The sequence below is a fragment of the Chiroxiphia lanceolata genome, chromosome 1, assembly GCF_009829145.1.
Source record: "Chiroxiphia lanceolata isolate bChiLan1 chromosome 1, bChiLan1.pri, whole genome shotgun sequence".
In the NCBI taxonomy this organism is placed as follows: Eukaryota; Metazoa; Chordata; class Aves; order Passeriformes; family Pipridae; genus Chiroxiphia; species Chiroxiphia lanceolata.
Genome location: NC_045637.1, coordinates 139,227,846 through 139,299,453, shown reverse-complemented (window position 1 = coordinate 139,299,453; position 71,608 = coordinate 139,227,846). Strand labels below are relative to the sequence as shown.

Sequence of the window (71,608 nt, the reverse complement as noted above, 5' to 3'; positions counted from 1 at the left end):
ATGAAGTTTTCCAGTACACTGTTATTATCCCTGGTTTTGTTATTGTTATAGCAATGATAATGACACCAAGCATGGCAGGGTTCTGCTATGCCAGGAGCTATACTAATCCATAGGGAGAAAAAGGTACCACCACAAAGAGTAATATGTGTGACAAACCCAAGTTCTTTTCATTACTTTCCAGTGCTCCACGCTATGGGGCTAGACAGGAGGAACAGAAGGGAAGAGCAGCTCCTGATCTCTACATTATTTTTCTTGGATTTTTTTTTCCCCACTTTTGTACAAATCCCATGTATGATTGCAAAAATAAGCCTTTTATATGACAGTAAATGATTCAAAGCTATCTGCATGAATTTGCTGAGAACCTGAAACAATAAAGTGTCCAGGTCCTGCCCCATTCAGTCTAACTGTGGAGAGTTTGGTGCCATTGCTCACAGTTTGAAGATGGACAAAAGCAACCATGTTTCTGATGATCAACAGGTAGAAGAGAAGACATGACATAATAGTATGAAGATCTCTGCCAAATTTTCCTAAATCTGAATGATAAAGAAAGGACAGAGCACAAGAGGATTTGTCTTAACTTCTTAGAGCGGAATCTGGAAACTATATGCCTTGCACAAAGTCTGAACATTGCTGGCCCATGAATAGGGTTCATCTCATTTAGCCTGAGCCACCTATTGTTAGGCACATCATCTGTGCTAGCCATACAGCTTTCTTCTCCAAAGACATTAGAGAAAAAGCCTGCAGTGGGAAAATCAGGTCAATTCAGATGGTTAAAGTTATATAAAATCACTTTCACTTGCAAGAACAGTAGAACAATAATTTCCCTGTACATACTCAGTATTCCTTTTCATGTATGCAAGGATGCCATTAATTTTTACCATACACTTAATCTGAGATGTGAAATAGGATGGTTATCTAACAAGACTTTCAGTTTCCTTTTCTGAATTACAGCTTCTCAAAAGAAATACCACATCCTGTGAAATCCCCACTTTCTCTATTCCTCATTCATGACATTGCATTGAGCTATTTAAAAATGTTTCCCTGAGAATTCCACTACTGAGTAACTGCATCTAGTATCAAGGCTTAAATTGAGGTGTTTAAGCTGTTATTTTTTTTAAAAAATGGAACGTACCTCTGCATAAATAGGTATACTTAAAAAAAAAAAAGTAAAACTAGCCTTGAACAATTGGAAAAAGCCATGTGTAGCCTTTACAGTAAATATAACAAGCATTTTCATAGAATCATAGAATATCAGGTTGGAAGGGACCTCAAGGATCATCTGGTCCAATCTTTCTTCGCAAAAGCACTGTCTAGACCAGATGGCACAGCACCCTGTCCATCTGAATCTTAAAAATGTCCAAAATTGGGAAATTCACCACTTCACTGGGGAGATTATTCCAATGGTTGGTTGTTCTCACTGGGACAAATGTTCATTTTGTGTCCAATCGGAATCATCCCAGGAGTAACTTGTACCCATTACCCTTTGTCTTTTCCACTTGACTGTAAAAGTCAAGTCTCTGCCTTCTTTGTAGCCACCCTTTAAACACTGGAACATGGTGAAAGGGTCTCCCCTAAGCCTTCTTTTCTCAAGGCTGAACAAACCCAGTTCTTTCAGCCTTTCCTCACATGGCAGGCTTCCCAGTCCTTGGATCATCTTTGTGACCCTCTCCGGACCCTCTGCAGCCTGTCCACATCTTTTTTGTGTAATAGGGACAAAAACTGAACACAAAATTCCAGGTGTTACCTGGCAAGTGCTGCGTAGAGTGGAATAATTACATCAATGACATCTTTATCACAGCTGCTGATGCCCTTGTTGATGCAGCCCAGGATCCTGCTGGCTTTCTTTGCTGCAGCAGACTGTGCATAACATTGAACCAGTTGTCCACCTGGACCCCCAGGTCCCTTCCCCCAGAGTTTCTCCTCAATGTTGCACTCCTGGATTATGCTTTCCCAGGTGCAAGACCTTACACTTGTCTTCGTTAACTTCATAAGGTTCTCAGTAGCTCACTCTTCCAGCCTGTCCAGGTCTTCCTGCAGAATGGCTCTCCATTCCAAAGTGTCCACTTCTCCACTCGGTTTGGGGGAAGCAATCTTCATCAGGGTACACTTGATCCCATCATCCAGATCACTTATGAAGATATTAAACAGTGTTGGGCCAAATATTGATCCCTGGGAGACTCCACCGTGACAGGTTCCCAGTTTGAAAAGGAGCTATTTGCCACCCACCTCTGGGTGTAGCCTGTCAGTCAGTTCCCATCCACAACATGAACTCCTCCTCTAGGCATCAGTCTCTCTACAAGGAGGCTGTAGGAAACTGTATTGAAAGTCTTGGAGAAATCCAGGTAGACAATGTCTACCACTTGTCCCACATCAACTGAACAGGTCACTTTGTTGTAGAAGGTGATCAGGTTTGTCAAGCACAGTTTGCCCTTGGTGAACCTGTGCTGGCTTTTCCCAGTGATGTGCTTCATCTGATAGCATTCGTTCCATAACTTTCCCAGGGACTGAAGACTGATAGGCCTATGATTTCCTGGAGCCTCCTTTAAGCCTTTCTTGTAGATGCAGGTGACACTAGCCTTATTCAGCCTTCTGGGTTGTCCCCAGTCTCCACAACTTCTCAAAGCTTGTGGAGAGTGGCCTCACAATGACATCAGCCAGCTCTCTTAACACCCTTGGGTGGATATTGGCAGGGCCCACTGATTTGTACAGGTCAAGGTAATAGTTCACACACCAGCTCTTCATTCACTGGTGGTGGGTCTGTGTTCTCAGCAACCTGGATTTTTGTTCCCAAGGCCCGAGGCCCAACAGTGCTGGTAAAGACGGAGCACTGAGAGCATTGAGAGCATTGAGAGCATTGAGAACCTCTGCCTTTTCAGTGTTGGTGTCTAATTCACCTCTCCTCACCAGTATTTCCCTTCTGTTTCTGCTTGTTGTTTACATACCTGAAGAACCCTTTCCTGTGTTTTTGGCATCTCTGGCCAATTTCAATCTGACTGAGCTTTTCCTTTTCTAACTGCATCTCTGCACACCCTGGCAATGCTCTTGTAGTCTTCAATGGGTATTCATTCACTTTTCCATCTCTGGTATGTGTCTCTTTTGGTTTTGAGCAAATGCAGAAGCTCTCAGTTAAGCCAAGGGGGTCTCTCATTGCACCTACTTCACTTTCCTTTAGAGGACATGAACTGTTTTTGTGCTTCCAGGACAGAATTCTTGAAAAACTCCTAGCACTCACTAGCTTCTTTATCCTCCATGGAAGCTTCCTACATAATCCCTCTCAAGTGAGTTCTGGGTGAGCTAGTTTGCTCTTCTAAAATCTAAACCTTTTATCTTAGTACTAACCCTCAGCATGCATAACATGATCCCAAACTCCACAATATTGGGATCACTGTAACCAAGGCTATCACTAACATTGCAATATAACAATAAAACATTACAAGGAATTACAAAGCAGATTTTCTTGGTTTGTGAGTAGCAAGTCCAGCAGTGCCTCATTTCTGGTTGGCACATATAACACTTGTATAAGGAAGGAGTCCTCTATGCATTCCAAAGTACATGATGGATAACATGAGCTACTGTATTGTCCTTCCAACAAATCTCTGGGTAGTTGAAGTCACCCAAAAGAACCAGGTTCCTTCGACCTGAAACTTGCTTAAGTGACTCAAATATTGCATCAGCCTTATCATCCTGGTTTGGAGGTTGGTAGCAGATGCCAACCACAAGATCCTCCTTGGAGATGAGCCCTCTGATCTTGATCCAGAGTTATGCTATAGGACTTCAACGGTCAATGTAGTTGACTTTTGTATATTCAGGTTCTCCTTATCATAAAGCATGACTCCTCTTCCTCTTCTTCTTCCTGTCTTTACGAAACAGTCAATAGCTATTTGTCATAATACTACAGTCATGTGAATTGACCCACCATGTTTCAGTTATTCCTACGATATCATAACTTTCTGACTGATGCATGGAGTTCCAGTTCCTCCTGGTTGTTCCCCAAGAAGCATGCATTGGTAAACACAAACTTGAGATGTGAGGTGGCTGTCTTCTGGTTCTCATCTGGGCAGTTAAATAAGGAAAATTTGTCACTGCTCTGGTTGGCCTGACTTATTACCCAGTTAGTTGCAATGGCATGAGTGTTGCCACTTTGGACCCCACACTCATAGTCCTCCAGTTTAAAGTCAACCTCACCACGTTGTCCAGCCTGCTACCAAAGATTGTCTTGCCTCTTCTAGACAGGGCAACCCTAATCCTAACCCTAACCCTTCCTGAGCTGTCTACAGTCATCAAAGAATGTCCTGTTGTCAGACCAGCAGATAGGTGCCTCAATGCCCCTTAACACAGCATCACCCACTTCAAGCACTCTTCATTTCTTTTTGTGGTATCCACTGTGTGCTGTTGGTACAGTTTCTCCTTGCAGACCTGCTCATGGGTATCTACAGCTGTTAAAGCTTCATATGTGGTTTTGGTTGTAATGCTGCAGGGTGGGGGATGAAGCAGAGTCCGACTTTTGTGGGTCACCAGGGCCAAAGATGCCTCATTCTCTATGGTGTCTGTGAGAGGTGTATGGTTCTGAAACCACTTATCTATCTCTGTCTCAGCCCTCTAATACTGTGCAGCCTTTTAACTGTTTCCTGCACCTCAGCCACCTAATGCAACATGCCTGTGTTTGCAGGTACTTATCTTTAGTCTGGAGAGGGGTTTGGGAACTCATTGCAACCTACCGTCTGTACTGAAGTCTCCTTCCTTACCTGCTCCATCTGCATGGAAGCATCAGACATCTCAGGGGGTTTCTCTGTGGAAACCCTGGTTTCGTATCTGAGGCAAGGGCCCACCATTATGGCAGAGACCTAGAGCAGTTCCCTGGGCTGTGGGCTTACAAGCAGGGTGCACAGCCCTTCTCATGCCCCCCTCCGTGCAAGCTGCACTCAATCCCTGTGCTGCGGCCTCTAAATCCCTGTTTGCCCGCTCAATCCCCATCTACCCATCCTGGTCACAGTGCTCCCCAGAGCCATTTCAATCTCCCACAGTTGCTCCTGGCAAGGCCTGAGCTGCATAAGACTCTCTCACGAGAGCTGCCATCTGCAGGCAGGAGCTGTCTACCCTGCCTTGTGTCCCCAGCACCAGGAACCCCCCCTGTACCCTTTGATCAACCCTCAGCCGAGGGACTTACCATTGCCGCCGCTGCATGCCTCACCGACTTTCCTTAATATTCAAGATCAGATCATTTATACTTTCCCAGTATTAAATTATTGAACAATTAAGATTTCTAATGCAAAAATAAATTGTGTACATTTTAATCTAGCCTGCAACCAAAACAGTAATAAGCAAAACAGAAGCCCTCTATTTGACAGCTAACAAATTGTAGCCTGAGGCTTCGACTAACAGCTCAATAAACCCAACACTGTTTCTTTAAGAAAAGTTGTTTTTCTTCCCAGTCCCTATAAACCTGTTAGCAGCCCTCAGCTGCAGATTGGCCAGCTGTTACAGGATAACAGACAGCAAACAAGATTTCACAGAAATTGCATCTTCTGGCAATCACAAGGGTCTTACGCAAGTGGCGAGACAACCATATAACTCTGTTTAAATATACACGTCATTATCATCATGGCTGGGCTTCATGAACAAAGATTTGGGGAGGGCTCTGCCCACATTTGCTACAAGCACGCTGGTGGCTAAAAAGACCAATACGAGACAGACAAGTCGGTTGCAAAAGGCACAGCAGAAAGACTCCTTAGGTGGTATCGGCAAGACATGATTCTTTCTGCATTGTCTTTTCTCCTCAAGAGTGATTCTGGTGTGTTCTTAATATACACATGTATTACAGAAGGGAGTCTCTAACTAGCCAAATGTGCAGGTTGCTTTGTCAGTCTTGTAGGCAGCATTAACATATTGACCTATTTTAAGAAATTTCACTATATTCACACACAGAAGAATGTACGCAAACCCCAAAGATACATGAGATCGGAATGGCGAATGGCTAATGTTAGCCAAAAGAGAGATAACTAAACTCAAAGAATTAAATAATCTTTGCCAAAGACAAACGAATTAATAATCCTTGCAGGATCTCAGAACACCAAGTACACACATTCACATTTTCAGTTAAAAAAAGCAATCAGTCAACATGTAAATGCCTACGTAGATAAGCACTGCACAGTAGAGATACCTCTGGGATTAAGAAGTGGGCAGACAGAGACGGAGCTTCTCACTAACAAAAGGATTCCTAAGATGTACTATGCGTTAGAGGTTTCTAGCAAAGTAAACTAAGATCCACATCAGACTTTTGCAGTTCAGGGTACAGTTTCAGTATTTATTTGTAATTTTTAACAGCACTATCTCCAACACACGGAACAACAGCCCAGAATAAAGACTATTGGTGACTCTTCCGCCCACCAGGTCTTGCCTCCCTGATTCTTGCTTCCCTGCAAGCATTACTAATTGGCATGTCAACAAAAGTTGTGGGAAATGCAAGTTTTCATAGAATTACAGAATGGTTCATGTTGGGAGGGATCTCTGCAAAAGATGTGGTTCAACTCCCTGCTCAAGCAGGAAACCTAAACTTAAAGCTTGTAAACAGAGTTCTGTGAAAACTAGAAAGTTGAAGTGAGGCTTCAAAACACATTAGTAACAGGAGTAGAAAAAATTACTAAATAAGTAATTCCAAGGTGTAGATATCAGCGTGCAATGACTCTTTTATTTTCTGTACTCTGTGCTGCACTTCAACAAAGATTAATTTTGTTTTCTGATTAAAAATGTCATACAAAGCATGTGTTCGTGTACCATTATCAATAGGAAGACAAACACAGACTACATCCAAATAAAGATTTCAAGATATAACTCAGGATTTCAATGAATGTTTGGGACTTAACAGATAATTTAATTAAAAACAAAACCAAACCACAAACAAAAAAAAACCGAAACTTGCTCACCAGCAGCCTGGAAGGTGAACTGACAAGATACCTTTATCTGCAACTTAAAAATTCCTGAGTTACTATTGTTGCCATCCTGTTCACAACCAAAAGTAAGATGAAAAGTAAGCATCACATTCTAGCAAGCCTATGAGGTTCTCGAAAGACACACTAAACACTCCCATAAATTCAATCTGTTTTAACAGGCCCAGAGCACAGACACGTGTGGATTATTTCAAAACACAGAACTGATAACATTCATTTAGTTTACCTTTGCGGGTACAGAAGACGGTGACACATATTTTCAGCCATTAGCTGGAGCTAATAAATTACTCATCACAATGAAGGTCCAAGTCATCTGACACATCTAGGCATCAGGGCATCACTAGGAAGAGTTTGTATCATCTACATGAGTTATTTTGCTATCAGAGTCCTTAGCTGTTTCAGATAAAACATCTTAGTCTTGATTCAGAACCAGAATAAATCATTTTCACCTCCCAAATTAACACCCTAGCTGCTAGGCTGCAGAGCCAAGCTCCTTTGTGCTTACCCTCTTGACAGCGTCTTTGATATCCTTATGCAGCCACTCATCTGAAGGGACTCATGCCCATGCTCTACCCTTCCTGGACAGGGCTGTAAGCAAGAAGAGGTCATTGAAGAAGTTGGCACCTCTTTACCCAGTTGCTGTTCACTTCTTTTTAACTCCAGGTACGCAGAAGTACCCATCTGCAGCCTGCAAAACATGAGAAGATTGATGCCACCCATCTTTGTCATTTCCTCTTGTTTACTGGTAGGTAGGACTTCTTCCCATTCCTTAATCTCTGCATGGTGTTCAGCCATCTGAAGCTCCCATTTCCTCACGCCACTGGGGGACTATAGCCAACTATCTCTAGCTTCTGGATTCTCTGCTGAAGTCTGTAAACCTATCAGCTAGGTGAGTGTCTACCATCAAAGTCCTAAAGTGCACTTACCCACCAAATGACAGTTTATCCCTCTTTCTGGCTACAGTCTTCCTTACAAATCCACAGTTCTCCCAGCAAGCAAGTTCAAAATGTCAAGTCCCAAAGTTTTTTATTTACCCTTCCCTTTTCCCAGTAGAGTCAGTGAGAGTCTACCAACAGAATTCTTACACTGCAGGGAATATTTGGAAATTTCTGCTGTGCCAGGGGAAAAATGTCTGCTGTGCTAGAGCCCAAAGTAAAAGGTGTGATTATATTTGTTCCCTATACATAAAGAAGCTGGACGCAAAGGGATAGAAGGTTCTGATCAAGTACAGTTAGGCAGAAGTCGCTCCAAAATTTCGAGTTCAGTGTAATGGTTTTTGCTGGATAGAGTTAAATTTCTTCATAGTATGAAAAAATGTATGGTGCTGTGTTTCGAATTTGTGCTGAAAATAATGCTGATAACCCTACGACATTTTAGTTACTCCTGAGCAGAGCTTACACAGCATCAAGGTGTTCTCTGCCCCTCACACTGCTGTGCCAGCAAGCAGGCTGCAAGTGCACAAAAAGTTGGGAGGGGACACAGCTGGAACAGCTAACCCTACCTAACCAAAGGATATCCCATGCTATAAGACATCATGCAACAATAAAAACTGGGGGAGGCTGGTGGCGGGGCCACTGCTCAGGGACTGGCTGGGCATTGGTCTGTTGATGGTGAGCAATTGTTTTCATTTGCAATGGTTGTTTCTTGGATTTTATTTTCCTCTCTCTGTTGGTTTACTCTTTTTCTTTCCCTTAAAATTTTTTAAATGTCTTTCTAATTATTAAGCTGTCTTTATCTCAACCCACAGGTTTCTTTGTCACTTTTGCCCTTCCTATTCTCCCCCCATCCCACCAGCAGGAAGTGAGCTGGCAGCTGTGTGGTGCTTAGTTGCCAGCTGGGATTAAACTACGACATTCACATGGGAGAGAACCCTAAAAGGAAGTGCCCATCTCCTCACGCAAGTCTTAAGAAAAGGCTAGTAGTAGTAACTTCTGATTTCTTCAGTAATGGTATAGACACAGTTCATCCTAACCTATGGCAGAGGAATGAACTACTGACCAATGTCCTTTCTAATCCTATGATGGTCTGACAATAGTCAAACTCAATGCTTTTCAGGAGTAGACAACAATAAAGAAATATCTTTCTGTGCCAGATTTGTAGAGAGGGCAATAGAACAGAAATGGCCCAGCTGTGTCCACCATAATCTGAAATTGCAGAGATAATTCCTTCTGCCAGGCAAACCTAGACTAATTTTTCTTTAAGATTGGTAAGACTCACAATACAGCCTGACAGGGACATGCACCAGCACCCCACAGAGGTCTGCCACAGAGCATAAGGACTTTGGGACAGAAGCAAGATGGGTAAGTAAAAGCCTGCATGCAGCTTTGAGATAAATAGTGAAGGGGAAGATCCAGGTGCCTCCCTTTCCTTCATGTAGCTCAGCAGTCACCCTGAAGGAAGTGGTCAAGGGTCTCGGGCAAGAGATGCAACAATTCTGCAAGTTTGACTTTTGGCATTGCTTGTAACCATGAATCCTCTTACAGCTCAGATGTCATCTGATACCTGTACACTGGTTTTACTATACAACACACTACATAAAACAAAGAGCCTATGGCTTCCCACAGTGTCAAAAGTTCACTGGCTATTTTCCCTCCCAGTCTGTGGAGGAGGCTTTTTCTGGAGAAAGACATGTTCATGGGTGTGACCGAGGTTTGGCTAAGGACTGAGGACAGGCCAGTCCTCCCCCTGCTGCATTTAAAAATCACTAAGAGATCACGTTATGCTGCCTTGAAGAACTGGGTCTGTCCTATGGGGGGAAAAAAGTTTCTCTTGAAGATAAAATAAAAACATTCACAACATTCAGTGTTGATACAGTTAAAGTGCAAAATGTCATAACCTTGTAATTGCCTACAACCAAAACTACAGACTTTAGACTGAAGTCACATTAAAACAGCTTCCAAAAAAGTTATTTTCCCTTATTATACCGAAATATTGAGCAAAGTTCAAATTATTTAAGATTTCTCTGAGAGCTGTAGAAAAGCTTCAAGGTGTCAAGTGAAATGGCATTCTAACTAATAATAATCTCCCACATATTTTCCAGAATGACCAAAAAAACCAACTGAAAATCAGAGACGAATCAAAAAGCCCCTTTGAACTTTCAAAATCACAGAGAAGATCCCATTCAGAGACAGATATTATGCTCTAAATGAAAGCATAAATAATATGATGCACACTTGAACCAATTTTCCTGTAACGGAGAATTACCCTGCTTATCCCTCACCAGGGCTATGTTCTCTTGCATATGTTGTGCAACAAGAACTTTCTGAGAGGGCAATCACAAAACAGAGAAAGAAAGACAGGTAATTAAAGATGTTCAAGGAGTCTTTAGGAGAGGAACAACAGTGCACTGCTGTGCCAAAAATAATTGCTCCTTTGGTCTGCCTGTCTCTCGAGGTCCTGTTCCACATTATTAACATCTTCCCAATGAGGAAGAATCGGTTGGTTTCTTGGTCTTTTGTTTATTGATTTTTTTACTCAAAAATTTCTTTCTTATATCTAGTATGAAGGTACTCTCTTTAGTTTAAAACCATTACATCTTGTCCTATTGCTACAGACCCTATTAAAAAGTCTGTCCCCATCTTTCTTGTAAGACTCCTTTAAGTATTGAAAGGCCACAACAAGGTCTTCCCAGAACCTTCTCTTCTCCAGGCTGAACAAGTGCAGCTCCCTCAGTCTTTCCTCACAGAAGAGTTGTTCCATCACTTTGATCTTTTTTGTGGGCCTCCTCTGGACTCACTCCAACAGGTTTGTGTCTCTCCTGTGCTGAGACTCCAGGGCTGAGTGCAGACCAGGAGGTATGACAGATTAAGTGATGCACTTCGCTCATAAGAGAGAAGTACGAATATATTTATTGATATAAATCAGGAATTTAACAAAGCCTGATACTAAAAGTGACAATGATGTAACAAGTTTTAATGGCAAGTTACACATGATTTTTTACTGCATAGAGGACAAAACTGTCAGGTCCACCCTCCTGTTGAGCCATGAGGTTCAGAAAGGATCCCCTCGCTTTCTAACTCCCTTCTGACTTAGTTCCAGACTTGGTCAATGGTTCATGTCTAGAAGATTATCTGTGCACAATCAATCTTTTATATCACTTAGCTATGATTTCAAAGTTTAGCATGCTATTAATCACTTACCAAGAATCTGATGCAGCAAGGAATCTCTCAGCCACAAGGAGTAACCTTGGGAGGCGTTTCCTATTCAAGGGAAGATCCTGGTATGCAGTCTGCTGCCATGCAGGACAGTTCAGTGGGCCCTGGGCTGTCTGCTGTTCATAGAATAAGATGGTTGACTTATAGTCATACTTACATGCCAGATTTTGTGTTGTTGCATGCTCAACTACCCCTGAGCTGTTAAGCAAGACTTACTGCCCTTAGCCCTTGAGCAAGATTTATGGCCCTTAACTATTCTGTGTTATCTGTAAGACAGACAAAGGCATCATGACCACCACTGGTGGCTATTGCTCAAGCAAACAAAGGCAGGGTGGGGAGCACACCATCACAGTGGTGCCTCACAAGAGCAGAGTAGAGGGGTAGAGTCACCTCTCTTGATCTGCTGGCCACACTTGATAGCTCTTCTTTTTATGAAGCTCAGGATACAGTTATCTTTCGGGCTGCAAGCACACATTGCTGGTTCGTGTTGGTTTCCATCCACCAGCACCCCAAGATTTTCTCAGCACGGCTGCTCTCAATCCCTTCCTCCCTGAGCCTGTATTGGTACCGGGGTTTGTCACATCCCGGATACTTGCCCCACCCCATCTTGCACTTGGCCTTGTTGAACCTCATGAGACTCCCATGAGATCATTCTCAATCTTGTCCAGCTTCCTCTGAATGACATCCAGTCTTTAAGGACTGTCAACTGCACCACTCAGCTTGGGTTACCTGTAAATTTGCTGAGGGTGCACTCGCCCCCACTGTCTATGCCACTGATAAACAGTCGGTCCCAATTGGAACACTGACTGACACCACTCCACAAGTCTCCATCGTACATTGAACCATTCAACTACTCTTTGGATGTGGAAATTTGGTTTTTCCTAAAAACTGGTTCTGTAATGCTGTTTTCAGAATGAGCCAGGAGAAACCGAACAACTGACCTTTTGCTTTACTGGTAGAACAGTCCTTTAGAAGACAGTATTCTTCTAAACAGACTATGGAAACAGCAGACAGTCGTGTGAACCATGAAGATGAGTCTGCTGCAGTTTAAATACTAAATCTGGCACATATAAATTGAAGCCCTTTACCTAGAACTGCCCACCCACTCTAGATGGTGGACAGTATAAGCTTATGCTTCCATGGGAGATGAGTGTCTAAGTGCCTTTAACAGTTTATGAGATCTGGTGTGCTGGTTTTGGCTTGGGCAGAGTTAACTTTCTTCACAGTGGCTGGTATGGGACTCTGTTCTGGATTGTGCTGAACATAGGGTTGATAATATAGGGATTTTTTTGTTCCTGCTGAGCGGGGCTTTTCTGCTTTTCTTACTGCCATGCTGGCAAGGAAGTTTTGGGTGCATGGGAGGTTGGGAGAGACACAGGTGGACACGGGAGCCAGGACAGGTGACCAAACTGACCCTAGGGATATTCCACATCATATGACATTTTGCTCAGTATAAAAACGGGGGAAGAAGGAGAAAGGGACATCTGTAGTGATGGCACTTGTCTTTCCAAGTAACTATCATGCATGACGGGGCCCTGTTCTCCTGGAGATGGCTGAAACACGTGCCTGCCCGTGGGAAGCAGTGAATTAATTCCTTGTTTTGCTTTCCTTGTTGTGCAGCCTTTGCTTTCCCTATCAAACTGTCTTTATCTCAACCTGAGTTTTCTAGCTCTTACCCTTCCAATTCTCTCCCTGATCCTGCTGATGGGGAAATGAGCGAGTGGCTGCCTGGGGCTTGATTTCTGGATGGGGTTAAATCACAAGTCTTTTTTGGCACCCAAACATGGGGCCCAAAGGGTTTGAGATAATGACAGATCTGATTGGGATGTGCTAGATTGAATTTATATCTGTAAGTGTTTTTAGCTAGTAATGAGCAGACTCCTGTACTTGCCATAGGGCTCGCTTTCCTGTCTGTATATTAGAGTCTAGTGCTTGTTAGTGGCTGCTTTTTGCTTTCACTGCTTCTTGTAGTGCATACAGCTTATCACCTCACTGAATTGTGCCTGGAACGTTTTGAACAGCCATGGTGATGCACCTGGGCTGGCAGGTGGCTAGTGTGTTGTTGCTGTTTCTGTTCTGCCGTATTGGACAGCCTGGAACTTCACTCTGCACTTGAGCTGAAGTTCAGAGTGAGCGAGCGGCTGCGTGTTGCTTGGTTGCTGGGGGTTAAACCACAACATCTGGTCAACAAAGGCAATGGAGCACTGCAGAGAGCTGACCACTGGACCCCTGCAGGTGTTCACTGCACTCCCACTACAAGTGAAAGCAATGACATTTGAGGAATGGCCTGGGAAAGGAAGGAAAAAGACTTTCAGTTAGAGGATAATTCCTATCCAAGAAAGTGAAATGGAAAGGAAGGCAGCCGGATTACATTTGTGTTTACAATTAGTAATCTCAGAGTATTGCTGACTGAACGGGAGTGATTTCCCTGCACAATATTCCAGCAGGTGACCAGTGAGGAAAATGGAAAGGGTGAAGAAAGATGAAGGTACCAGAGGAAGACCAAGGTGGGGATCAGGATGCACTCTGGTTCATTTATGAGGAGCAATATCTAACTGGCTGTCACTACTCGGGATCAACGAGGTCTTTTCCCAAGGACATACATCTCTGTGGTGACATGTCAGCCTTCTAGGGAATGCACTCCCAAGATGACAGGGAATCCAAGAAAATGAATTCTCTACAGTTTCTGGTATATGGTGGTAAAGCAGGTTACTCAGGTACTGACATCTCTGCAAACATTCTGGCTCCCAAAAAAAGGTTGAAAGACACATGTTGATAAAAATACATAGGCACAGATAGGGCCAGACAAGCAGACTTACATGTTTGCAGCAGCAAAAGAAGAAGATATTACTCTGATATGCAAACCCATAATAAACACAGACAAATGCCAGGATAGCCTGGATTTCCGAAGAAGCAGATAACTTCTCTAATATCCTGTTGGCACAGAAACTCTGGAACAGATGGGCAATGATTATGCTAGTTGTGTGGCTGGTAGAAATTTTGCTCACAAGAAGTATGAAATTACCTTCCAGTAAACGAAATGGGGAGGGTTTTGAAAGGTCATACCCTCCATGCATAACAGAATAAATGCTGGCATTAGTCCCTGCAAGATCTTTCTTGTGTATTTGAGCTCTAATGAATCAAAGTTCAGTTTGTGCTCAGATCAGTATTCTCTGACATGTAAATATTCAAAACAATAAGGTAGTGTTTAAAATAAAAACTAAAAAAACTATGAACAAAGCTCAAACGGACATTGGCTGATTAAAGCAGGAGTGAGAGATAGATACTGTAGTTTTACTCTGTGGTTTTTCTCCATAAATAATGTGCACTTACAGTTCCTGAAGATTGGTGGAATCCACCACTTCCCTGGGCAGCCCATTCCAATGCCTGATTACCCTCTCTGTAAAGAATTTTTCCTAATATCTAACCTAAACCTCCCCTGGTACAGCTTAAGACCATGCCCTCTTGTCTTACTGATAGTTGCCTGGGAGAAGAGAGCAACCCCCACCTGGCTACAACCTCCTGTCAGGGAGTTGTAGAGGGTGATGAGGTCTCCCCTGAGCTCCTCTTCTCCAGGCTGAACAACCCCAGTTCCCTCAGCCTCTCCTCATAGGACTTGTGTTCAAGTCCCTTCACCAGCCCTGTTGCTCTTCTCTGGACCTGCTCCAGCACCTCAATACCCTTCCTGAACTGAGGGGCTATTATCAACCCTATTAGTGAAGGTACAGAGGGCACATATCTCCCACCTGATAGCCCCCAGCTTGACAATTAGACTGCTCTCTTTGCATTCAGGGGTTTGAGGCACTGCGTCTGCCAAGTCATCTGCTGTCAGGGAACCTCAGGGCCACAGACTGTCACTGCCTCGCACAGGTAACAAAGTCCTGTTGTTTCAGCCAGGCATGCAAACACAGGCAGTAGCTAAGCAGCCCACAGAGTACTCCTGCCTCATCCAAATGCAGGGAAAGAATAGGGTAGGATAGGACAGTATAGTATAGGTTCAGAGACAACTTCTCTACAGTGGGCACTATAAAGATCAGGTTAGCCAAATTTCCTTCAGATATGGCACAGGCATACCTGAATGCCACATTCTGGTGGAAGAAATACGATGAAAGACTTCTTGATGTCACTTTTTTTTATGCCAGGGTCCACTGCATCTCACACAAGCACTTTCCAAGGGCTGCCTGGATGCACTTGGAAATGACCCGCTGTCCTGGCATTCCAAAGAGAGGGGCAGAAATAAGCCATCTGATCTCTGATTGAGAATTTGAAATTACAAACTTCAATTCCTGGTATAAGAACACAGCTCCGCATATTGAAATTAAAATGCACAGTGCTTTCTGAGACTTGGTTGTGCCCCTCTTAACCACAGAGCAGGAGTCTGCCCCTGAGCTCAAAGACTTTATGACAATACACAAACAAGAGGAATTCAGTCCATGGCTTCTTGAGAGCCAATCTGGGCCATACTGTCATTCACAGGAGATTTTACAACTTTTCTAGGCTATCTCTATAGCTGTAAGAATCTAATTAACACTTTTTTACACTTAGGGTTCTCAAGTACTGGAATAGGTTGTCCAGACAGCTTGTGGAGTATCCACCTCTGAAGATGTTCCAAACTGGACGGAATAATGTCCTGAGCAACCTGCAGTAGTTTTCCATTCAGCAGGGCAGGGTGGACTAGATCTCCGGACAGCTCTCCAACCTGAACTATTCTGTGAAATTTTTTTGCTTTGCAATTAATTACAGCATTCCAATTTCCCAATTTTTTATGAAAGCAGACAGCTGAGAAATGACAAGTAATTAAAGAAAATAATTAATATAAAATAAATCACAGGAAAATTGTCATTTCTCATTTGTAAACTAAACATTTCAAACAACAGAACATATAAGCTAGAATTTCTGAAAATGTTTTCAAGAAATTCGGAAAAATTACATGAAATGCTATCTCATGGCATTCTATTTCAAATAACATGATTGTAAAATCATCTTTGCAGTTTTATATGGAAATTTCTTTAGGCTACAGGAATTTATTGAAAGGGTAGAAATCATAGAGATATTTCCACCTATGAAATACAGAACAGATAGGGATTTTCATTAATGCATGCTTGGAAACAATTACTCATGGAGCTCAGAAATTAGAGTGCTAAGTTTGTTGGCACCTCATCCACCTTATTTCATAAGAATTTACATGTCAATTTTATTTTCAGTCTACATTGACCACCCAGACAACTAAGCATGAGTTAGCAGTGTGTGAACATGAGTCAACACCACAACCTTGTGGTGGACACGGCCAAACACAAAGGGGGCAGCACTTCAAGGGAAGTGATTATATTCTTCCATTCAGCATAAGACCTCATCATGTGCTCAGGGCTAGGCTCTCCAGTACAGGAGAGATATCAACTTACTTCAGTGAGACCAGTGAAGGGGCACCGTGATGGCTGGGTCCTGGAGCACCCAATATACCAGGGGCAAGGGAGCTACATCTAGTCTGAAGACCAAGGGTGAGGAGCATCTTCTTGATGTCTTCAAGACATGTGATGGGAAGGTACAGGGAAGACAGCCAGGCTGCTCTCAGAGACGTCCTGGGAAAGGAAAAGAACCAGCTGTCACAAATTTTATCAGAGAAATTCCAGTAAGATATTGTCACAGGCAAAAACTTGTTTAGTCCTTCAGAGAATTTCCATCATTTATTTGACAACTAACAGCCTATTAGTTACAGATTTTGGTATCAAAGGAGACTGAAAAAAACAACCAACCGTCAGGAAAAAACTCTGCTTCCCTTCTGACACCTCTTCCCCCCACTGACCTTTTTGCTTCTCAGTCCCCTCACCCCCAGGCCATGCTCAGCCCCTTTGCTGAGGCAGTGGCCAGTGCAAGAGACTGGGGACAGCACACGAGTGGTGGTTCCTTCACTGGCAGCAGCTCCTCCAGGCTGCATCTCTCAGCTCCTGCTCCAGCAGCACCTTGGCTCCAGCCCCTGCTCAGATGTCCCCTTCTCTCTTCTTTCCTCCTGCTCCAGTGTTGATTTCCACCCCCCTTCTCCTCTCTCTTACCCTGGCCTTGTTTCTCCTTTTGCTTGGTGTTTACCGCCCTCACTTTAAGATACTTTCCCAGAGGTGGCATAGACTCCCCTGAGGATGGGCCCAGACATGTCCTAAGTTGGGTCCTTTGGATCTGGACGGCACATTCTGTGATTGGCTCAGGGCAGCCCCAGCCTCTCCTCACAGAGGCCACCCCTGCAGCCCCTCTACCAAAATGCTGACAATGACGGGGACAAATCACTGTGAAGTAGTCAAACACTAGAGCAGGTTGCCCAAAGGCTCTGGAATCCACACCCTTGGAGGCAATTCCAAACTCAGCTGGGCAAAGCCCTAAGTGACCTGGCCCAACACCCACAGCAGACCTTCTCTGAGCAGGGCACAGGTGACACAAGTGCCACAGGATCTTTCCAACCTGAGTTATTCCATGATTCTACAAAACTGTTGGAATCACTTCCAGGCTCAGTAAAGGTTTGGAAGACACAAGAACACAGAGACCAACCAGAAGATTGTGTCTGCATTACTGAGGAGATCCTTCCCTTTCAAAATAAATAAATATTACCATAAAGTGAGCAGAGATGACAGGGAGGCATGTCCAGAGCAGGAGACTGACCCTGTTCTGTTCCAAGTAGACGGAAATGGAGGCTGAGGGGACAAAATGAAAAAGAGCTTTCCAACAAAAGGATTGTGAAGCAGGGAGTCTTACCAGCTAGGCATATGATTTTTCTTAATTTTAAACACTATACAAAAGGTCACACGTGCAAGAAGCTGCATTTGCTCTCCCTGCCCTGGTGTTTCTTCAGCTCAGCCCTGGAGTTATTGTAACATTCAGGCCACAACCAATGTCGTGTCTGCATCTGCAAGCCTTCCTGGGCTGTGTCTGAGAGAGACCCTGGGCAGGGCACAAATGCCCCAGTGTGGTCAGTGGGCCCTGCTGTGGAAGAGAGGAGGTTCTGGCACCCACCCCCAGAAACACTCCTGTCCCCCAGAATCCTTGGGCCTCTGCCTCAGATGACATGATTTAACCACCATCCCTCAGGGACACTCTCCGCACATATTCAGTTTCCGATTCCCACGAAACTCTGCTATACTTTTCCTGGAACTCTGAAATCTCGGTTGCTGTATACAGCACCATTTTAGTAGCAGTTTGCTGACCCTGACCATCGTCTATGGTTTCAGCTTTAATTAGGGGTCGTAATGTTACTTCCTCATCAACAGATTAAAATGCAAACGTAACATGTCATTTTTGTCAGGATAATAGTTTTATTTATTCATTGGATACAAAAAGGCAGAGTTGTGAGACAGTATTTCTGTAAATGGTCCAGATGCTAAATCCTGCAATCCTTCCCATAAGATTTTACTCTCTTATACGCATCCCAAAGCTCCACCTGAAGCGTCCTAGTATGATCATGCTTGGCAGCAAGCAGTGCCTCCTCCTGCAGCCTCTTTTCCTTTTCCCAACTGTGCTCAGCAAGAAATGCCCCCGCCTGCACCTTACTCTCCCCTTCACGATCATGCTGAGCTACAAACAGGCCCTCTGCCCGCAGCCTACACTCCCTTTCACAATCGCACTTAGCAGCAAGCAACACTTGTTCCCAAAGCCTGTTTCCTCTCTCCTCACTTAACTGATCCTGCAATCCTTTCACCAAATCCTGCAGAGATCCAATCATTTCTCCTTCTGTCCATTTGTTGGCATACCTCTCCTTTTGGGCAGCACTTTAAGCTACTCCCAAAATTGCACACAAAACTGCTTTACCTTTCCCCTTTCATATACCTTTTGTTCACTTAACACCACATTTATTGATTTAACCACTGCTTTAGGCCTATACAAATCTCCATTTGCCTGTTCCATGCCCAAGGGAGTCAGGTACACATTATATTCTCTCAACTTTTCCAAAATCAGGGAACAGTCAAGCACTGATATTTCCTACGCAGTCTTGGCTTACAGCTGCTCAGATGCCTCTTGGCTCTTAACAGGATCACATCCCAGCACTCCCTGCCCGGAACTCAAGGGTAGAGTGATGATATCCCTTCAACCATGGCATCCTGGCCATGATACCAAAAATGTGCCACCCCTCCCTTAAGGGCCGGGAGCACCCAAGACTTGTAAATGCTTGTGGTCGAAAAGAACAACAAATGTCAGAGGGTCTGCAAAAAATCATAAAGTTTTATGAGTAAATTACACACTTGGCACAGAAATTGGTATATTAGTCCCTGACCTAATATATAAACACATGGTAATGGGTTTTGAACGAAGGGGTAGGGTGAAAGGGAAGAGACAAAGGAAGAGACGAATTAAAGCGGGGGATAGAGAAAAAGAGAAGGAGAGAAAGAGATAAAGAAAGAAAGAGGAAGGAGAGGGGAGGAAGGAAGGTAGGTAGGTAGGTCCTGGGGGTGCCCCCTACAGTCCATGCCCACCTCTTGGTCTCATTCCTGTTTGTGCAGTACCGTGTTTGCTTATCTCCATGAACTAAAACAAGGATGTTTGTCCCAGAAAAGTGCTGCCCTACCTCTGCATGGCCCTCTTCTGCAGCCACATCTTATTCTTTCTCACAGCATGTTATTATCAACAATCCTTGGCTATTATCAACAATCCTTGGTTATTACCAACAATCCTTGGTTGCCTCCACAGCCACCTGGCTATCAGTGTTTGAGACATACACATCAGCCTTATATTCTGGGCTTCTGCACAGCTTTCCTTGTCACCATTTCTTTAGCACTGGGAAACACACAGTGTGGCACTGTGAGTATCTATTTACGGGGCAATATGTCCAAACAGTAATTCACTGGAATCCCACTTTGAAACTTCCAGAAAATGCAACTTAACAATCAGGACAGAGGCTGTGCCTTCATCCAAAAACTACCAGAAAGCTTGACTTGCTGGAAATCACATGACCAGCTCCTTGCCCTGCCCCAAGAAGCGTTTCAGATTTTATCTTATTAGAAATTAATATGTATGAATAGGCCAGGGAACAAGGACAAGAATCCAGATTCTGGGAGAAGACTGGCACATACTATATGCTTGAAGTCCATTCTGAATTGAGAGTTGGTGGAGCTATCTTCCCCATGCCCAGGATCAGATCCCCAAGCCTTAGGGTTAAACCTAAAGGCACTGACCTATTATGCCCAATGTACTGGGTACCCTGACTGGGTAGCTCCCGCCACCAGGACAGTTCCTAGATTTTGACAAGTTAGAAGCTACAGGAAACAGCTTCTAAGGGCCCATCTCCCACACAGAAACTCAGAACTGACATACCTGTCGCAGAACACCTGTGCATGGAAAAGGGACTCATCAGGATCCAACCTGCCCTAAATGCTGAGCACAGTAGGAGACATATAACACTGCTCAGAGCCTGGCTGGCTGCTTTATGCTCGCAGGTACCAAGCTTGTCTGCTCAGGTTGCGAGAGAAGAAATATCTACAACTTGTCTTTTCAAGTACTGGTAGGGAAGGAGAAATTTGTTTCTTTCAAAGAAAGGCAAGGAGAAGAAGGGCCTGCCTGGGACGTATTAGCTCACTGGCTCTCCAGCACTGTCACATCTGAGCTTAATCATCACGTCTCAGCCAGAAGCCACTCAAATCACTGTCACTTACCAGTGTCAAGAACACCAGGCTGAAGGCTATTTTATGGACTTCAAAGGATCCTTTCTATCACTGCTACTGCACAAAGCTCTGATGTATCACACCAGTGATATTCTTGTGACTTGCCAATGGCAATCACTAACCCTTGTTTCAAAGTCTTTTAGTCCTTCAGCTCTCACTCCACTGTTTTGTAAACCTGTTTACCGAGAGAGCAAACACGGCAAGATGTACATCACCAATGTCTGCGTTTTGCTCTCAGATGGAAGAGCAGTCCTTAGTGGTTAACTAACGACTGCAGCAGCCTCAGCGAAATCAGTAAAAATGTCTGTGAGGTGAGGTCTAGCAGATGACATGCAGAAGCGGTGCCGTGCCGGCCGCCCGCACGGCGGCGGAGACGGGCTCCAAGTCGCGCTCAGTACGGGGGGGACCGGGGACCCAGCGGGATCCGAGACAGGGCGGGGCACGTCGGGGCAGCCGGGACTGCGCGGCCCCCGACCTGCCCGTCCCGGGGAGGCGGCGGAAGCCCCGCTGAGTCACGGTGAGGGCGGGTCCGCCCGCTGAAATACCGCTTGTTCCATCCGCGGCCCCGGCGGACAGACGGCGGCTCCCCATTTATCTCCATTCGTCTCCCGCTCCTCTCCCTCTCCTCTCCTCAGAGAGCCCGCACCGGCGGCCCCCGGCGTGGGACGCGCCCGCGGCGAGGAGCTGCCGCCGGCAGCCCGTGCCCCCGCCTCGGCCATGGCGGGGCCGCGGGACCCCGCGGAGCGCTGCTCCTGCCGCAACACCGACTGCCTGGAGCGGCCGCTGCGGCGGCTCTTCGAAGGGCTGGCGAGCGGCGTGGCCGCCTGCCCCTGGCCCTTCGTGCTGGTGCCGCTGCTGCTGTCGGGCGGGCTGGGCGCCGGCTTCCTCTTCCTGCCGCAGCGGCAGGCGAACGACATCGAGGAGCAGTTCACGCCGACGGGGGGCCCCGCCAAGGCCGAGCGCGACTTGGTGCGGCGGCACTTCCCCACCGACGACTCGCAGCGCTTCTCCGCCCCCCGCCTGCCCACCGAGGGCGCCTACGCCGCCCTCATCGCCGTGGTGACCAACGGCACCTCGGTGCTGGACCCGACGGCGTGGGAAGAGGTGCTGCGGCTGGACAAGACCGTGCGCGACCCCGACTACGAGCGGCTCTGCGCCCGCAGCGACGGCAGCTGCGCCAGCCCCAACCCGCTGCTGTCGCGGAGGGGCGATGAGCCACCGCCCGCCCCGGGGAGCCTCCAGTTCCCCGTCAACGGCAGCGTCTTCCTGGGGGCCGCGCTGGGCGGCGTGGACACGGACGGCGGGCGGCTGCTGTCGGCGCGGGCCCTGAAGCTGGTGTATTACCTGCGGGAGGACGGCCCCGAGGCGGAGGACAGCCGGCAGTGGCTGCACAGCTTCCTGCGGAACATCTCGTCGAAGCTGAGGGAGTTGGACCTCAGCTCCATTCAGGTAACGCAGGGGCGGGTACGGCCGTGCGGAGCCGCCGAGCCCCGAAATGTCCGGGCAGCCCCGCCGTGGAAAGGAAAGGAGACGGTGCGGGGAGAAGGCGGGTGGCCTGCGGCTTGCGAGGGCCACGGCAATGCTACAGTGCCAACGTGATGTTTAGCCTTGCCTGTGCGTGTGTACAAAGACCAAAAAGAAAAAAATGTGCTTCATCGTTTCTTTCCTTGCTCTTTTAATGGCAGGTGACTTACTTTACGTCGCTGTCCAGACAAGAGGAGTTTGAAGGAAATACCAAGAGCGTAATCCCGCTCTTCTCCGTAACGTATTTCTTGACAATAAACTTTGCAATCATCTCTTGCTTAAGGTAAAATGCCTTCTAAGCTATGGCTCAATGAGCAGTGACTTCTGCTCTTCTTTACCTGCCTCTGTGGGTTTCTGCTCTGGTTTCTGTTCTGGTCGAGTGAAAGCGTTCTTGAAGCTGCAGACTGTGACATTTCATAACAGGCAAAATGTATTTCTTTGCTCTTTCTTGTCTACCTGTGCATGTTTCCCAACTGCTTAGATGGGGTTCATGATAAGTAGCAGATGAATACCTGAACAAGCATTCAGAGCTTAGTTAAGGTTCAGGGGGATGAGCACTAGCCTCATAGATTACTGCAAATCTGGGTACAGCTCTAGGTGTTCTGCTTGATAGTAGAGTCAGAGCCTTATCTGCTGTCCACAGAGAACTTAACCTGCCCTTTCTTTGTGGTGTTGGATGGTGAGCTGTACAGCAGTGTTTGTGTACTGTATTGAGAAGAAATGTTCTGCTTGCAGGATGGGCTGCCTGGTTTAGCACTTGCATCAAGCATCATGCCCGTTAGAACATTTCTTGGGGAATCCTTGAGCCAGCCCTCAGGGGTGTCTTGGCAAAAAGCTGGTAGCCAATCTGCCTGCTGAGAAAGTTTCTCTGTGTGGCATTACTGCCTGGGAGGTGCTTCTGTATTATACTGATGTGATACATGAGAACCCACATAAAAGCAAAGAGCTTCTAAAAATTCATCATTTTTTTGGGTCACCCTAAGTCTAGCCTCACTGGTAGAACTAATGTATCTTCATTTTGCATCTCTGTTGTACACATCTTTACTCTTCTGAATATAGCTGGCCAGTGGTAATAATGCATATAGGACCTCCTAGAGAAATTAACCTTCTCCAATGCTGACAGCTGGGAGCCCTCCTAGCAACTTTCGTAAGGAGTTCTCTTCAGACAGGGTATCTGGTACCTGTGCACTTGTCATGCCAAACACCTTGGTGAATATTTGACACGTAATGAAGATATTCCTTGAAATATTTTCAGACTGAGCTGTATAAGAAATAATGTCTGGCTTGCCTGCTGTGGAGTGGTTTCTGCCGGCTTAGCTGTGTTAAGCAGCTTTGGATTGATGCTCTTCTGTGGAGCACCGTTTGTGGTCACTGTAGCAAACGCACCATTCTTGATTCTGGGTAAGTAGAAAAGTGAGTCTGAATCAAAGACTAAAGCAAAGTTAAAACAACCTAATGGTGTCAGTCTTCTATGACATGAGCATCGGATCATACAACATTCTGTGGTGCACTGAGGGGAGCAGATACCTGGAGGTGCAGCCTCCTTAGAGCTCCTACAGGCTGGTGAGCCCCTCAGCTCAGCTCAGCTGTGTTCTGGAGCAAGGGCAGCTTTTCCCAGAAAACAATGCCTGCTCTAGTTCCACTGCTATGGTGTGAAAACTATAAATGAGAGAGTGGTAAGGTTAATACTTCTGGCACTGTTCTAGTGTCCTTGTAGCCAGTCTCATTCAGCTACACAACTGAAGTGATGCACCATTTGTGCAAGCAGCTCCCCACAAAAACCCAAGAAAATTGGTATCATTACATCACTGTTGCACAGACTGCTTGACAGGCAGTGCTGAACTTTCCAAATGCCCTTCGATAATGTTGCTGCAAATAAATTACTGCTTTTAAAATCCTTATCTGCTCTCCTATGGGATAAATTCATGTGAAGTTTTCTTGGGCTTGGTCTCATGCTGAGGAAAGCTCATGGAATTTCCAGGTTGATAGAGCCTGTGCATCTTAGCTGTCTAATGCAAATGCTCTTTAGGGCAAGCATCATTTTTTGTTTCCTGCATGATTCCAATGCATTTTGTATTTGTTTTTGTTTGCTCATCAATTGCAGCGGCTCTGAATAGGGTCAGAAAAACCCTTTTGTATACCTGGGAAAGGGCTGAAGCCCTTCAGATCTTCAGAAATAACATGCAGACTTTTGTCCTCCTTGCATTAAAGCAAACAACTTCTCAGTCCATAGGATGATTTGCTTTGTACTTGCCTGCTTTCTGGAAGCAGCATGGCTCACTGCCATCCACTAGTACCTTTTGATGTGCTGCTTACTTCATCTTTGCTTGTCTACTGGCAACTGCCTGTTCAGGCAGCAGGGAGTGATTTCATCTATTCTCTTACGCTTGGCTAAATCATTGTGCTCACTCCTCTACTCACCCAGCTTTCCCTTTTTGTGTGGTTAATTTTTGGGGAATAGAAGAGCCCTTGACAACATTGGCATAATATTGAAAGGTGTGTGATTAAAATCTTGAGAGTTGGCAGAGCTGAGAGAGGCACATTGGCTTCCTTTTCAAATTTCAGCTCACTTACTCTGGTGTCTTAGCAAACCCCCAAGCCCAGTGTCCAGTCTTTCCCAGGATTCTGGTGGGGAATATTTTTGGGTGCATCAGTAAATGTGAAGATACATGAATAATAAATCATGAATAAGTGCTGAAAGATAAACTGGAGAGAAGTGGAGGGCAAAGAGCATAAAAAGTGAGCCACTGGAAAACGGGGATCGCAATTGTTCTCCCTCTGTGCTGATGGCAGAGCAAGAAATTATTGGTATAAGTTGCTGCAGTGATGAAGGAGATTCCAGGAATAATGGAGGACACTTCCAGTGGTAAGGATAGCTGAGCTTCAGAATACATAATGCTTTGGAATGTGTGTTGTCTGCATCAGTGGACATGTGGACAGCAGATACAAGAACTTTCCAGAGTGGAGTAGGTGTGCTCAGACCTTCAGCAGAGAAGGGGAAGGGATCAACAACCCATCAGGTAACCAAGAGTTTCTGAAAGGTACTACATTTAGCTACACACACAGGATCTGTTTTCCTGATTCTCTTGTAACTTGTATCACCACTAAAGCAATATTAATAGCCCAACTTTCTTTTTCAAAATTTTATGCAGACTTCGATGTGATTAATGTCATAGTTTTGTTGGGTGTTAGTGGAAGCTGCCATTTGCAATGCAGAGTTAACCTTTTCTCCTCTTGCAGGGGTTGGCGTTGATGACATGTTCATCATGATCGCTTCCTGGGAACAAAGTTCAAGGAAAAAAGAGAAATCCAATGTTAAATCTCTGCTGGCTGAGACTTACTCAGAGGCAGCACTTTCTGTGACCATCACCACTCTCACGGATGTTTTGGCCTTCTTCATTGGCACCTGGACTGCTTTTCCATCCGTGAGAGCTTTCTGCCTCTATACAGGCACTGCTTTTATCTTCTGCTATGTATATACCATGACCTTCTTTGGGGCAGTTCTTGTATTAAATCATAAAAGGGAGCAAGGAACCGACACTGGCTGACTTGTATGCGTGTGGGAGTAGATAAAGATCGGGCTGAGAACTCCTGCTTGTACAACGCTTGCTGTGTCGGCAGCTGTTCCAGGCAGTCCTCTGAGCCAGAAGGGGAACATCCAATGAGTATATTCTTTAAAGAGTATTGGGCCTTTTTTACAAATAAATGGGTCAAGCTCCTCGTGGTGTTGCTGTACGGAACGTATTTGGGTGGCAGTGTTTATGGGTGTACTCAGATCAGGGAAGGCATCGATCTTCGAAATCTGGCTAATGATGACTCTTACGTTATTCCATACTATGATGATGATGAGAAATACTTCTCGACGTATGGACCCAGGGTCATGGTTGTCATTCCTGAAAGGGTAGATTACTGGAATGAGACGGTTCGTCGTGGCATTGAGAGCTGTGCACAGAATTTGGAGAACATTTCCTACGTTGATAAGAACCTCTCAGAGTCCTGGCTGAGAGTATACACAGTACTCGCTGAAAGCACTTCAATAAATATAAACGATAAGACTCAGTTCTTTAATAACTTACCTGTACTGTTCAGCATTCGTTCCAGTTTTGCGTGGGACTTAAACAAGACTCAGGATGAAATAGAAGCTTCACGTTTCTTCCTCCAGACAGTGGACGTGACCTCAGCCGTTGATGAGAAGAATCTTCTCAATCAGTTAAGAGAGGCAGCCAGGCAGTGCAGTATTCCACTGAAGGTGTATCACCCAGCATTCATCTACTACGACCAGTACCTGGTAATAGTGCAGAACACCGTTCAGAACGTTGTCGTTGCTGCCGGGGCAATGCTCGTTGTCTCCCTTCTGCTCATTCCCAACCCGTTGTGCTGCCTGTGGGTGACTTTTGCAATAGCTTCTGTTATAGTTGGTGTTGCGGGTTTCATGGCGTTCTGGAACGTCAATCTCGATTCCATATCCATGATCAACCTGGTCATTTGTATAGGGTTTTCGGTAGATTTTTCTGCTCATATTTCCTATGCCTTTGTTACGAGTGGAGAGTCATCAGCCAATAAAAGGGCAATCGAAGCGCTGTCCCTGCTCGGTTACCCGGTATTACAAGGTGCAGTTTCTACTATATTAGGAGTCGTTGTCCTGGCTGCAGCAAAAACCTACATCTTTAGGACCTTTTCAAGATCATGTTTCTTGTCATTTTGTTTGGCGCTCTTCATGGTCTTGTTTTCATTCCAGTGTTTTTAACATTTTTTGGAAAATTTGGCACATCACCCCACAATACCAAATCTGAAAAGCCAGAGCTTAGCTTAAGAAATTATAAAGATTGCTCATGACTACATTAAATGTATTCTATTTTATATATATTATATATTTGACTGAAATGCAGTGACTTTCAGGGAATGTAAGAAATGAAAAAAATGAAGGACAGAAAAATAAATACATCAGGGAAAAAAAAGGCTTCAAAAAAGCCAGGCAAGAAAAATAACAGAAGAAATTAAAACTTAGAGAGTGTATTTGCATTTCTCATTTTTGTGTGTTCTTGATTCAACATCTTAATGTTGTTAAATATTTTTTGTGTTTACTGAATGTATCAAAATGACTCCTAAGCCTGCAGGAGACAAAGTCTGCTTAGGCTCCTAATGCAGCACAAGAAACTCTTGGTGAAGACAAATGGACTCACATTTTCTGTTCAAAGCCTTATTGTCTTGGTGATCTGTTTTCTAGCTAAGATTAAACATTTGGTACCTTTAAGAAGATTGTGTGTATCTTCTGTTTGCTGCAGTTTGCAAAGGGATATGTTGTAGGTTATTAAAGTTGTGTGGACCTCCTGAGTAACCACCATGGAAGATGCCATGCCATGGCACGACAGGACAAGGATTACTAGGGAGAATCATGCCCTGATTGAGAGCAAAGTGGAAAAACAACTCAGGTTTGAGCAGGTCAGTCCTAAAACTGTAAACCCGTAAATTCCACCGTGTTCACCAGTGACAGCCCATCCTTTGACATGTCAGTAGAGCAGAGGAGCTCCCTCTGAATAAGACCTAAGAATATATGACGTCGTCTTCTGACCTGTAGGGACAAGACAGTGGGTGAGAAGTCAATTCATAATTTGTTGCCAATATAAGGAGCAACCCACTGGAAATCGAATGATGGTAACTGATATTTGTAATTTTGGAAAAACTGGTGTAGGACTTACTAAACCATTCAGTCCAAATCTGCTGCTGTGGAGGGTTTCTGCTGAGAGATCAAGCAAGTGTGACAAAGCCAGGGTCTGCCTCTGTCCCCTGTGGATTTCTGGCTGGTTGTATGAAACCCAGTAAACAAGGCAGAATCCTATTTCTTTCATGATATCTCTGTTTATGGGGACCACAGGCTTGAAATCCAGTAATTCACAAACAGGACAAACAGGAAGTACTGATACTAATTTTCAGAGCAATGAATCATAATCTACAGGTATTTCCATTTTGAGTAGCTATGAAAGTTACATAACAATGTGAAGATAAATCACTGACAGCCAAGAAAAAATTGTGGGACCAGTTACTCAATATTCACTAAATCTGGAATGCAACAAAGACATTTATGAAAGCATACTGGCAACTTTCTGTCCAAAAACCATTATTAACCAAGTTCCTATAGAAAAGGAAACTAAAAATCAAATCCCACCACCTCCTCAAAATGTTTTGATCCTGTGCACACCTTCTCAAATTGGAAAAAAGTGCAGAGACCACATGAAGTTTTACTTGAAACTAATTTTATGTTAGTTGCTCAAATTTAGAGAGATACTGGTGAGGCCACACCTCAAATCCTGTGTTTGGTCTGGACCCCTCACTGCAAAAAAGACATTGAAGTGCTGGAGTGTCCAAAGAGCAATGAACCCAGTGAAGGGATTAGATCACAAATCTTACAGGAAGCAGCTGAGGGAGCTGGGGCTGTTTAGCCTGGAGAAAGGAGGCTCAGGGAAGACCTTATCACTCTCTACAACTGCCTGAAAGGAGGTTGTAGGGAGGTGGGAGTCAGTCTCTTCTCCCAAGGAACAAGTGGCAGGACAAGAGGAAATGACCTCAAGCTGTGCCAGTGAAAGTTAGGTTGGATATTAGGAAAAATTTCTTCACTGAAAGGTGGTCAAGCATTGGAATAGGCTGCCCAAGGAAGTGGTAGAATCACCATCCCTGGAGATGTTAAAAAAAAAACGTGGATGTGGCACTTAGGAATGCGGGTTAGTGGTGAACATGGATGCTGGGTTAATGTTGGACTTGATGCTCTTGGAGGCTTTTTCCAACCTTAATAATTCTATGGTCTGAAGAGTAATGATTACACTTATCACTAAGACATGTCCTAGATCACTTTCTAAAAGCAAAAATAAATTAAGCACAAAGCAGTTTTTTGGAGGAGTACTTAACATGCATGAAACCAGAAGTGCATTTCAGCTGATGCATCTTTCCAGGTCCACCTTTATCCCTAGGTGCTAGAGCTTTTTGGAGATTGATTTGGCTTTTTTGCTTTTTGGAAATTGAAACAAATAAAACCACCAATCGCCCTACCACATCTCCCCTCTATCTATGACAGCCTGAAAATTCTTATACTAAATTCTTTATAAAAGGTATCCTTTCTTGCAAATTATGTTAAGTTTCCTTCTAATTTCAGTTTTTTCTGTGATCTTTCTATCTGGAAAGATAAACCAAATTTGGGGGTGTTGTTTCATCACTAAGGCAGTTGAATATTCTGCAGAACTAGCTCTGTAATAATGAATAAATGTTTATTAAAAAAAGTTGGTCTTGCAATGCTGTGGAGCTAAAGAGGAAGTTTTGTTTCTAGAAGGAGAAACAATTCTTGAAATAGTAGTCAAAGATTGAAAACTTGTATTAATCTTAGAAGTCTGCTGCCGAGTTCAGTCAAAACCCAATGCAACTACAGCCCATATGGTACATCACTAAATTTCAGAATTACAGCCAGCAGCATTAAATTTCCAGGACAGGGCACTAACCACAAAGCTAGATCTGGGAAAAACCAACCAAAACCAAACCTTAACCCCATGCACCAGAGTCCCCTCTTCTCCCATGAAATGTTTCATTGTCCATATTAGTGCTTTTATTATGGCATGCAGTACAGCCATTTCTGCACTGATGATGCTGTGGAAGGAGCAGAGGATGCACTCACATTGGCCAACACCAGAGGAAGGTCTCTCAATAAACACTGGAACAGGAGTCGAGCTCTTGGAAAAAGAATGGAAATCTACCTCTGAGAAAAGTAGAGAGAGTGACCTATTTAAAGTTACTACTCTCACCTCTCATCCTGTTGTTTGGCTGTGTTTTAGAACATGCTTTACAAATAGCTCTCCTTGCTTCTAGCAGAGGTTTCCAAGCAGATCAAGATCAAGCTACCAGTGCCTTGATTGCTTTAATTTCAGTTTAAGGGATCGAGATTTAGAAAACTGTTCTGACATTTCAGCTGACTTAGGTCATCACTGAGTAGGAAGCAGCCAGAAAGAGCAGGCCACATCTTTCTCTGAAAATTTGCGTTTTCTTTGTATTAAGCTTGATGGCAAAATTCTGGCATGCCAGCCTCGGAAATCGAGAAAATCCAGAATCATGTCCAAGTGTGAATTTCTTATTTTATATGCCACTGTGCTTGTGACCAGTTTAAGGGTATTTAAAAAGCCAACAGTCCATCTGAGCACCTAGCTCTGCCCCGTTTTCAACAGCAGGAGGCTGTGTACTTAAAGGGAACTGAGGTTATTCTCACCCTCTGCCTGACATTTGGAAGCTGCCTTTGTGGGTTGACTTGGACACTAGGAACACACCAAAGCTGCTCTATCACTGCTCTATCCTCCTCAGCTAGGCAGGGGAGAGAAGATACCAAAAAGACTCATGGGTTGAGATAAGGGCAGGGAGAGATCACCAGTTACTGTCATGGACAAAACAGACTTGACTTGGGGAAATTAGTTTATTGCCAATCAAATCAGAAATAGAACCAAATATTAAAAACACCTTCCCTTCCCCCTCCCCCCGTTTTTTCCTGGTTTCAACTTCACTGCCACTTTTCTTTACCTTCCCCCTACAGCGGCAAGGGGAGGGGCGGGACAGGAAATGGGTGCAGTCAGGTCATCACACATCTCTGCTGCTCTTCCTTCCTCAAGGGGAGGAGGACTCACTCGTCTTCTGCTCCAGTATGGGGTCCCTCCCACGGGAGACAGTCCTCCACAAAATTCTCCAATGTGGATCCTTCCTACAGGCAGCAGGTCTTCACAAACTGCTCCAGCATGGGTCCCTTCCACAGGGTGCAGTCCTTCAGGAACAGCCTGCTCCAGCATGGGTCACAAGTCCTGCAAGCAAACCTGTTCCAGTGGGCTACTCTACAGTGGTCCACAGGTCCTGCCAGGAGCCTGCTGCAGCGCACAGCCTCCTTTGGGCATCCACCTGCTCTGGTGTGGGGCCCTCCACAGGCTCCAGGTGGAGCTCCATGGGCTGCAGGGGGAGAGCTGCTTCACCATGGTGTTCACTACCAGCTGCAGGGGAACCTCTGCTCCAGTGCCTGGAGCTTCTCCCCCCCTCCTTCTTCACAGACCTCGGTGGCTGCAGAGTTGTTTTTCTCTTATGTTCTCACTTTTCTCTCCTCTGGCTGCAATTGCTCTTGCACAGTAACTTCTTCCCCTTCTTAAGTGTGTTATCCCAAAAGCATTACCACTGTGGCTGATGGGCTCAGCCTTGGCCAGTCTAGGGTCCCTCTTGGAGCCTCTGGCTGTGCTCTATCAAACATAGGGAAGCTTCTGGCATCTTCTCACATATGCCCCCCATGTAGCATCCTCACTACAAAAACCCTGCCACACAACCCCAATCCAGTGGTCTCCTACCTCTGCCCAGTGATTATGTGAGGAGAAATTCCAGCTCCTAGATGCACCCAAAGAACACCAGAGGTCAAACCCAATGCCTGAACAGGTAAGCTTCTTTGAAACTCCACAGATGTCACATGCACACACAACCAAGAATGACAATAAACTCTTCAGTAATACCTGTGCTGTTAAGTTGGCCAGAAAGCAAAAGATCCCTTTCACACTTTATGGCTAATCTTGTAAAAATCTTTCATGATCCAATGAAATACCACTTCTCTACTTCTATGCATATAGCGAGAAGCTTTTGAATGAGAAGAAGATAAGTTGAACTTAAAGGACTTAACTCCCAAACAAGATCCCTGCATATAGATTTTAGTGACTTCAAAAAAAAGTTTTTTTGCTTTTATTTCTAAATGCAGATTCACATTATTTAGCAGGAAAAGTTCCCTTTCAAGTCCCACTACAGAAGCAGTAAAAAGGTCTGAATTTCTAGGGAGAACATTCCCTAGAAATCTCATTAGAGAGAGTGCAATTTTGCCATAATTCTCAAAATTTATTTACAACTTTAAATGTTATATACACCTCAATTTACATAGTAGGGAACTTGGTATTACATTTTATAGCAATTTACAATGAATAAAAAGAAAACCAATATGCATAATTAAAATTAACCTTTATTACTCCAAAAACAGATGCCAAATATGCAGTATATTTCTGTTTCTGTTGGCATATTTCTAAAATACATGTACAACTCTAACTAGTCAGCCTAGACATTTTGTATACTGTTTTATAACATTTGGAAGTTCTCCCACACGGAGTGGGATGTCACTATAGTAAGCTGACAAAAACAGGCAAAAAGAAAGTTACTCTGGTTTTGAAAGGAAAAAAAAAATGCATGTGCTCCTACTAAAAAACTAAGTTATAATCAAGCATTACTCAGAAAATTCTAAAATACTGTTACTTATAGTTTTAGGTGTAGCTACCAGTTTCCACTCACACTTATTGGCACCAGCCCAACTATTTTAATGTCCAAGTACGGTAACCTTCAACAACAATATGCTAAAACAGGCCCTCTCTGCAACACAAGCTTGTAGTCCCACAAGGTTACAATTGATTGTGCAGAAAGATTATTATCAAGATGTGTATTCATAAAAGCCAGTTCCATGAGGTCAAAAGATTACTGGCATTTAATTGCTAGCAATCACTTCCACTTGATTGGAAACTGCTTTTGTTTTTGAAACTTTTCTCTTATTTTCTTAGAATTTCCAGAGGTTTCGGTACAGGTTGAAAGAAAAGGTTTTATTTCTTTACTTCTACTGTACAACAGAACTGGGAATGTTATTTGAAACAACACATGCTTCAAACATTTTCTGAACTACTCTTTAGTAAGTAACATTGCCCTCTTTGAAGAAATTATCTGTTGGATTATCAAACACCCATATATAGTATTAGGAGAAACTAATTCTGTAGAATCTTCAGCAGTGTAAAAGCACTGTCATCAAAGCACTGTCATCCATTTACTACAGTTATAAAAATTTTAAGAATCTTGTCAGCAGCACATCAGAGATCACAGGTATTTCTCTTATCCCTGCCATGGTTCTGCCCCAAACTCGTCCAAAGAGGCTTAGACACATTTAGCCTGTTGGTTTTGCATTAAAATTTCTCTCCCAGCCATACATGTGTGTACTTTAATCCCAAGAGTACTGGAAACACGACCACTGATGTTTTTGCCTAACATGGAGCTCCCACAATGTAGCTACTTCATTCGTAGAGATGTCTGGTTACATTTCTAAATAAGAAGTCTTTAATAGTGGTCTCTAGCTCCAAATAAGAGTATGAGCATTAGTTACACTACACACTACTGGTTTACATCTCTGTCACTCTCCATAACACATTCCATAGCACACACTGTGAGGTATCACTTCAAACACACACATAGCAGCATGGTCCAGGATGCTGTGCCAAGACACAGTGTATCTGCACACTTTTCTTCTCAGCTTCAACACATTTGATTGAACCAAAATGCTGAATTCAACCCTGAGATTTAGCCGCCTGAATAACTTCTTGTGCGAAGAGTATAGGGAACAGAGGATGAGAAACTAGCTTTATTTTGTGTCTTTTTCTGATGAGACACAACAAATAGATGAGTTAACAGAAGCTCACAAGAGACAGACTAATATTAAGTGACACTAATGCCATACACATCAGGAAGAGGAAAAAAAGGCTATGCTGCATAAGACTACTGCATTGCTAGATGTACATTCTTCAAATTATCAGTTACATATCCCAGAAGTTATCATCTCACTTCTAGTTTTTTCCCCTCTAGAACAATTTGGATTTCTTTGGCATCCAAAGTCATATTTCAATAAAGCTTCTGCTAAATTCTTGTGTTCTTTTGCATGAGTCTTCAGGATGTTCTTTGCTCGCTCATATGAGTCCTAATATTAAAAACAGGTAGAAGGAGATTTTAAGATTTTAGAACAAAAACAACAGCAAGATTGCACTTTAAAAATTGTTTCCAGGAAATACAGCTTGAAACAAACATTTAAAGTTGTGCCTTATATTTCATAGCTAGCACAGCTCCTGACTCATGAAGATTTAAAACTTAGCTGGCATAATTGTAATGAAAAACAACCAAACACTTTACGTCACCTTTATTTTGCATAAGTAGGACTAAAAATAAAATCCTGAGACAAACCTTAGTATTTTTATATATGACTTAGAAAAGACTTACTAGATTTGAAAATTTCCTGATTTTTATAAAATATTTAGTTTTGCATTATGAGTAGAGCTACAGCATCCACAGATTATTCCTTAAAGGCTAATAAAACTCCAAGTTTTATTATGCATTTTTAAAAAGCTGAAAGTTACTGGCTACTGAAAGTTACCAGTTGCTGCAGTAGATGCACACTGCCAGCATTACCAGCCTCAACCTGTAGTCCTGCATGGTAGTTCTCACATGACCAAGTCAGTCCAAAAACAACTATAGCAGATGTTTGATCATTTAAATGTTACGATATAAGTAATTTTCCTGCCTGTACCAAACTATTTCAGACTACCACAGCAGTGATTGCGAAGTTCAGTGATTATCAAACGTTACAGATTTCCCTAAGCATCTGACACTGATCCCTGTGAGGAACAGGATACTGAAGGCAACTCTTTGATCTGGTATGGCCATTCCTGTGATTCTATACAAAATTATAGTTATGAAAGATGAAAGTAACATAAAACATTCACATCTGTTCTAAAACAATTTATAGCCATACTTTTTTCCCCTATTAATTGAATAGGCAAAATACAAATCCTGACCAAATGTAAGAGGAAGTGTTAAAAGAGTGTACTAAAGGACCCAACACCACCAACTCGATTCACACTACTTGTCCATGGCATCACCAAGTTTGACATGCACAGATTCAAAGTTGCAGCTACATTAAATACTTTGGATACTTTAATCCACCTGTATCTTTCCACCAGTATACATCACAAAATGAAACAATCAAGCAAACAGATATTCAACACATCTCAAACTAATGTATCAGAGTGGAGGGGGAGAGACTTACCCGTAGAAGCGTCCTTACTTCCTGTTCAATTGCAGACTGGGTTTCAGGGCGACTTCCCTGTATCAGTGTAGGTCATAACACCAAGCTAAACAAAACACAAACATCTTTATCTTGCCACTCTTGCAGATCCTGATTAAGCATTTTCTTCCAGAAAACAAAAACCAAAATCCCTAGACTACTAACACTTGATGGGTAATAAACAGGACTAAAGGAGCTTCTAAAGAAAATTCAGTGTTGTTTCCGTCTCACCCTCCCAAACCCAACATTACCCTCAATTCCAAAATGTTTGGCTTTACAACTATTTCCTGAAGACATTAGTAACTTTCAAGGCCATTCTGAGGTGAAAATCCTGCAAGGTAATTTTTAAACTGTCAAGTACATCAGTTTTCTAGTTGAGCTCTCTATAGCAGGTCAAAAAGGTTACTCTTTTGTCAAAACTACTTACGTAGTCTCAGTGATCACTGACGCCCACATAAGCTTTAATTATAGAACAGAACTTGTCTTTGTTCCATATAAATATTAAAGGATGATACACTACCTTCTCATCATTCCGAATTAGTCACCATCAGTTTTGCAATTTTAGTAGCATTGTCAAAATCACTGGAAGCACCTAGAGAGCAACAGATCTAAGTCACATTTACTGAAACCAACTTAAACATGCCAATTCACAGCCTTGATCCAAAATTCTTTAAATACCAATCAGCTGACTGTCGTGATGTGATCAGTTCCAAATATGAGCTCTTCTGCTACTCTTCCTCCCATACAGACATCCATCTGTGCAAGCAACTGGATCTAGTTTCACTCCATCTGTCATTTCTGGGAGCAAAGACACCTGTAAGATACAGAACTGTGGTCAGGTAACAAAAAAACCTGAAGAAATACTGAAATAATCTCAAAATATTCTTGTTTCTATCCAAAGCAGATATAAAGGCTTTTATGCAACACTTTAACATGCTCGGGCCTCCTCCATGTCTGTGTACTCATCAGGTTTGGCTTGGAGGTTTTTAGTTAACCACTGAAATAGCTTCCAACAGACCATGAGCACCACACCAAATTGAGCAACTTAACCTACCACCAAAAAACCCAGAACAATCCGTTCTCCTTATTCCCTACACTGAGCACAAATCAGCTTGCCCAGAGGATTCAGGACATGGTTTTCATTAACTGAACACATCAACTTGGAAAAATGTCACAGAAATAGATACAATAGAATATTTTTCTGTACAAATGCTTGGCAGCTAAGGGCAAAACAGAAAAACTTAGGGTTCTATGCTAGAAACAAGACAGGTAACCAGTTAAGTTGAAAAAGCCACACTGGACAAAGAGCAACTGATAAAGGATGTTTGTGTTAGAAGTAAAGTTCAGCTGTGCTTCTACTTACCAGTCCTTTAGACAGTCTTCAAAGTTTTGCTGTGGGTGCTATTTTAACTACAGCAGAATCAAACTTATATTTCTTTCCTTGTACATTTGAGTTGTTATACTAGTGTATGCCAATTTACTTTTAAATGAAGGAAGAAAGCTTTCTATCCACAGAAAAAAGATGACCAGGGTTTTCCAAGAAATTGCTCATACTGAGTATTTCAACAGACTACAATATAATACACAAACACAACAAACGCATTGTTGGCAAATTCTCAACGCCACCAAACCACAGAAAAATAAAACTCAAGAAATACTAGTAAAAAAAAATACTAATAGAATAGATAGATTAAACCTCACGTGTCCCAGTGTAGTCCTCGTGTCATGATTGTGGCCTTGTTGATGGCATTGCATCCTTAGTATAATATGCAATGATGGCATGTCCAGACTCATGGTAAGCAGGTGAGTGATGGTTTGTTTTTCTCATCAATTTCTACACTTCTACGTTCAGGGTCCTTAAACAGAGGAAAATCAAATTAACTTTTTGTACAGCTGAAACCACCACATCCCCCATTGCATACACTCAAACGAACACAAAGCAGCTGAGGAACAGCATGCAAACAAAGGGAACTGACACTCATTAACTGCAAAATATTCACGAGTCAGATTTTAACATCTAAAAATCAACTGAACAACTCTACAAACAAGCTGCTTTTAAAGGAATAGATTAAGATGCAATCTAAGTAACTGAAAAAATTCCATGTCTTTTCTCAAGCAGGAACAGATCAGATGTTAGTGGTTATGTCTCAGATGTTATCTTTGTGCTATCACAGGACAAGCTAGTTAAACAGAAGTTCCAGGTTTTGGTCATTTATTTGCTCCTTTCCTTTACAGGTAAGGAGGGGAAGGATAAGAAATCAAGCCTGTCTCCCTCTGAGTTGAAGTACAAGATGCATTTTTGATTTTAAAATACTATCAAGTTTTAAAGAGTTTTACGTATTGCTTCTGGTCCCCAAAAGTTTCTATTCAGAAAGTAACTAATAAAAGATTATTTGCTAAAAAAACACAACAAACAAACAAAAAACACAAAAAAATAACAAAACAAAAAAACCCCCAAACCAAAAAACAAAAAAACAAAAAAAACAAACAAAAAAAAAAAACAAAAAAAAAAAAAAAAAAGAAAAAACAAAAGAAAAAAAAAACAAAAAAAAAAAAGCAAAAAAAAAAACAAAACAAAGAAACCACAAAATAAAAAACAAACAAAATAAAACCACAAAAAAACCAAAAGAAACCACAAAATAAAAACAAACAAAATAAAACCCCAAAAAAACAAAAGAAACCACAAAATAAAAAAAAACAAAAAAAAACACACACAAAAAAAAAACAAAAAAAAAAAAAAAAACAAAAAAACAAAAAAAATAAAAAAAAACAAAAAAAACCACCAAAAAAAAAAACAAAAAAAAAAAAAAAACAAAAGAAACAAAAAAAAACACAAATAAAAAAACAAAAAAAAAAAAACAAAAAAAAAAAAAACAAAAAAACAAAAGAAAAAAAACAAAAAAAAAAAAAAAAAAAAAAAAACAAAAAACAAAAAACAAAAAAAAAAACAAAAAACAAAAGAAAAAAAAAAAAAAAAAAAAAAACAAAAGAAAAAAAAAGCAAAAAAAAAAAAAAAAAAAAAAAAAAAGAAAAACAAAAAAAAAAAAACAAAAAAAAAAACAAAACAAAAACAAAAAAAAAAAACAAAAAAAAAACAAACAGAAAAAAAAAAAACCACAAGAACAAAAAAAAACAAAGAAAAACAGAAAAAAACAAAAGAAACAAAAAAAACAACAACAGAAAAAACAAACAACAAACAAAGAAAACAAAACAACAACAAAACAAAACAAAAAAAAAAACCAAAACACAAAAAAAACAAAAAATCAACAACAACAAAAAAACCCAAAAAAAACAAAACAAAAAAAAAAACAAAAAAACAAAGAAACAACAAAAAACAAACAAAAAAACAAAAAACAAAGCAAAAAATCCCAAAAGAAACCACAAAACAAAACCAACCAAAAAAAAAACCAAAACAAAACAAAAACCAAACCAAAACAAAAAAAACCAAACAAAAAACCAAAACAAAAAACCCCAAAACTAAAAAACTTAAAAAAAAAAAAACACCATACCCCAAAAAACAAAAGAACCTAATGCAAAAAGAAAAAAAACAACCAAAAAAACCCCCGTAACAAAATCAATCCACCAATCCCAAAACCAACAGCATAAAAATTTCTCCCTTTCCCTAAAAGTCTTAATCACACAAGAAAACCTCTGTGTACTGTAGTACACATGTACGTCTTTTGTATAAATCCTACCCATTAGAATTTTGTCCTTGGAGAATTCTAGTTCCTTCATGGTTACCATATCTTTTCCATCAACAGCTGCCTTCAGGGCAGCTTGATTTACAAGATTTTCAAGCTCTGCTCCTGAAAATCCTACTGTGCCTCGTGCAATTATTTCTGGATCAACAGCTGTGGGGGAAAAAAAACCCAAACAAATTTGTCATTATGAGTCCATATTGCTCCTACAACTGTAAGCAAGAATCATGTTCTATTAAAACATATGCATTAAACAAGGAATTTTCAGTATTAGAAGAAATAAGTCTAATTGTCAAGACATTCTGAACTGTTAGGGACTAGAAAGAAACACTGCCTCAGAAAATCGTTACAACACTACGTATTAGGTAATTTTTCTGTTCTTTATTAAAGACACGTGGTAAAGCCATAATTGCCAATGTAATATAGGGCAAACACATGAGAGGGCTGATACACTATAAAAACTGTTACATAAAAAGATACTATAGTATTTACTTACATGGATCATACTTGATTTTATTAAGGTACCACTTCAGAATTTCTGTACGACCTCTCACATCAGGCTTGGGAACAGTAACTTGCATATCAAAGCGACCAGGACGTATTAGAGCACTAAAGGAAATGGCAATTTAGTACACTGACTGAAAAATGCTGCAGTAAACTTACTAACATATCAAGGAACAAAAATTCATTGCTATTTCTAAAAACACCTACAAAGACTATGTCTCATGCACAGATGCAAAGAATATGTTTTTTTTATCTGCTTATAAAAGACCGATGAAAGATGTTTATTGACACGTGTTTTAAAGGGCTTTTTGCATTTGAGAATTTGCATTGTGAACAAGGAATTCAGCCAGTCAATTTTAAATGCTTAGAAGCACATTACTATTTCTTCAGTAACTCTGCAACATATGAAATACCAAAAACTGGTCATACACATCCTTTTTAAGAGGGAAAACCCGAGCCATAACACTGTAATACCTGAAGATTATCACAAGCAACTTTGTTGTTGTTACAGGTGTTTTCTGTTTGCTTTTAATATATGCTCTGTAAAATGATCAGTGCATTATACTCACTTATTCCAATGCTTCAGGGACGTTTGTTGCACCAATAATAACAACACCTTCATTCGGTTTAAATCTGTGTGGATAAAAGGTGAGAATTTTTTTTTGGACACAGAATTTACAATTTTGTCCATAAATACTTCTGTTACTTAGTTCAGTGACTTCACTATTATCAAGTCAAAAACTGCCAGTCGAAAACGTGCTTTCACACCATAACATGTGATCCAAGAATGACCACACTGAACCCAACAACTGTTTAAAAACATGCTCTGATCTGACTTGAACTTCATCCTTTAGTATACAAATCAGGCTAAAAAATTGCAGCTACTGTGTGACTACACTCAGAAGCTTCTGTATTCTTTACAACAAGGTCATTAATGCAACTGTTGGCAGTACTAGATAGTAGTCATAAAAGCATTTTAAATTTATATCCTTAAAATCATTACAAAAACTTATGTAAAACTTCAAAGCTGTCAAGGAGAAAAAGTTCATGCAAACGTCCAGAATACCAGTTAGTCAAGCACCTTCTGTGCCCTCAGAATCCATACACTTACCCATCCATTTCAGCAAGAAGTTGATTAATGGTCTGTCTTGAATAGGGGTGCATTGGAGATTCAATTCTCTTCCACCAACAGAGTCCAATTCATCAATAAATATAACACAAGGTGCATTTGCTTTTGCTTCCCTGACAAAAGGAAAATAGCAGAAGGGCGTTTGAACCACACAAAGGCGGCAAACAGTGTATCATGTAATTTAAGATTCTATTATTTCTATTACTCTTGGGTTATAAAGTGTTCTATTAGAAATCATCAGAATTGTCTTGATTTTAGCTTAAAAAAAAGGAAATGTATTTCTGAAATGGAGAGACACAAAGAGAAGCAAGGTTTTTCATCTCTTCATCAGTTATTCTTATCAGCTACAAGAAATCACCAGTAAAACAGATTAAGAAATTGTATTTTTGTATGAACTCCCTACAACAGTTTCTTTCATAGGCTTGGGTTAGAGAACATTTGCCTATTAAATAAAAACAATAGATATGTGATGATTCTCAACACTAACTTATTTAATAGAACCTGCTTGTTATTTAACAGTGAAGGGTTCACATTCAAGTTTACAGGTATTAAAACCACAAAATAAAATTGCAGTCATAACTTGGAAACCACTGGTTGGTACATGCATGCCAAGATGCAACTTATTCACCCAGCCAGACATATCTGTAATGCTATCGATGTACAAGTCAGTCATCTAAACTTCTAAAGTCAACAGAAGGAAATGCATTTTTAAGGTACTACACATATTACATTTTGCATCCCTTCCACATGAAACAAGTCATGTTTCTTCTACAAATGCAAACTATTTTGTACATTGCACATATTGACACTACCAATTATCCATTTAAGTGAGAAGCTGGATATCCCCCTCCCCAATATATTTGCATACTTAAAACAGAAAGCCTCTTTTGTGAAAGCTATAAATCTAATCATTAATTTTGAAAGTTTTATTATAATGTCCTTTATTTTGAGCCTGTTGATGGGTGTGAGAAAGTAACTATCAGCTTACTGCTATGCTGTGATACCATAAAGTTCTAATTCAGATTAACAAAAACTAAAAATATGAGGGAAGTAATTAAGAAGGTTAACACTACTTTTAACCTTAAATTTACAATTCAAAATTTACAACAATTTATGTGTGGCTAAGTTTATAATTTCAAATATTTCATTTAGTTTATAGGACATTTCATTTCTAATTAAATTACTTTTTCTTTCTTGGACTGTTACAACATCAGTTATAATCTTTGCTATAATTTCATCTGATGACTAAGAAGATTCTCCAATGCTCACAGAATTCTAACATTTACCTACAGAAGTAAAGCTTTATTTATTAGCCTCGTACACTTTTACTTTCCAGTAACCAGAACTGGAACTAATCAAACCATATAAACACCACTGAATACTTAATCTCCCACATGAAAAGATTTCAAAACCACAAATATTTAACTTACTGAACAGGCTTCGGATGCGACTCGCTCCTACACCAACAAACATCTCATCGAACTCTGAGCCGGACGCATAATAAAATGGAACATCAGCTTCGCCAGCTACAGCTCGTGCAAGAAGCGTTTTACCGGTACCAGGTGGTCCAACTAACAGAATACCTGAAAGACAAACAAAAAACCCAAACAAACCCACCAAATCCACACAGTCTTATTATATGGGCAGTTTCTTTCGTAGATTAGAAGAAATAATTTACACTTGGCTTCAAAAAGCTATTAACGTCCCATTTCAGATACTGCTCATTACGTGCAGCCTGAAGGAGCTTCCTGTGACAAATCTAGATACAATCTGATGCACATTTAAACAACACAAAGACAAACAGAAACAGAAACCTGAAGTATTCTACAAAATTACTATTGAGTTTAGCAGCTGAATCTCTAAGTGTTTTCTTCAAACTGACATTTTCCTGGCTGTTTCCGTGGAGCTTTTTTTTTTTAATTAAATCATTCCAAGTAATTGTCTTTAAACAGGATAGAGCACTAACAAGAAACAGACTTATCAGGTTTATGTATTTCAGATTCACTTGAGACTTCCACTGTGATCAATCTTAATCATCCTTTTAAATGAAAACATTTGTTTCTGAGCTGTCTAAGCAGTTAACGAGCACTGAAGGTGCTGCAAGCCATAAGGAAGAAATAAAGGCCTTTTAAGAGTTCAGTTACATAAATCCCCAGGGCACTGTTTATTAGTTTAATAAATAAAGAAGGCAATGTAAATTTTGTCTAAGTCCAAAATTTTCATTTGCATAATACATGAAAAAACCAGTAAGAAACTAGGCTGTAAATAAGTCACTCAGTATAGAACAAGCTACACAGTCATGGCTAAATAGGTCTTTCACTTCTGCTGAGCAATGGGTCTTACCTTTTGGAAGTTTACCTCCTAATACAGTAAATTTATGTGGGTTTTTCAGAAATTCCACAACTTCTTGCAATTCCTGTTTTGCTTCTTCAACCTACACATTATAAACATGACACAAATATAACTAAGCATTTATAAAATACTGTATGTTTTCTGTATATGAGTTTTTTTAGTAGAGATTAAGTCCCTAATTGCATATTGATCAAAAATACAAACAGAAAACTATAAAAGTGTACCACAAGATTTGTGTGGATACCAACTGTCCATGCATTTAATTCAACCTATCCTAGAACTGCTCACAGGAATAAGTAAACAGTAAACTTAGTAATAATGAAGGAAAAACCCAACAGTTCAAGACCAGATCTGAACAACAACATAAATACAAAATCAAAGTTCTACATCAAGATATTTGTCTAGTTAATTCATAAGATATTAATTCTATTTGTCTGAGGGGAAGGAAAAGAGGAGGTCCTCATTTTGCCACTATCAGTCAAAGAACAACTGAACAGAAAAAATAAAGCTATCCCATAAGCAGTGACATGCCCACTTTTTTCTGGGATTCTCGGTATCTCTTGTCCTAATATCAGAAAGAGATGGTACTAAGAAACAATCAAATGGCCTTATCATCTTCTTGTACCAATCAACTCTGCATATAATAGATTAACATGGCTATTATGGCCTGCCTTTTGCTATTCTAGCCTTTAAAAATGTCACTCAACAAGTAGAAAGTGCACCTTTTATAAGCTACTAAATGCCACAAAAATATAGAGTAGAACAGGAGTGCTTTAAGCCTTCCTTCATCTTGGAGTGGCCAACATATACAAAGCTTCAGTTCATACAAAGAAATTTCTTGAACAGAGTAAGACATTCTTCAGACTCACAATGATGAGTTAAACAAGAACTTGCAGACATTTTACTTTTAATCTTACCCCTTTTACATGTTCGAAGGTGACATTTTTCAACTGGATTGGATCAACTGCTGCATCAAAGATACTTGATGTTCGAAAGCGTACTAAGAGCAAACAGCAGATGACGAACAACAAATTTACACATAAAGTCATTTCATTCCAAGACTGGATTTTGCACTTGAACTCAACACCAAGACACTGACTTGACACCCGCCCTTTTAAAAGGGCACATGTCCATTTACAAGTGTCCAGCAAGAATAAGATTAATTTTTAAAAAAATTCCTTCAAATATTTGCAATTCATTCAGTGATGTGCTTTTTAGTCATGTGTAGTACAGAAAACTCTGCATTCAGAAGCATGTACATAGCCAGAGCTTCTCCCCTCAGTGTTTCTGCATATACTCTGACTTTCTTAAGACCCAGGCAATACCTTAGCATCAAGCTGAATATCTCCAGTTACATTAGCTCAGCCTTTGATTGTTCCACTGTTTACAATGGATTTCTTGAGATGACAATTTGACAATGCAAGTTTCTAGTTGCTATAAACTAGTCTGTGATTGCAAATTCAAAAATCAAACCATTTTGCCTATAGCTGATCTAGGTAACACCATCTAAACTGAAAGACAAATACATAATTGGTAAACAGTCTGACTTCTCAGGTTCCATGTAACTGCTTCACCAAAAAAAATAAAGCAATTATACTAACACACCACTTTTTTGTCTTCATAAACACTTTGTCATATTGTCATCTGAAAGGCTGTAGCCAGAAGCAATAAATAACTCTTTCATTAGTACACTGAAACATTATCCTAAAACAATCACAATGTCAAAATATATTTCATTTATGCTAAACCTGCTGGAAGAAACAACACAAGTGCAACAGCATGGGAAAAAAAGTTAACTAACCAGCATCAGAAAAGGAACCTTTCCCAGGTAAAAATGACGAGTATATAGCAAGATAAAAACAAAGAACGAAGAGAAAGAAAGAAAGCAAACGTGATCTTCTTAAGGAATCTGTAAAAGAAAAAAAAAAAAACATATTTAACCTGGGCTGAAATAAACTACTTGTTGATTGAAAAGACAAAATATGAGAACTAAAACAACTTACCAAGTGTTTTTTGTAGGAATACCTGGGCTTTCAAAAAGCCTTCTGCAAAACCAGTTTTAAAAGCATCCTGGTGTGCCTCTGGGATGTTTTTTGTTTTCATTAGCGCATCTAAGTTTTCAACATCAATTCGTCGCTTTCTCAGGATAAAGCCCTGAAATATTTTCCAAAACACTCTTAGTATACACTAAGTTTTGAGATAGTTAACTTACCACGTAGCTAGCATGGGGGATGAAGAAAAAAATAAATCACAAAAGCAAATAATTCAGGTGCTATAGGGTTAGTTAGATGATACAGAGCAGTCGCTTGAGTGTGGAATCCCCATGGGTCGAGCAGGGGCACCCTCATTTTTGCTGAGCAAATCAGTTTCAGAGTTCTCTCACATCCCAGTTCCAAATAGAAAACAGCCTAAGCAGATCTGTACACAACCAGATTTGTTCACTGGATTTAGTGGGAGTTATTAGCTTAAGCTTTTTGCTTTATTTCCAATTGCAAAGTATCTTTGTAAGTTTAGTTTTGATGGAGCTTTAACAAATATATTTCATGTGCCCTATCAAATTTACAAGCAGCACTGCATGGAGCTAGCTCTGGTTTATCGTCATCCACAGCATATCTAGTCCACAGATGAAATAAGCCACATATGCCAAAAAGAAGGGAAGAGTTCAAAGATAATTTACACAAGCAATAAGATCAAAGGCCTTAATTGGCCTGACTTCCCCACAACCAATTAGAAGCAAAGAGTATCTAGGTTAACTTGGTTTCATTATCTGCTGACTTGAAAACATACATTCTGGTATGTCAAACTAGCTGTACTTCTGTTCAAAGAAGTAATTAATTTGACTCAAAGCTATTTTTAACAAAGCCACAGAAACAGAATAGAGAAAGTTTTATTTCTAGAGTTTAAAACCATATTTATACTCTGAAACTATTCAACTAAATGTCCAAATAATCTTTGTATTGTTGATATATGAAGCAAATATGCGTATTAATAAGAAAAAAAATATGTTGCAATTAGCTCAAGTTTTAGAATTAAAAAATTCTTTCATACTAATGAAAGAAAATACCCCTGGAAAATTATGAAGGCTCATTCAAGAGAAAGAGGTGGTCTGAATAAGCCCAAAAGAACTTCATAATGTTACTCATATTTACCTTCAAAAGTGAAGAAAGTGAACTTTTTGTTTCTGTGAATTGTTCAGATGTTGACTGTAGGCGTCTTGCTCTTGATCTCAAAGTCTTAAAGTTCCGTGATTGTATGTACACTTTAAGCAGTAAAAATAAATAAAAGTTAAAAATTACTCATTATTATCACTATTAAAAAAATAGTCTAAGAAATTTCAGAAACTCTTATATGAGAGAATACAGAATATAATCTTCCCAACGTATCCACTGTACTGTAAATGGATACTTTGGTAACCACAAACCACATCTGTAATCTGAACTTGCACACTAGTTGCTTACTGTTTCACATAAAATTTTATGTTAAAATGATCAGGAGCTCATGTTGTGAATTATTGATTGGCCAACTCAGGGAATAGGAGACATGCAGCTGAATTAAATTCAGGCAGGCTGACAAACATGAAGCATTCAGAAACAAATCCAGAAGGATGAGAATAAAGCCTTATCTACAAGCTCAGCTGATAAGGCACCCTGAGGAGATCTGGAAGGGCTTAAGTCTGCTGTTACCTTAGGAACTGACAAAAGAAATGAAAGCACTATACATCATCTCCTATCACATCAGAAACCTTGTGATGGAGATTTTACCACATAAATCACAGAAGCCAAGAATATTTATCTTTTTTTCACTACCTTTTGAAATAAACGCCAATGCCAGTCAATTACATAGTTTTCACTAACTTTTTTGTTATACTATAACAGCACCAGATAAAAAGAACTTCTGCAGCTGATCTTTGACCCCTGTTCAAAAAAGGTCTAACTTCAACATTTGATCAGGCAGCTCTGCAGTACTTTAAAGCAACCACCAAAGCCCTCAGAAAGCTTAACTGGATGAGTACCGGATTCAACATATTTATTGATTCAAAAATAATAACTTCATCTATGATCTTTAAGAATATGATCCACAAATACTGACATCTTGAAACAAGATTCTATGGCAACACGATGTTTATTAACTTAATCTTGAAGTGTACTACTCAAATGCAAAAATAACTTCATGACTGAGAGTGTCAATATCACATAAAGTTCCTCCTGGAGCTTACTGTATTTCCTGAGTGATGCCTTTACAACAAATGTAAAAACACCTTCCCAGACTAGAAAAATACTGTAAAGATTAAAAACAATGTAGTTTATTGCTTTATACCTGGCCAACATCGAACATCTGAACAGAAATTTTGGAGGGGATTGGGATGTTGTCTGTACAAACAAGATGAGCGTAAAACACTGAAAACATCCACAAAACCTGTAAAAAGATGCAGCAAAGTGAAAATACATCGTATTTTAAATGGCAACTCAATATTACTTCTAGCACAGTTTGGTTTTTTTTTCCTTTCTTAAACAATACAGTCCTTCAGGCATCTTTAATTAAACAAATTACCAGAACATCTATCAAAGCTTTGAAGCATTTGCAACTATTTTGTTCAGGCAATTGTCTCTAGGCTATTTTTTTTTAATATCTCATATCACAATGCAATTTAATACTTTTTCTCTAATAACAGCCCTATGGTATTACTCGTAATACTCTTTCTCCCTATTGCTATACACTATAGGCAGTATCTCAAATGTCAGCTCTATGCTTCTTTTTCTAATACTTTCTTCAGCATATATTAGCATTCTACAGTGGCCTTACTTCCTGCATTTTAGACTAATTCCAACAAGAAAATCTTTAACTGTAAGGAACCACTCTTGGTTCATTTCAGACACAAAATACTCTACATGGACTGTTAGCAGTTTACCACAGGAATTCCTTTCTAATTAATGTCTTTGCATAACGTTGCTTCAAGAAAAAGGTAACAACAATGTAAACTGGAGATGTTTGTGATCGTGTTACATTAGTAGATTAGCAAAATCTAATGTCTTGGTAAAACAAACTGGTGGAAGAATTCACAGCTCAGGTCTGTCATTAAGACAAATGCACCTGTACTACCAGTTGAGTTCAGACAAGTTTAACAGCAGACAATTTCAAATCTGAAGCTGAATTTTTCTAAAATTCCCAAGTTTCAAAAACAACACTCTAGAGACAATCTATATACAATTAAAAATACATTAATACTCTTTTAATAAATATGCTTTTTAACTATGAATTATCTACAGCACAAGAGATTAAACTAAAGAATAACTGTATTCACCTTAATAATTTAACTCTCACCAATTCTCACAAGCACTTCACTCAAACATACCATGTTTATTTTCAAAGAAGGACTGAGCAGAGACGTACGACGTGTGCCACTGTGAAGAGACTTTGTTTTCTGCACAGTAGCCAGGAAGTAACCTGTTCACCAACTCTTTGAACTGGTTAGGTTTCAAATCAGACAATCCCAGGTCTCTTAAATTTTTAACTAAAGACTGAAAAACAGAAATAAACGTTCAAAATTCCTTTAAGACTACCTTAGGGAAAAAAACTCCCAGTAGCACCAGAAGCAAATACAGATTCATACACAGACAAAGGAAAAAAACAAAAAAACAACAATGGAATCACAACACGGCAATGAATAGTACAATCCATGCTGACTTCAAGGGTTGGACTTGATGATCAAGGGTTGGACTTGATGATCTCAGAGATCCTTTCCAACCCATCTGATTCTATGATTCTGAAATTCTGCAGTTAATGAGACTCAGTGTTTTTCCTCCAAAAATTTTCTTCGTTTTAAAAACTGTTGAAAGAAATTAGTTAAAAGAGAAGTGGCAAGATCTGATAATACTTTGCACTTCCTGTGTTTTAATTTTTAATGTCAAGAACAAGGAACACCTAATAAATGACATTTTAATAGAAAAATAAAAAAACCATGCAAATATGCTATTTAACCTATCAAAAACCTTCAACATATCTTAAATTAGTCAATTTTCTCACAAGTAATAATGAAAAACCTTGCTAGAACTTAGAGAGAAAAGACAACGTGGTTTGTTAAAAGTTATTGTTACTTTAGAGAAAAAACCTTAAGTTGAAAGTGAAAACAAATCCCCTCCTCATTTGCAAATTACTGAGACAAATACCAGCTTTGTTTCTTAATGAAATACTGCAACTTTTGTAGATTCCTGACTGAAGAAGCACCGACTGACTGCAGTTCTGTCAAAAAGTTACATTCTACATGGTAACATTCTGTTTTAGCCACATTACATTATTTTATAAACCAGTCGAGTATTAAATTTACTTAAACTGGTATTATTCAAATTTAATTTAGTTTAAAGTAAAACATCATTTTTTCTAAAGCTTTTTAGTACCTCAGTCTTCTGAGCCTCGTGCTCTGGGGAGGTGTCTCTCTGGACAGGCTGTATGGATGCTTTGCTGGCAGTAGTAGTGGAACTTTTTGGTGAATGAAAGGCATTGATAAGGTGACTCAGAGGAACAGTAGCCTGGGGAAAAAAAATCAGATAATGATTTAACCTTGTTTAAACTATTTAAACATATTTCTATTCCAAACCCTGACTTATAATTGTGTATCTTGTACACTGCCTTTTAACTAAGGACTTCAGCTTCAACACCACAGTGTTAGCTGATACCTCTATTTAAAGGGGGGGGGGAAAGAAAGTTTAAGTGCACACAACAGATTAGAAGCTCACAAAGCTAGGAAGAGGCAAAAAAACCAAAATGGGCTGTATTTCCTGGTTTCCAAACATAAGCTTAGTTTAAAGAATATCACTAGGTTTGCAAATACACAAATACATTTCATCAACAGTTAGGAGATACAAAGACTGCCCTCAATGAGTAGTTACAAAAAACCAAGAGACCCCATTCAGCTGATTTCCCCTTAAAACAACTTGAACAGAAAGCTCAGTGGCTGCTTTTGAATACCCTTAAATCACAAGGCTTAATCAACATTTTACTACTTTAGAGAACACTTTTCTTAAGTACTATTGATTCCTGTATTGTTTTCCAAACAGCACCTATTTTCATCTATAAAGTAATACTTCTATAGCTTGAAATATCCGTACTTTTCCTGCATTATACGAGTTATTCCCAAAAGCTGCCTTTATGTTTTCTTCCTTGGGAGCTCACTTTAGCAATACACCTGATATATACATAGACAGTCAAATCTGCAGTTCAGCAGCTTTCAGCTGACTCCACCTCATGAATCAGAACAGAAGCCCAGGTGCACCACTTATCAGGGCTCCTCCTCTAGCACATGACCACATCTCTGGTGAATATATGGTACAAATAATTTCAACACTTCCAAAGTCTCAGTACACATCACTAAAATGAGCTGAGATGCAACTGTGGCTGCTGGAATGATATCTGACTGAAGCATAATCAGGTATGCCTGTGAATATTCTTCTGCAAGAACTTCCATCTCTGTGTTGACTAGAGAGACAATGCTGCAAGACATGAAAACTGCCTCATAATTAATTGTCCAAAGTCATAAACAAACTCTGGGAGTTTACGGTAAAACCATAAAGTGTCCAGAGGTCAGAGCCAACATCCCAACCACTAACTTTCCTCCTGTATTTTCCACTGTGGTGAAATTACACATTGTTAGAAACATACAAATTCTTCCCCTTCACTACACTAACAAAAGCTATTAACACATTCCCCACATCTGAAAAGCACAATCAAATCCTATTGTGGAATAAGACCATCACATATTAATCCCCCTAACGCAAAACAAAAGTAAAACCATTGGTTCAGATCAAAGTCCACAAAACCCACCAGTCCCATCAGACTCACTGTCTAATAACAGATGCCTTCCCAACTGCATTCAGACTATTCTATATAATAAATTATTGACGGGGTTTTTCTCCACTAACGCTTTTATGTCGTTTCTTTTCGGTTTTCACACCACCTGACAATTATGAGCACCGTTTAACTTTAGCTGTTGCAACACACACCACCACCCTTCGCTTCTAGTGCAGACACTAAAAAGCGCCATCTCCGGTTGTTTCGTCATTTCAGAAGGCTTTCACTCTTCACAAGCTTTTACTGTACCTCCCTCTCTCTCCTCCGTTTACTTTTTCCCAGGTGCGGATCCCAGCCCCCCACCCGCTCCTCTCCCCGCTGCTCCTCCCGCACCAAATCCCCCGGAACGTGGCTCCTCCAGCCGAGTCCCGCAGCCCCCGGGCCTTCCGAGCGCCGCCGCCCGGACACGCAACGAGCCCCCGCCCGCCGGAGCGCGGGCCCCGCACTGGGCCGGGGCCGCCCCGCCAGCCCTTCACCTGCGGCTGCACGGTCGAGAAGGAGAACATCGTCCCGGTGGCGACGGCAGGCACCAGCGCCTCTCCCGCCGCCCAGCCGAGCCGTAGGAGCCGCCGCCGGGAACAGGAGCGGCCCCGCTGCGGGAAATGTCCGCCCGCGGCCGCGCTGACCGGGCCCGCCCGCCCCGGAAGCGGCGCAGCGGGAACAGCTTCCGGGCCGCCGCTCGAAACACGTCCCTGACGGGCCCTGATCAGCGTGCCTTCCTTCAGCACCCAAGACGTTCTGTAGGGAGTTAAGCGTGTGCCGCGCGCGTAGAAAAATTTTACACATTAAAATATGTATTGTTGCCGAACAAGTTGTGTTTCTTTAAAAAGAGAGCCTGTGCAGCGGCGGGGCGAAATATTAGGGCTTAATCAACAATAAGGGAGATTTAATCCGTGAAACAGATAGCGGCTAACAAGCAAGCTCTATGTCCGTGTGTTAGAAGAAAGTTAGGGCTTGACATGCTTTGATGCGCTCAGACCTGGGGGAGGAAATTAGCGTGGCTTGGGAAGAGGGATGTACCACTGATAATGAACATGAAAGAACGCGGAAGTAATGGGCAACCAGGACATCTGGCAGGACTCCTAAGATAAGGAAGAAACTAATAAAACTAACTCAGTAATTGTGCTGAAATTCAGCTCCAAGTGGGTAAAAAGGTAATTCTGGTAGGGGCATCCCTGACCACTGACCCACAGACCACTGACCCAAGTAAACCCCTCTCCAGACCCAAAAGAAAGAAACTGAGCATGGGGACTAATGAGCATGAGAAATGAGAGAATCATTAATCAATAGAAGATAAAATACTAATTAATAAGAGAACTATGTAACTTGCAACTGATGAACACTAATTTCTTTGTTTGCTAAAATGTTTAAATAGTCAAAAGTTTTGATAACTGATGTACATGTTTTGTGGAGCTATCCCCATGTGCCTTCAGCACTGATTAAAGTAATGTCAACTTTCTAACCTCATCATCATGACTGGGCTTCGCAAACGAAGATTTGGGAAGGGCTCTACCCATGTTTTTTCTAACCTAACAAATGGTTAAGAGTTTGTTTCCCATTTTTTCAGTGACTGCATCAGTAACCCCAATGCTGTTACTTGCATTCAGTTAACATGGACCTACATGTTAGGCAAATTTGGTCTTTAATATTTATCCTTTTTCTATGCCTTGTGCATTTTTTTCCATGTGCTGTCCAATTATTTTGAAGGTATATAACCATTTTCTTTCTTTCACCTGACCACTGTTCCTCACTGGAAGTGCTATCCCACACCAGCTTACATTGATCTGGATGAGCACAGCCACAGTGCTGCTTCCCTCTGCCTTCCTGTACATCTCCTCTGTTTTCCACTACCACCCTTGTGATCACAATTGCTGATTTGGCAGAAACCTCACCTGGCAACAGCGAAAACCCCTAAAAGTTGATGAACATTTACCTGGATCCACCCCATGAAGTAGTTTGTCACATAGCTGTGCAATGACTCGTGATGCCTTGAGGGAAAGGAGAGAAGGCGTAGGCCCTCTTTCCGAGGAGCTCAGGCTGTCCCAGAATATGCCCTGCCTGATGCAGTTTCACAGCTGGCATAACCTGCTATTGGCACAGGATACCAGCACAAGGAACAATCCCTCCTGCTCTCAGCTGAGCTTCTCTGCTGGCATCAGGGGCAGTGAGACACAGCTAAACTAACATTAAATGACAAACGCAGACAATGATAGATAGTAGTTAATACCATAACAAAAAGCTAATTGAAAACATTTTCTACATTTGCTCATTAAATTGCATGTACTGCTGGAATCTGTGGGATAGCAGCTCTCCTTCAGAAGTACATGGCCTCCCTGTGCAGTATCAGATTATAAGTGATGTGTCTTAGAGCAAAACAAGGGCCTGATGACTAATCTACTGTGTTAATAAAGACCCCCAGTTCTGCACTGACCTCTGCAGCAATAGCTCTTTGCTGCTGCACAGACTGCAACAGAACAATTAAGATCAGTGTGAATGAAACATGAACAGCAATGTATATGTGAAAGCAATATAAAGGTAGTAAGGCAAGAGTTAAAAAAATGACCAAGAACACAACTGAGTGCAGTAAAACTGGTAAACACCTAGGGCTGTGCTGTGTAAACAGAACAGGCGGCCTGTGCTCTGATAAAGCGCTATCACAGATGGTTTGTCAGAAGGCCTATGCTCTGGGAACAGGGGAATGGCAACAAGGTCAGAGCACACTGTAAATGCCATCCCTGCCCCTGCTGTCACAACAGGGAGGCAGAATGGTAGCCATGGAGATATTCAAAGTAAGGACACAAATAAAACGCAGAGGAACCTTGCCCAAGATAAATAGCAGCTGAAGTAATCAGGAACTAGAGGGAAGCAATAGAACACATTAATCTAACTCCTAATCACAAAAAGACCTGCCCAGAGAGGTTTGCCACCACCAACCCAGAGAACACCAGGACACAAGTAAGGACAGGATGGGTCGAGTTCTCTGACACACAAGCCCTCCTGGTTGTGCCATCTGGACGCAGCTTTTGGAGCTATCAAGTATGCAAGTGTGAGAAAATCATAGAATCATAGAGTACCATGAATTGGAAGGGACTCAACAGGATTGTTGAGTTTAACTGCTGGCTCTGTGCAGGACACCCCAAGAATCACACCATGTGCCTGAGTGAGTGTTGTCCGAATGCCTCTTGAACTCAGATGTGAGTGAAGCACACGAGAAAATGAGTACGTGTGACCAAATTCAGTTGCTTCTTTCTAAATAAATATTATCTTCCAGTTCTTTAATGTCTCACACCAAGTTCTGTTGAATTGCTACACTTTCAAGCTTCCCATGGAGAGTGGGCAGTCTACCTGCTCATTGGAGTTTCCAAACTGGAAACCGAGATGACAAGCCGAGTAGTTATTAGCCGGCTGACAGCTCCGGTCGTTGGTCGCTGTTCTAAACCCCCCGCAGGGCGGGTGCTGTGGGGCCGCTTTCAATCTCCGCGCACAACAGCGCGGGTCTCGCGAGAGCGCCCGTGGGCCCGTTGGTGACGGCGCGGGCGGGGCGGGGCGGGGCCGGCGCCGCTTTGAATCGCGGCGGGCTTGGGGCCGGGGCGCGCTATGGGGACGGAGCGGCCCGAGGAGCCGGGGGGTGATGCCGCCGCCACAGCCGCCGGCCCGAGGCGCGTCGAGGTCCCCCGGCCCCCCTCCATCGAGGAGTTCACCATCGTGAAGCCCATCAGCCGCGGCGCCTTCGGGAAGGTGTACCTGGGCCGCAAGGCGGGCCGGCTCTATGCCGTGAAGGTGAGGGGTCGCCCGGGGTCGCGGCGTTGCCGGCTCCGCTCACGAGTAACCCCGTGTGGAAAGGGGGTGTCCCGGCGGGGCAGGGAGGCGCCGGGCCCTCAGCACGGTCCCCCCGCCTCTCGGGGGGAGCAGACGCCGTGGGAGCCCCCCCCGGCTCTCGGGGAGCTGCTCTCGGGCACTGCCCGGTGCCTGGGTTCGCGCCGTCCGCAGGGCTGTGCTCAGCCCTCATCGCGGCCCCGGGGCTTCGGTCAGGGCGGCTGTGGTAATGACAGCTGCTTTTAGAGGTACCTTAAGAGTCGAAGGAACTGCGCGAAAAGCCCCGCCAAGCGCTTTGCTTCTCCCTTGTGATCAGCTGCCGTAACTGAGCACCCTCAGCCACAGCTGCCCGAGGGTGAGAGCACCGCCTCTCAGATGCGTGACGAGAACAAATCATGAAAAACATTGTTGCCGAGTACGCATTAAAAAAACAAACAAACAAAAACCCTGTCGTGTTTTCTACGTTTATACACAAAGGGCTAAGATTTAAGTTTGTCAGCAGTAAAAACTTTATCAGTGATTTGTGCGAGCCTGACTTTGTGAGTAAAAGGATTATGACAAGCTGTGTAGTACACAAAGAAGAGGAAACGTAAAGCTAGTCATGCAAAATAGATGTTGCTCTTTAGAGCTGTGTGTTTCTGTTTACACTATTTTGTTATAAGGATTTTGAGATCAACGCATTTTTGTAAATTCTTTATCATTACTGCAGTGAGGTCTATGACTAGTTCACAACAACAACATTTAACATGTGCTAAATATTTTTTAAGGCCAATAGTTATAAAAGTGCAATTTTATGCTTTCTGTGGATGTCTTGGAATTTTTTTGCTATCATCTTTGATAATAGTGATGATAGCTATGGAAAATAATTTTCTGTGGTTTAGATGCTGCATATAGAGTGGTTCAGTTGTGTTACTTTAGTATCATACTCTACTTTATTGAAAGTATTGTGACGTAAAAGCTTTTGTGGAAATCCTTTACCCCTACTGCAGAGAGACTTATGGGTTATTCAAACTACTGAATTTAATATATGCTAAATATTTTTACACCTAAGGTCAACATTTACATGGAAAGTATCAAATTTGAGCAGACTCAGCTTGTTATTTCTTTGTGATAAGTTGTGTACCTTCAAGGCTTCTTCCCAAAGAAACAAATATTTTTTTGTGTGTGACTTAATTTTTTTAATTTAAAATTTACAATTTTCTTGCTTTCTTTGCAAAGTTAAGAATTAGAGGCTGGAATAGTTGCAGTCTTGCACTTGAGGATACCAAGATGGGATGGCTTACTGCTGCACTCTGTTTTCAGTCTCTGGTCTTTTATCTCAGCTTCTGAAGAAAGACTTGGTCAGCAAGTGCCAATCTAAGTGTTGAACAGTTTCATGGTTCTGAGTTGTGTACTGTGGATGAGAGGGTTAATTCAGTGCAGCTTAATTTCACGTGCAGCCTAAACACTTATTTTCCAGTGTATGCAATTGCAGTAAATCTTGGTAGTGTCATTTGCATTCAGGACTGAATTAGGAGAGCAGTGGAAATGGTTGTCTAATAACCTGTTGTTTAAAATTCTCTCTGTATATGAAGTCACAGATCTGTTTCATATATGCAGGTTTTAAGTATAGAGATAAATTAATTGGCTGAAGAGCTGCGGGTTGAGCAAATAAAAGAATGTTTGTCTACTTGATTTTGTTTTGTTTTTCAGGTGATGAAAAAAGCAGACATGATCAACAAAAACATGGTTCACCAGGTCCAGGCAGAGAGGGATGCATTGGCTCTCAGTAAAAGTCCTTTCATTGTGCACTTATACTACTCACTTCAGTCAGCTAATAACATCTACTTAGTGAGTAAAAAAATTTCTGTGTTTTTTTATGATTGTCTTGAAAATGGAGTGTGAACTGTAGCGATATCTAGAAACATATTTTTATGGTAATGAGTGGGTATTCCTTAGTTACTTTTACTTTCTTCTTTCTCAGAATGGTTCAACAAGTAAAATATTTCTCTTCCCCTGATACCTTTTCACCCACATTCCCCCTTTTTTGCAGGAGAAGCTTTTCTAATAGCTAATATGTCTTAGAAATATGTAGAAATCTTAGGGAAAACAAGAAACCATTCTGTTCAAGCAGAATCCAAATGACTGAAAGACTCTCCATGGCTCACTTAAAGGAAATCTGTTTTACCTGTTACCTGTGCTCAAAATTCATTGTGGTAGTTGGCCTACATGACAAGAGGATGACTGAGTGGCAAAACCGAGTGCTAGTCTACATGGAGCACTGTGGAGCACAGCAGGACTTGTGTATGAGGACGTCCCACGTAAGGTCCTATGGATTCAGGCTGTCTGCAAAGGGTCTGGCATAATTTGTCTCGATTGCTGTAAGCACACACAGCCAACAGTTTGATGAAATTCTGAGGGGAGGTTGCTATGCACTCCTCCTACAATGCATTTGGAGTGTAAACAAAGGCTTCTTTTTTTGGAATCTCTGAACTGCTTCATGCAGTAGAGGACTTCAGGGTGGAGGACTTGTGAAGGAAATGCTAGTCATGTCTGTGACTGTGTGTATGTATATATATATATATATATGGTAGAGTATTGTATATTGGAATCTAAGTACTGGTGAGATTTCCCAACCAAAACCCCATAAATGCATTCTTATCTTCAAAGAGTGAGTTTCTGAAGCCTTGCTGTCTTTTATCTTGGATATGACCTGGGCCATAATAATGTCTCTGTTTGCATAATGTTTTTTGGATGTGTGTGTTCTTTTTAGCCACTGTCTTAAATGCACAGTAGCTGTCACTGTATACATTTCTGGCAATTTGTACTTTTTTCGCAAGGCTCAGGTCTGTATTTAGTATTGTGTATAAATACTTGCAAAATCAAATATTGAAATACTTTGATTTGTATAGAACAAAGTGATCTTTGGCTTCAGGCCTTGAGTTTCACAGGAATGCTCTGCATTTCATTTTCTATAATATAGAACTCTTTCTGTAGTCAACTCTCAAATAACTACTGTAGTCAGCTTTTAAATTAACTTCTGAGAGTAGCCTAGGCAAGTAAAATAAGCAAATTATCTATTAAAAGAAAATGTTTCATGTTCTGTCATTTGAAGCCTTAATTATTTCATCCAAGTGAAAAGTATTGTGTGGGAAATCAAGTTTGCACAAGCCAGCTTCTATCAGCTTCTGCTCCTTAAAATAATATTTTTCTATGGGTGAAAGGTATTTTGTATTTTGATACTTGCAAATTTGAAATGTATTTTAAATTTAAAATGGTTGAATGGCAGGTGATGGAGTACCTTATTGGAGGAGATGTCAAATCTCTTCTCCATATTTATGGATATTTTGATGAAGAAATGGCTGTTAAGTATATTTCTGAAGCAGCATTGGCCCTTGACTATCTTCACAGGCACGGGATAATCCACAGGTAAAATTTTTTTTTTCCCCTTACAAATAAGTATGTGGTAGTTTGTGTTTTTAATTTCTTCACTCTATCACATAACCAATCACCACTGTATTGTAACAGCTACCACAGCTGCCTCATTTGCTAGAGCTTCTGGAAGCTCTTTTTGCGTGTGTGCGCTGCAGCAATGCCATGAAACAACTCCTAAAATAAAATCTGTCTGTATGTGCTGAGCAGACAAATACACACTGCTCTCCCCTGCCTGCTCTTTGCCAGTCCAGAGGTGTATCAGCAGCTGTGTTAGTTCAGGGAACCTCTGGGTACTGCAAACATGTAACTGTGGACAAAGGGACACTGACTACCCAAAGGCTCCCCCTGTAGTGAGAGTTCTTTTTGCATTCAGCAGTGGTACGGAGAACACACCTGAAAACTGTCACTGGAGGTTTGCTTGTCACTTGTAGGAGCTGCACATTAGTAAGTTATGATAGTGGTACTCAGGAAAAACATTTGTTAAACCCGCTGAAACACAAATGTGCAGCTCTTGATGACATACATAGAGGTTTTACAAGGCCTGAGATGTTCATACCGTGTTTAGTGCTGGATATGTTTAGTTGTTTTGGTGTATTCCTCTAACTGGAATCTTCTGCTGGGTAAGAGATGTTACTGAGAAACAGCTGTAACCAATGTTTTGTATTGAGTGTTTCTGGTCACTTGACTTTCTTAATGTTGCTCAGTGGTCTTTTTGCTGACTTCAACTATATTCATGTTTTCAGGGATCTGAAGCCAGACAACATGCTCATTTCTAATCAGGGCCATATAAAGTTGACAGACTTTGGGCTTTCCAGAGTTACTCTGAACAGAGGTAAGAGTTGTCTGTATACTTTTGGTTGTATTAAAATGTATTTTCGGGTCACATTTCTGTATTCTTGAATGTTTGCATCTCTGTAGAGGGCAGCTTTCAATAATAAGTGCAAATTTTGCACAAGTATCTCATTTCTAGCAGGCAAGTACCAATAAGCTACATGCTAGTAAAGGGTCTGCTCTATACATTGCACTTCAGAAGATAAACTATTTATTCTTTGCAACAAGGTTGTACGAAATATAATCTAGAACCATTTCTCTTGAGGGGTATGGATTTCAAAGTTTTCTGAAGTTCACAGAGAGAAATCAGCGGGTAAATGAATAATTCTGACTTTTTCTTGGTGTTTCTCTGACTACTTTTGTCCTTCAGTTGGTGTTTCTCAGTCCTTGTATATATGAATTTCCAATAAATTAGCTGAGGCATTGCAGACATTAGTGTGAGGGGCAGGGGCCCATAACAGAAGATTAAATCAGTGCTTTGACATGCTCTTTTCAAGTAGCAGTAAATATAGTTGAATAGTCAAATGACTGCCTGGCACAGGTGATAGGCTTCAGGTCTTTAATGTGAATAGCTGGTTTCTGAACTAGTTTGTAACTCCAACCCCTTGGCCAGATTGTCCAAACTTAGGCTGCACAGCACCAGCTCAGGTTTTTTTGAGACAGTTCCTGGTGGGTACATCCTTTTTAAATATTTAAAGGAATGCCAAAATTCGGAGTTGTCTATGGTGTTTCTCGTTCATTGTTTTAAGAATATGAAGGAAAATCCTAAGTGTGCTGTATTTTCTATAATGTACTGCTTTAAGTGATGTTCTGATGGCAGACATTATTGTGTCTAATTGAACATGATATGGAAGCCATAAGCCTACTTACTGCTAGTGAGCAAAAAAAAAAAAGGATCTAAAGTTGAATTTTCACCTATGAAAAATTCTTCTGTAGCTTTTTTGAGATGTCTTTTGGAGAGATGGCAGGCTTTGAATCAAATTTACCATCTTAATCTGTGGGCCGTAGGCTGGAACTGATGCCTAAAAACCAAAGCTGGTATCAAGTTAGAAAATATAACACTTCCAGCATAGTCTACTGGAAAAGAATTTGGACTTTTACAATTTCTCTGTGTATAAACTATAACTTTATGATGGATGTACAGGAAGAAACAGCTTGTGTTGAGTAAGAATGTATAGGTACATCTTCAGTTGGGTTTGGTGTCTTCTTTTGTATATTTGTTGTGCATATGACTTTTTTTTTTTCTCTTGATAAAACTTAAGGAAATGTCTGCAACTTTGCCGTTTTTTAATAGCAAAATGAAAACCTGACCTGTTTGGGATTGTTTTTTGTCTGTTTGTAGAGATAAATATGATAGATATCCTTACTACACCATCAATGGCAAAGCCAAAGCAGGACTATTCACGTACTCCAGGACAATTGTTGTCTCTTATCAGTTCTCTGGGCTTTGTAAGTAATTGTCACTGTGTTTGAAGTACTTAATTCTTTTAGTTTACTTACTATCTTAAATTTAATAATCAGCGTGATAAGGCTATTTTTGCATCTCTTCTGCCAGGTGGTAGAATGACTTATTATACATTTCTAGTACTTTAAAGTTCTGAAGTGATTACATTGGTCTATATTTTGAGTTGCTGACTATCAGTTGTGCTTCAAGGTCTGGTAAATGGGCATGGCCAAGCTCCAATGCAAACATCATAATGACTGTGTGAAGTTACATTCTCAGCTCTGGATTGAGTGTTTGTTCAGACTCCATTTATTTTTAACTATGTTTCTTCCTGCTTGTTAGTATTCTCCTGTTGGAATGAAAATGCCAGCGCACAATTCAAGTCAATCATCTGACAGTTTGCGTGGAGTGGTTTCTCCCTTACCTATGGTCCAGAAGGAAAATACTCCTCTTTCAACTAAATTATTCAAAACACGTGAGTATACCAAGCCTTGTGCTGAGGGAATACTCTGGCTCTAAGGTTGTGGTCTTTTAATTTTATGTTAGTAGTTTGGACCCACTTCATAAAAGGTGTGCTACTATCAGTGTCTGCCATTCCTCCAGTGCTTTTCTCCTGACATGTTTTCACCTACACTGCTTATGCCATCTTCTAATGGTTTTTTGTGGTTTTTTTCAAATCACAACTGCTGAATTCAATACCACCACAGAAAGTGTCAGTTCTTGACATACTTTCATTGAAAATTATTTAATATAGCAATGAGTGATTTCCTTTAAATTGTCTTTTCTTGCTGCTTTCTCATTTCTAAACTGAAATGAGAAATGACTATGCTGGTAATATTGCTTTTACATTCTTGGCAAGTCCCTAATTCAAAAAAGGTGTAAATTTACTATGTGGGAAAGATGACAAGAGAAATTATGTTGTCATGGAAAGCTTGACATAGTGTGAAACAGGTCAATTTGTATCAAATTTTTTCAACATTTGAATTTTTTTTCCCTTTAAGATCTTGATAATTCTCAATTAACGCCTGTGATGCCAGCAAGAAGTTTGACTCCTACTCTACTTCAGTCAAGAAAGAGGTTTGGTACTTACAGTGTTAGTAGTGAGTCACACACACACCTGTCCAATGTGGAATCAGAATGCTGCAGCAGCCCCAGGCAGGAGAAAGATGTAGAGGTCAGGACTGTTTCATCTTCCCACTAAAAATTAAAGTTAGTTTGTACTTGTGTCTGCAAATCTCCTCTACTTACTAACACTTATTTCAAGCATAGAGAAAGGAGCAGGGGTTGTAATTCTTGTTGAGTAGGATTTTGGATCAAAGTGATACAATTTTTTCTTCGAACAAACATTAGTCCTGTGTAACATAATAGGAGAAGCAGATGTTAGAGCCTGCCGCAAAGCAGTGAAAGGGAAGGCTTCCACTGACCACCAGTGGTTTGTGCCCTGCACAGGTGGGTGATGCTGGGAGCAGTGGCTCATTTGGAAGTTGATCTTATCCCTAGAGCTTTATTTGCTTAGCATACAGACAAAATCACTTCTTCAAAACACAGAACTTGGGAAAATAACAAAAAAATACACTTCAAACTTCTACTAGCTGTTAAAACGAAAGAGTTTAAAGTTTTTTATTACTGAAGAGTTTTGTATCAACTAGCCTAACACCAGTAATTGTAGCTGATACAAAATACTTTCTCCTATTTTAAACTGTTAATGAAATTCTGTACAGATACCAGACCTAAAAGAAAATGCTGCTTTGCTAGGTAGTCTTTTGCCATAATTCTTATTTAGATCATACAGAAAAACTTAGATTTAAACCAATATATAATTCTTTATCTGTCTGTTTCTCAAGGCCTTGGTTTTATTATTGTGTTATCAAAATATTAGTAATATCAGATTTTCCTTTTGTCATCTCTGAAGTGTAATATGCCACAGGGCAGTATGATGGAGTTCTTTGCTTTGGGCTTTCTTGGAAACTGAAAACTTCTGTAGCTTAACTTCTTAACATAAAATGACAAATACAACTTCAATTGCTGTATTTCATCCTTAGGCATTTAAAAATACTGCATTTTCTACTATATTCTAGCAAGCTTATTTTATGTTCTTAAGAAAAGTCCAATTATCAGGTTATCCTTAATTTGGTTTTGACTTTTTTATTTTTAAATGTTATGTCATGTTTGTCACTAGTAGTGGTTAGAATAAGTAATGCTTGCAAATCTGCATTTCTTTATGGAAGTGAAAATCAAGAATTTCAAAGACACATTTCTATAGTACTGTAATCCTATTTTTCTTGATTCTTAAAGCTTCATATGCTCATTTGCAGCACAGTGAAGATGAACCTAGTTCTACAACGTGCAAAACAAATAACAGTGGGTCAGCTGTCCCTTCGAACGTTGAGTTAACAAATAGCAAAAGTATTGAAGTTTTAAAGAAAAAAGAACTTGAGTCTGCTGTTTCTCCCATTGTCAGAAATGATTCTGGCTGTAGGCAGAAGTTGGCAAGTGAACATTCGAATATAACAGATACATTTTCTTACTATGCCCTTCACGTCCAGTGTGCTTATGAGAGTATTTCTGAAAAGACTTGGGAAGAAAACGTGTGTGTAAATAAAAGAAAGATAACCGATGAAACAGCAGAAACTTCCAATCCACAACAGTCATCTTCAAGGCAGAATGAGCCTTTCAAAGAGGAAGAAATTTTTGAAAAGCCAGGTGTTAAAAGAGGCTTTGAATTAGTTGATACCAGTCCTTGTCAGGAACTTAACTATGTTAAAAAAAGCAATGCAGAATATAAGCGTGGCTGTCAGATCTCAGAATTTGCAGCAAACAATAGGACGGGTTTGACAACAGAAATTCAGTCCTTAGTGCTCTGTAATGATGGATGCCCACGTGACACCTGCAAAAGTGAGGAGGAAGTTAAGTGTTCTATTAGCAACCAGCAAACAGAAAGATCACTTACTCCAACTATAGCCAAAAATCTTATGTGTGATCTGGATGCAGACTACAGAAAGGATGATGAAAAGGAGTACATGAACTCAAGTTTTTTAGACACCGACGATGAAAAACCTTTAGGAATCCTCAGTGCAGATTCTGATGTATTTACCGACATGTCTGTTACAGAAAGCCATTTAGAAAAGCAGCTTTTAGATTTGGACAAAAGTGTTAAAGACCTCTCCTTTGAGGAGCCAAAACCTGAAGGTGTGCTGATAACATCACCAAAGTCCCAAGATGCCTCACGAAGTGGAGAGGAAGCACATACACTCCAGGACTGCAAGCTGTTACATCATGAAAAGGATAATGACCAGAAACACGGGGAAGGAGCTTACCTTAACACAGTATCTCCTCCTTCAGAAAAGATGATGGAAGCTCTGAGTCTCTTAAAAAAAGGCGCTGTTGTTTTTCGAAGTTATAATAGTCCAATTAATATGTCCAATGTATCTGAGCCGTGTAGCATGGCTTCTTTAGATATAATGGATCTTTCACCCGCTTGTAGTGGCTCTTACCCAACAGCTATCACTCCATCACAGAAAGGAAGGCCATATCAGACCTATCAGGTAGGTAAGGAGACACATGGAAACTTTGTGCATGCTTTAAACATTAGCAACCTGAAATTATTTCAGTTGTAAATTTAGGGAAAACTCAAGTAGTTTGAGATAGCCTGTCAGCAAAAGTCACTTTGACAGACTTTCTCTTACTGCACTTACGTGGCCAAATTTATCATATCTGTAAGAGTTTAGTAATAACTATTCATTGGTTTGCCTGTGGCTCAAAATGCATTGACTGTTGACCTCTTTGAGAAATCCATTGCTGTTACAGTGAACTGATAAAAAAAGCCTGTGCTATCTTTGTCTCATTCTACTTTTAGTACAGTGTGGTACAGGTTACAGGTTTTCTGATGTAATGGGAAATCTTTGATTATTTTTTTTTTTCTTTTTTAATCCTGCACCCCTCCCAAGACAGTTTGTAAATGCTGTTCAGCTGCTAGTAGCTGCCACTCTGCCCACTATTTTCCTTTTTTTTGTCTTGGTAAAAGTGATGGTGTAATGTGTACTGTCAAGTGCCAGTTACAAGCCTATTACAAAGATTGATGTAAAGAGTAATAGCTGCTGTGGACTTACACTGGAGGAAGAACTTAGAGATAAGTTTCTTGAAGAATAGGCATTTTAACTTTATGCTTAACTTGAGATAAAGCAATGGAAGCACATTTTACATGTACTTTTCAGGGAATATTTTGTGACGTGTTCTTGACTTAAACTTGAGTAACAACTATTATATCCATTACTAAACCTGGAGATGGGAGTTTCTCAGCTGGTTTTGTTTGGCATTTGAAATCTTTGTTGCATCTTTTAAGACACCTCGTCAGGGGGATGCTGGCACACCATATCGGACTCCAAAGAGTGTAAGAAGAGGAGCTGCCCCAGTAGAAGGTGAACGCATCCTAGGGACCCCAGACTACCTGGCACCGGAGCTGCTTTTGACAAAGCCTCATGGTAAGACAAACCAGCCATTTGTCAGTACTCGAAAGGTGACGTATTTACATTCCTGAGTGTCTCTAGAACTGAAAACCCTTCAAGTAATAAGATAGTGAATTTTTCAAAAATAGTTAGTGCTTAGCTTTTGCCATTACCCATTACCTTCTGTGAAGCTACGGTTATCTGGCTTTGGAACTCCAAATTTTCCCTCACTAAACACTTCCTGTGTTGTTGAGTTCCTTGTAAATGTAGTTTTAATCCGAAATTAATCATGTTACGGAATTATTTTATTTTTGTTTCTAACTTAGATTTAACATTGCCATCTTTCTTTATTGTGGAGTTACTACCTTAAGAAAAAACCTGCATTCCAATGCTTTCAGAGAATCACACATGATATTTGATGTTTATATTTGTTAGATTTATTTTTTTTTTAATAATTATAATATTCTTACTTCGTTGTCTTTTCATATGCAGGGACTGTGATCTCTGGTGAGTTTTCTATATTCTGTGCAGGAATGAAGTGTTCAGCATAACTGAACAGTCAAAGTATAATTAGATCACAATTTCCAAGAACATTGTTCTTATATAGAAAGACATGTCCAATATGCACTCCACATAAAAATGTGTGATGCTCCCACACAGATTCAGGAAACATCAGTGTCAGGGTGACTAAGCTATCAGAAATCATACATGTAAGCGTATACTTCAGAAGGAAAGTCAGCATTCTTAAAGAAATTGTGGAGGTAAGCCAGAGGCACTTTTTCTCGTTCTTTTAGGTTATGTAGTCAGTCTGATTTACTTTATCTACGGGTGAAGAAGGCTCAGATGCTCAAGACCTCATATTTCTACTTCTTGCTTCAAATCATAGAATATCCTGAGTTGGAAAGGACCCAAAAGGATCACCAAGTCCAACTCCTGGCCCTGCACAGGACACCCCAAGAATCACACCTTGTGCCTGAAAGCATTGTCCAAACACTTCTTGAACTCTGTCTTGAACTTGGTGCTGTGACCACTTCCCTTGGGAGACTCTTCCAGTGCCCAACCACCCTCTGGGTGAAAAACTTTTTCCTAATATCCCATCTAAACCTCCCCTGACATAACTTCATGCTGTTCCTTGCATCACGTTTAGCAGAGATATGGTGGTGGTAAATCTAATCTTAGTTAAACTTCGTGTAGAAAAAAATCCCTGCTGAAACCTATGTTACTACACTGTTCAGAGTTGTGATCTTATTAGACTTTGACTGGACCTGGGAGTGTTTTAACTGAACATCCAAGTAGTCTAACAAGTGTGAGTGTGATCTCACTGCTGCAATGTGCTTGGCTTGGTGGGCCACTCTTACTGCTGTTACAAGTTGCTAAAAGTGCATTAGATTACTAGTTAAACATTTTGCTTTTCAGCATCTCGAAACTTAACAGTAATCCTCGTGAAATGGCTCAAAACATTTGTTTTCTGAACTTAGAGGCGTCTTAATGTTTTTTATATGCAAAAAAATCCAAGAGCAATTAGACTTACTGCCTTTCAAAGATGATGTTTTACAGCATCTATTCTGGCATCTGTTCTTTATCCAGTGGAGTGGGCATGGCTCAAAGATGCAGAAGGCTTAGAATGCATGCAGCGGTGCCTGGGATTGCTTTGCTGGGTTGTGTTTGTGTGGGTTATTAAAATGGGATTGACAAAAAAAACCCTCCCTGCAATGTGGAAAACCAAAACTATTTCATAACAAAGAAGAGATAGCTAGGAATTACACATTACCCTAATCAATTCAATTCAATGAAAAGCAATTCCAGCATCTTGTGTGCTGCCTCATCTCTGTAAGTCGTCTTCAAGATATTCACATAAATTTAGGCAAATGAAAACTTATGTTCAATAGTTTGAATTCTTGGAATCTTCTCAAAGAACTGAGAGGAAGATACAGGCTACAACATGGAGCCAGGTCTAGAGCAGTCATTAGGCAGCTGTTTCTTGTCACAAAACAATCTCTTGGAGAAGTCAGCTCCTGGATTCTGATGGGAGTTCATAATTAGATTGTTAATAAGAGTCCCCTAGCTTTTATCAGTAAACCCAGTGTTATCTATAATGAATTAAGAAGCAGAGTGGCTTTAAAAAAACCTTTAATGTATTTTTAATCTGCATGAATATTAAATACAACTTATTTTGTCTCTTCCTTCATTTTCAAGAAATTTGTAGAATTTAAACACTCTTCAATTTCTGCCATGGCTAATCTTCAAGTCTTTGCAAATACTATTTGTGTAAGTGTAATGAGCTGGGTTTCTCTTATCAGGTTCTGCTGTAGACTGGTGGGCCCTCGGAGTCTGTCTGTTTGAGTTTCTAACTGGAATTCCACCTTTTAATGATGAAACACCAGCACAGGTTTTCCAAAATATTTTGAAAAGAGGTAATCTGTTTCAGTAATCAGGGTAACTATGTTTTTCCAATATTTGTTTTACAGTTTGAGTTACCAACTCATCTGCATCTTTGTCTGTAGATATTCCCTGGCCTGAGGGTGAAGAAAAGCTGTCTGATAATGCCCAAAATGCAATAGATATTCTTCTAACAATTGACACTACTAAAAGAGCTGGACTGAAAGGTTAGTATTAAAATTGTGTTCTTTGCAACTAATTGCAAATTTCAGTGGTGATGTCCTCCTCCTGAAACTTAGACTAATAAACTTCAATGCCTAATTAGATTTAGTGCATGTTTAGTGTTTGACATCTGACGTACCAAAGTTCTCTCTTATCTAACTCTAACTTGGAGTTCTTAACCTAAATGATTTTGGGAACCTTGATTAAAAGCCTGTTTTGGCTCCAGTTTGGGAGAGGATCCTCCTACAACAGTTAATTCAAAGAAGTTTTTACTTAGGAATCAGCCTGTCTTTGAATGCATAGAGGAGTTGGACAATATATACTATACAAAGTCTACATATATTTTTCTTTTTCCCCTTTTAGAAGGACTTGAATGTTTGTCGTTGTTAACAGTGACTATGTTATATAAGAAAACCTGATAACATGAAGGAAGCTTAGAGTGAGATGTTTTGGAAATAGATGAAGAAATCTTATGAGAGAACCATGCAAGAAATCAATAGAGAAGGAAATGACTATGGAAATTCTTACTCATAAAGAGATTAAAACGCTAGAAGCTAAAACCAGGCCAGATCAAATTAGAGGAGGCACATGAGTGTAAACGAAGGTCATGATGTCAACAGAAAATTCTGTGGCTTTAATGTTTCCCAAAAAGCAGTTTGAAGGTGTTATAGTCAAACACAAGTTATTGCCTTTACTCCTGGATTTTGGAGTGAAATCCAATTGCCTGTCAAGGAAAGAAATTTAAACTAAGTCACATAATGGTTTCTTCCGATCTGAAATTCTTGGAAATTCATTCTTTGTCAAGCCTTATAACTGGATCTGATCTCTTTGTCCAGTTTATAGGCCACTGACGTGAAGTTGACTGAGTAGTTTTCAGGACAACCATTAAGTTTTTCTCGTTGTACCTAAGTTTCCATTGCTGTCCTCTTCTCTCCCCTCCCCAAAACACATGCTCTCCATTTTTATTGCTATAGCATGAAGCCTTACTTACTGAGAAACCCCAGTTGTGTCATGTCCTACTGCTATGCTTCTATGAGTTCAATCTCTCCAGATAAGCAGCTTTAAAGCAGGTTTTGGTAGACAACACTAATATCTGGTGTTGGTTTGGTTTTTGCTCCTCTCTTCAGTCTTGTGAGCAGGAGTTGAGTGCCAGCTGTGGTACACATGAATATCTTGGGAAGAGACAAAGAAGTTTGGTTTTACCTTCTTGGCCAAAGGCAGCTTCTGGTGCATGAGAACTTTAAGAGCAGAACTACCTACAGTTCTGAGATAGTGGATCTGTGCAATGCCCTGCTGCTTGTGTGGCTGCTGAAGCCATTAGAAGGAGATAAAAGACTCACTCTGCCTTTTGTCTAAAATAAACTTTTAATGTTATGTTGTTGTATTTGTTCAGGAAATGCAGAAATAATAAATGTTAATGTCTTACTGTCTATCAGCTAAAAGCCTGTGGTATGTGCTTAGATGTAACATTTGTAATGAGTGTCTTCATCAAACTTCCACCTTGTTCAAATGTGATTTTTTTTTTTTTCTAATTTTTTTCACCTGCCCTGTTTTTGCTATTTGCTTTTGATTTTTGTGGTGCAGGTGATAAAATCATGGCTTTGTATCCCAGTTAGATGAAAAGGTGTTTTATTGGATTGAACCAAAGTAGGAAAGTCATTTTCATCAGGGACTGGTATTTCCATGTTATGCAGAATTCATATCAGAACCTGCGTGCCAGGAGGTCACCTTGTGGTCAGAATGGACAGGGCAGGGGAGTTCTCCTTGAGTCAGAAGTCTGGCAGCTTGGTTAGTTATCCCATCTTTGGGCTGAGAAAGTGAAGTCTGGTGGTCTGTGGTAACTTCACCATAAGGGCATTTAGACTTCTGTGTCTGGTGTTAGGCCAAAGGGGACTGTGCAAAGCAGAGGAGGTAATGAAATCCATGAGATAGCAAAAGAAAGAGGACCTGGAGTGGTGATGGGTGGGAGTGACTCCCACATGTCTACTCAGCACAGAACTTTGGTAAAATTATAAACAGACTTCGAAGTGATGCTTAGAAATTGTCTGGCGCCCCAGCATGAGAAATGTCTCTGGGACACCTCTGATCCACTCTGTGTGGAACAGGTTCCCTGGATAGGGGAAGGCAGCTAGCTGGCAGGACAACAGTTTTGATGCCACTGAGGTTGGGGGTAATCAAAGCCCAATTGCAATTTGCACTTCTATGAATTTCTAAAAAGGAATATAGAGCAAATCTAGTGCCAGTTATGCATAAGGGAACAAAGTGCCTATGGGGCTCGGCCATGAGGAAGTTTATAATGCTTATGTGAACTTCTGTTCCAGAGCTGAAACATCACCCCCTCTTTCACAGTGTGGACTGGGATAATCTGCAGAATCAAACCATGCCATTTATACCTCAGCCGGATGATGAAACTGATACCTCTTACTTTGAAGCAAGGAATAATGCTCAGCACCTGACTGTGTCTGGATTTAGCTTGTAGCATCAAGATAAGTGAACATTCTCCATGGTTTTGCACACTTGCAGGTTATCTGGTAACACTAGCTTGGTCTTAACTAAGTTTCCTTGCCAAATTTAGTGTGTTTTACATGACCAGTCTTTTTATTATAGTCTCCTTTATTCTAAAGTGAAACTGTTGTATGTAACTGGTATCAAGTGCCTTTTGTGGGCTCACTGCACCTTACTAAGAAGCCAGAACATTGAATGTCTTGGAGCTGGTAACTCTTGACAATGATGGGGCTTTTGCATAGCAATGAGTAATTCCAGTTAGGAGGTGTGATGTTATTTCCCAGCTAAACATAATATGGAAAGGACAAAAATGCATACTAACTGTATCTATTGGCAGTTTGCTGTGATGACAGGCTGGGCTGGAAGCACTCCTTTAACTCTGTTAAATAAATCCTCTGCTCAAATTGTTGCATTGTAACCACTAGGGCTGTACGAAGCTGGACTCAACATACATTTTAGCAGTTACTAGTTTTACCTAGAAAATGCCCAGTGTGTGTGTGTGCTCACTGGTGTCAGGTGTCAGCTAACAGGTGATTTTGGTTTTTAACAAGTGAAGCAGTATTCATACTGAAGCTGCTATATACTGAAGACTATTATGTTCTGCAAACTCACAGATTGTTCTGCAGACTCACAACGAGAGCTTAGATTTTTACTAGAACATAAGATAGAAGTGTATATTCAGCATTATAAATCTGAATTAAAGTATACTTATCTCTATCTTTAAATGCAACACAAAACTTGTATCTGCTAGGTTTCAGAGGTTTATTTTTAGATAATCCTGTTTAAATAATCTTCAGTATTTTTGTTGCATAGGTATCTTTCTCTGCTAACTGAATGAAGATTTTAATTTTTCAGGTTTGTACTTGTTAGATAAAGATCACTTGTGCTAAATGATGATGCCAGCCAAGGGCCATGTGCCAGCTGAGCATTTTACTAGTGATTTTTGCCAAGTGGCAAAAGTAGTTTCATGCACTGACCCCTTTTGTAGAAGTAGCAAGTTGTTCTTTCATTACCCTGCTTCCTGGAAGACGGGATTTATTGATGCAATTCTGAGCAAACAGTGTCTGCTAGGCTTCCTGCTGTCCCCTCAGGTTGCTGGGAAAGGAATGGGAAAGGTGAAGAAAATGGAAGTTTCCTAGAAAAACCTAAAGAGAAGCGATTCTTAAGAGCTCAAAATGACCAATCCCAGCTCTAGGTATAACTCAAACATGTTGTAAAACATACAGTGAGTCTCACTCCTTTTGCTAAGGATTGCCGTTTCAGAAAACTTCTGAATTGTTCAATCTCTTACTCTTGTTACATGAAAAAGGTGCCAACAAATTAATGCACTACTGAAGCAGTATCCATAAACAATGTTCTCTGAATGTGATGAGAAATTCTTTGGTAGTTTCTGCTGTACAGTTGAAATATATAAACTGGGGTAGGAGGGATACCTTAGGTTATGTAATCACTGGTGTTTTATAAAATTTATTCTTCCCTTTCTAGTAATCTAAGAAAGTAAGTCTTACAAGAATGGACTACGATTACATGTTGAGTAAATAATATAAACTGAACACCACACCAGCTCTTTATCTTCAGTGCTTTACAAATGGTTATACCTGTTCCCATTTTGCAGTATAACATGTTCCCACCAAGGTGGAAAAACTTGTTGCAGTGGTATGGTATTTTAAAGAAAACCTCTAACTCCTTGAAACAGTTCTGAATCAGTCACAAAGGTCAAGTAAGCTTCTGTAAAAACCTTATTCTAAAAGAAAATTGTTAGTTTTCTACCTGTTGATTAATGCAATACAAAAACATAGATTCTGTAAGAACAGTAAATAGACCAACAGACAACTCCAAATATTTCATATG

General features: G+C 40.7%; 2 protein-coding genes, 2 long non-coding RNA genes and 1 pseudogene across 5 annotated transcripts in view; 2 read left to right on the top strand and 3 right to left on the bottom strand.

Moving 5' to 3' along the window:
• Window positions 1-13,236, bottom strand: part of LOC116798737 — a 17,007-nt gene extending 3,771 nt beyond the window's left edge. The window contains exons 1-2 of the long non-coding RNA XR_004360939.1: window positions 13,137-13,236; window positions 11,087-11,217 (exon numbers count right to left, since the gene is read on the bottom strand). This is a non-coding gene — a long non-coding RNA (uncharacterized LOC116798737). The remainder of the gene's footprint in view (window positions 1-11,086; window positions 11,218-13,136) is intronic.
• Window positions 13,237-21,219: 7,983 nt separating this feature from the next.
• LOC116798733 lies at window positions 21,220-27,517 on the top strand (annotated as a pseudogene).
• Window positions 27,518-38,902: 11,385 nt separating this feature from the next.
• On the bottom strand, window positions 38,903-39,512 carry LOC116798694. Its single transcript, XR_004360934.1, has 2 exons — window positions 39,368-39,512; window positions 38,903-39,024 (listed from the first exon to the last, which is right to left on the bottom strand). It is a non-coding gene; the product is annotated as an uncharacterized LOC116798694 (long non-coding RNA).
• Window positions 39,513-40,831: 1,319 nt separating this feature from the next.
• LOC116787824 (ATP-dependent zinc metalloprotease YME1L1-like) lies at window positions 40,832-51,277 on the bottom strand. The gene is made up of 11 exons (XM_032689818.1): window positions 51,178-51,277; window positions 49,252-49,383; window positions 48,210-48,375; window positions 47,174-47,272; window positions 46,006-46,115; window positions 44,860-45,010; window positions 44,658-44,765; window positions 43,774-43,856; window positions 42,848-42,938; window positions 41,935-42,087; window positions 40,832-40,848 (listed from the first exon to the last, which is right to left on the bottom strand). Exons 1-11 carry the CDS (start codon window positions 51,205-51,207, stop codon window positions 40,832-40,834), a joined length of 1,140 nt encoding a protein of 379 aa, XP_032545709.1. The 5' UTR covers window positions 51,208-51,277.
• A 2,998-nt stretch (window positions 51,278-54,275) lies between these two features.
• On the top strand, window positions 54,276-70,161 carry LOC116798586 (serine/threonine-protein kinase greatwall-like). 2 transcript variants are annotated; one of them, XM_032711099.1, is made up of 13 exons: window positions 54,276-54,481; window positions 56,210-56,347; window positions 57,786-57,925; window positions 58,675-58,763; window positions 60,105-60,211; window positions 60,549-60,681; window positions 61,208-61,380; window positions 62,522-63,751; window positions 64,549-64,687; window positions 65,144-65,158; window positions 66,952-67,065; window positions 67,156-67,257; window positions 69,574-70,161. In XM_032711099.1, the coding sequence occupies exons 1-13, from the start codon at window positions 54,299-54,301 to the stop codon at window positions 69,729-69,731; spliced, it is 2,721 nt and encodes a 906-aa protein (XP_032566990.1). In that variant the 5' UTR covers window positions 54,276-54,298; the 3' UTR covers window positions 69,732-70,161. The 2 variants fall into 2 exon arrangements, with proteins under 2 accessions (XP_032566990.1, XP_032566999.1); XM_032711108.1 differs by lacking the exon at window positions 65,144-65,158.
• Window positions 70,162-71,608: the final 1,447 nt, after the last annotated feature.

Coding starts and splice junctions, on each gene's coding strand:
- LOC116798586 (XM_032711099.1), top strand. CDS start 54,299: ATGGGGACGGAGCGGCCCGAGGAGCCGGGGGGTGATGCCGCCGCCACA. Junction 54,482..56,209: donor GCCGGCTCTATGCCGTGAAG/GTGAGGGGTCGC, acceptor TTTGTTTTTCAG/GTGATGAAAAAAGCAGACAT. Junction 56,348..57,785: donor CAGCTAATAACATCTACTTA/GTGAGTAAAAAA, acceptor GTTGAATGGCAG/GTGATGGAGTACCTTATTGG.
- LOC116787824 (XM_032689818.1), bottom strand. CDS start 51,207: ATGTTCTCCTTCTCGACCGTGCAGCCGCAG. Junction 47,273..48,209: donor CTTCTTTGAAAATAAACATG/GTATGTTTGAGT, acceptor ATCTTTTTACAG/GTTTTGTGGATGTTTTCAGT. Junction 42,939..43,773: donor CCTTCGAACATGTAAAAGGG/GTAAGATTAAAA, acceptor TATAATGTGTAG/GTTGAAGAAGCAAAACAGGA.